We start from the raw sequence: 72,089 nt of genomic DNA, 5'->3' as shown, positions 1-72,089 counted from the left end.
TAATTTGAATTCTAGTATGCGGGGTGTAACACATAGTAACATCATTAAATTTTACAGGATTTCGAGATTTCAGATGATCATAAGATATGAAATGCGACAGTTCAAAAATGATTTTGGTTCAATTAATTGAAAGTGATATTTGTAACTTAAAGTACAAATATCGCTTTATAATTATTGAATTGTTTAATGAAATTTGACATAATGAGAGGTAGACCACAATTATGATTTTGAAATGCCCATTTTATCAGTTTTAGACATTACAAAGTAATGATTTCATAGAGGGATGGTGGACATGGTATGTCATGGAAATATAATGATGAAAAAGATAGTGTAGGAGTTTGTAAGATAAAATCAATTATTTCTAAAATCTCTTCAATTTAATAAGTAAATATAAATAAATCATTTTTCTTCATACCTTTTCTAAAGAGTATTGGACGTGACCTTGTTTGGTACCTCCACTCTTGTTGCAATGATGGAGTAAAAGACTTCTTGATGAAGCCGTCTCTTTAGTTGAAATTAGCATTACAGGGAATTACTTCTCAATTTGCAGGAATCTGAAACTTCTTTTACATGAATTATTCTTCAATTGCAAAAATTTAGAAAAGTGTTTACTTTGCTGGCACTGATTTTAATTTCTGTAGTTGATGCTGATGCCAACTTTTCTTTGATTCAATTACTTGTTAGGAATGATTAAAAATAACTCTGCTTGGACTAGTAACTGAAGATATTTAAGTTCAGAAATTCCTGTAATTGAAGGAATCTTCAGGAATCTATGTTTTAAGTTCTGAATTTACAAGAATTGAAAATATACATGTCCATAAATTCAGTAAATACAGGATTTTACAGTGAACTCTTTTAAATTCTAAAATTATAGGAAACAATTCACATACTTGATTTCTGAAGAAAGAGAACTCTATTGAACAAGATCACTTTCTAGTTGTTGATTATTATCAATGTCATATTATTTACACCTTTATGCCACTATCATGTGGATTTTTATTGAGCCCAACACAATTAATGCTCACCGATATTTTCAATTTTAATGAGTCTGAAAAACTTAAAGAAAACTCTACTATTATCTATGGATTTTTCTCAAGCTCATGATGGTTGATGCTTGCCAATATTTTCAATTTTAGAGAGTACTGAAAAATTAAAGAAAACTCTAAGGGGGTTCCATTCCATTATTAATCTATCAAGACCGAATAAAGGGATAAACATATAATTGATATATGTCCTCATAGTTTAATGAGCACAAGAAGGAACAAATTTGGCTCATTATTTTTCAAAACGTAAATTCTAGATGAAAGTGGATGAGGGGCATTATCCCTTTTATCCACAATGTGCATCTCAGTTTGTAGAAAATTTGAAATAAAATCATGATTAGAAACTGGTTGATGATGCAACATTAGCTTATGACCATTGACAATAAATGAGATGTTTGATCTGTCAATTGTTTTCAATTCTACAACACCATTATCAAACATAGTTTGAACTTCATAGGGACCCAATTAGTAATAAACTTACTCTTGAAGTTTTTAATCTTGAGTTAAACAATAGGGCCCAATCTTCAACTTTGAAATATTTATTCTTTATAAAGCTATCATTCCATTTAGCTCTTTGCTGCTGTATAAGAGTGGTTTTATGTAGAGCATCTAATCACATCTCATCTAATTCATTTAATTTTAAGACTCTTTGTTGTTGAACTTATGACATGTTTAATCCAAATTCTGTTGCAATTTTGAAAGTTTTGATTTGAAATTCAATGGGAAAAAGTACCTTTTTTCCATACACCAGTTCATATGGGGTATGCTCGGTTGTATTCTTCCATTTTTTCTATATGCTCATAAAGCCTTAGGAATCCTTTCTTCCCAATCTGTTTGGTAAAGTCAAATAGTCTTTTTCAAGATGCCTTCCAAAACCTTATTTGGAGATTCCACTTGGCCATTGGCCCGTGGATGATAAGGAGTTGAATTTTGATGTTTGATTTTATATTCCTTCATAATTGACTCAACTAAATTTGATGTAAATTGATCCCCCTAATCAATAACTATCTCTCTAGGTACCCCAAAACGAACAAAAATGTCTTCAAAAAGAAAATCCACTATTGATTGCTCATTAGCTCTTACCAAAGCTTTTGCCTCTACCCACTTTTTCACATATTCTGTGCAAACCAATATGTACCTCTTCTTTCTTGATGTCGGATTAATGGGTCCCACAAAATCTAAGGCCCATTTCTCGAAATGTTCTATAAGGACTTGTAGATGAAGAGGAATTTCATCAGCTACAACTGGACAACCCATTCTTTGACAACTATCACAACTTCTCACATACTTCTTGGCATCTTTAAAAATGCTTGGCCAATAATATCCTAGCTGGAGAATTTTATAGGTTGTCCTCTTATCTAAAAAATGTCCACCACATGGCTCATCATGACATGCTTTTAGGATATCTAGCATCTCATCTTCTCTAACACATTTGCGGATGACCATGTATACTCTAGTATAGAAAAGATCTCCTTGAATCTAGGAGTATCTATCACTTTGTCTAATCACTTTTATGCTTCTCTTTTGATGAAAATTTGGGGAAACTTTCTTGTAGACAAATAGTTGGCAATGTCGGAAAACCAAGGTATTATTATAGATATTGCAAATAAATTTTCATCAGGAAAACTATATATTATAGGAATGATCTCACTTGGATTGTTGATTCATGAAAGGAAATCCGCTAACTAATTTTCTCTTCCCGACTTGTCTAAGTCCGTAGTGTTAAATTCATGCAATACTAGAAACCATCTTGTAATTCTGCCATTTGTTATTGGTTTGTTCATTAGGTATCGAATGGTAGAATGGTCAATATGCACAAAGACTTCATATCCCGTAAAGTAATGACGAAATTTATTAACTGCATAAACAACTACCAAAAATTCCTTTTCCGTAACAGTGTAATTAATTTTAGCCAGAGTCAAGTTTTTACTAATATAGTAAATAACATATGTTCTTTGTTGTTCTCTTTGCCCTAAAATTGCTCCTATGGATGAATCAAAAGCATCTATAGATATATGAAAAGGTAATGTCCAATCAGGTCCTCTTAACACAGGGGTTGTAGAAATTTTTTCTTTAAGTACATCAAAAGAAATTTGGCAATTATTATCCCAATAGAACTCAATATCCTTTGCAAGAAGTTTAAACAATGGTGCAACAATTTTTGAAAAATTCTTAATGAAACACCTATAATACCTTGCATGTCCTAAAAATATTCTTACATCCCTTTGAGAGGATGGAGTTGGAAAGTTAACAATCACTTCAACCTTATGTGGATCCACCTTGATACCCAAGAAAGATACATGATGTCCAAGGAAAATTCCTTGATTAAACATTAAAAAACATTTTTCATTGCTTAAAGAAATATTTGACTCTTGACATCTTTTTAAGACTTTTTCTAGGTTATCAATGGCTTCCTCAAAGGTGTTTCTGTAAATAGTGAAATCATCCATGTATACTTCTACAATAGCATGAATCAAATCAACAAAAATAGCTAAGAATTCCCTTTGAAATGTGGTAGGTGCATTAAAAAGTCCAAAAGGTAATACTTTATAATCATAGGTTCCCCATGGAAAGTAAAGGTCATTTTGTCACGGTCTTTAGAAGTTATTCTTATCTGATTATAGCCATTGATACCATCAAAGAAAGGAAAATATTTCTTCCTAGCCAATATATCTTGTTGAGAAATGACAATAAGAAATTCCAATTTAATTCGTCCTTGAATTAAATTCAAATTCTATTCTCATAACAACTTGTAGATAGTTAATTAAGTTAAATTGACGTAATTAACTTAGGAATTTTGAATTGGAAGTCTAATTTCGAGTTACAAGTCTTTCTATAGCCATGTATGTGTGATCCCTAAATTTTAGGGGTCCAGGATGAGTTTATTTGAGTTGTAATTAGATAACTTAGTTTGACTGAGTTATGGTCTAGTAGTGAGTTGGTGCACTGGTGCATCCTCAGTGCTACTCCAGCTAACTGGAGATTCACTCAAGAGAAACTCATGCATGTTAGTTTAGAGAAAGACCCAGTTGAGTCTAGAGTGCAGGGACAGTGTAATATCAGTTGTATAATTTTCCGAGTTGTACAAATCATGCATGCGTTATGGACCTAAGTTTGGATTGCATAGTTTTGGAAGAAGTATTTTCCCAATTAAATATGGGTTGATCCTCTTAGAAATTGTGCAAGGAAATAGGGGCTTGGCAGACAAAAAAATTGAATAAGTTTTGGCTAGAGCGGGCTTGTGAGGCAGAGAGTTGATTATATTAGTGCAGGGATTGTTCTAGTGAGAACAAGAATATTATTTTCATCTTGGACATCTGATTAATGCAATATAGACAGTAAGGTTTTTGAGTAGTTTCTTTCCCCAGAGAAATATTGCTTTATGTGTCATTGATTATCTTCCTCTTGCTGGTTATTGTTTTCATCGATCTATTGGTTTCCACTGTTGAAAGTAGAGTAGATTCTTGTCTTGTTTTTTAGAAAATTACATGAGTTGTTGAATCTACAGGAAAATATACATGGTATCAGAGCTGAAGACAGTATACTAGAGGAGATTTCGAGTTTGGGGTTACAGGTGAAATTCGAATTTGCAATTCATACTTTAGGATTGGAAAATGGCTTTCTATGGTTTGAGACTCGAGTATGCCTTGGAAGGAAGCTTGAATTACATAGTCTGGAAGGATAAGATGGAAGAAGTACTAGAGGAAAATGGCCTCAAAGAATTCATTGATCAAGACATTCGTAAGCCACCAATGTCGGATGCTAATGATCCGGTCAAATGGAAGAAGTGTGTGGCAAAGGCGAGGTAACTTATTCTTGAAGGAGTTCGAGACCACATTGTCTCGAGTCTCCATGGCAAGGAAACTCCATACTCTATGTGGAAGACATTGACGAACCTGTTTTAGAATAGCAGTGACCATAGGAAGTTGGCACTAAAGGACAAACTTAGAAAGATTAAGATGGAGAAGGGCGACTCAATTCAGAAATACTTGACCAAGTTCACTCATTGTTGAGATGAGATTGGAAGTGTTGGGATTACCATTTCCGAGGATGATATGGTGAGCCTAGATCTTCTAGGACTCCCCAAGAGTTGGCATAGTTATTAGGATTCTATCAATGGGAGGGAGAAGCTGCCAGATTGGGAACGACTATGGTTGGATTTGATGGAGGAAGAGATCAGAAGGAACACCAGAGATGGTTCCTCATCAAAGGTTGATGATGAGGAAAATTGTGCCTTAATGGGTAAGGAAAAGAAATGGAAGGGGAAGGTGTCTCATTCCAAATCAGATTCTTATCATGGAGGCAAGAAGAAGGGCATGTCGAAAGTCAAGTGCTTCTTTGTCACGATCTAGGACATTTTGCTACAAATTGTTTGCTCAAGAAGTCCTCAGGAGGAGCAACATGTGAGGCTCTTGCCTCTCAATTCGAATTGGACTTTACCCTCATTTGATGCATGGTGTAAAACCCCCACTATCTGTATTGAATATATCATAAATATGAGTGAAGATACAAAGCTTGTTCTCACTAGAACAATTTCGTATAAGCATGCTCAACTCTCTCAGCTCACAAGCTAGCTTAAGTAAAATCCTTAGCCTATTCAGCAACTCTCCAAGCCCCTAGTCTCTTGCGTAATTCCTAGGGTGTGTTGGGAACGGGTTCCCCAAGGAGTCAGTTTTGGGGTTAAAAGCCCATGTTTTGGGGCAGAAAGCCCAAATTTTGTAATAAATATGTAAAGTCTCTACATTTTGTGGTCGTGGAGCACGAAGATGTCAAGAGTCGTAAAGGGTTTTCCGCCCTTTTTTTGTAAAGTCTCACGTCGGCGTAAAGATCTACCCATGGTCCATGGACCATGGGATTGTATAAAAAGGGAGTCTTAGAAGAGTCTAAGTAAGGGGGAGAAAGGGGAAGTAAGAAGGGAGAGTTTGTGGGTAAGTAGTTCTAAGTGTTCTCGGGTCTTAGCGTAGGTAGAGGCTCTGAAGTTGAGTGCGCAGAGGCCTAGGGTGGAAGTCCGTAGCTGAGTGCGTGGACCCTTGCAGCTGTGTGTGCAGGGTGGATAGAGTTTGTACTAAACTTGAGATATCAATAAAGCGAAGTATTCTACAATCACTGCGTATTTTGTCTCTATTTAATGCATCTGATTATATTATGTTACGATTTGGGTTTACATTATAATGCTTATTTGATGCATGAATGTATTTGATTATATCTGTTAATTGAATGCAAGCAAGAATATAGGTTTACGTGAAGATAACTGTAAATGCATGGTAGAGTAGGTAACACTTAAGATAACTTGGGAACTTATACAGTAATGTAGCCACAGAGGCACGTAAGTGCTTGGACCTCTGGTTAGGGCTACGCGAAGATCAGTCGGGTACCTTCGCAGAGGTACTGAAGGATGGAAGAGAAGGAACATCGATAAGCACTAAAGACTTATCGATCTGCACGAAGGCAAGATCAAGAAGTGTAGATCGACATCACGACCATCTCAGGGTGTGGAAACTTGGTTCCTGCATCCCCCCATACTGCTTCGGGTGAGACTTCTGTTCGCGCTCTGTAGGCTAATGCCAAAAGGGCTAGTAATATAGGGATTTTCTTGGCTAACTAATGCTGAACCTCGGTCAGGGCCCATCTGTCTAACAAATGGTTTCATTGCCGGGACTAGGATCTGCATAACAAGATGTGTGGTGTTGTATCATTGAATCCAACTAAGAAAGAAATCAAAACCTGGTTGGATAGAAAGATCCACGAATTCGCGGCGCTAGAAAACAAGAATCCACGATTGACGAAAAAACAGTGGTTGGACAGATACCTATACACAGAAATACACGAAATCTTCTTTTTTTCCTTCCCGGTTGATTTATATGAGTGGATCGCAAAGTTGGTAGTCGACCAAGGAAGGTAGAGGCTTGACAGTTCGATTGTTTGGACACTGGAGCTAGTAAGGAGGTAAGAATCTTCTGAAGATAAGATTGCGTGCGCTGTCGACCATTGGCTCGACCGCATCATAGGAGGATTTGTGACAGAGTTTGTGGTCGATACCTCTGTCAGTTACAACGAAGAAGAGCACTTCTTCTTTAAAGGATCACGAGGTAAGTATTTAAAATCGCTGAATACTTGGATTAAGATGCTCTTGTGTGAACAACGGGTTATGTAGTTACCTTGATGTTTGGAGCTACGCAAATAAGAAAGCCTTTCAGGGATGGAGGAAGAAAGGGCCCTGAATATAGCCCACTTATTGCATCTCCATTGAGTGATGACGAGGGAGTAGCGCAGGCTTCTCCACGAAGTGCAATTCAGTTGATAAAACAGGGGTTCCCACGAATACCACATCCACCCACACCACCTCCATCTTCACCACCGTCACCTGTGACCTCGCCCACACCACCATCGCCTCCACCGCAGTTCAGTATGGCGAATTCGGTAAAACTGCCATTGTTTAAAGGCTTGGGAAATGAGGACCCGGACCAATTTTGGTTCGTCATAAAGGCTATATGGGAAGCTCACGACGTCATAGGTGATCACATGAAGAAGGCGACGTTGGTTAGTGCTTTGCAGGATCGTGCACTAACCTGCTACATCAAGTACTCTAATGATAACAAGGCAGCTACACTGGGAGAGATCCAGACCGCGCTGAATAAAGAATTCAGTAGGCCTAAGTCTAAAGCACAGATGATTGTGGGATTCAAGGAAATCGTGATGAAACCAGGTGAGACCCCTTGGGAGTTGGATTAGAGATTGAAGTGTAAAATCCATGAAGCTAATATGAATTTAATGGATGGGAAACACCGTGAATGGTTCGTGGCTTCGCTCCTGCCTCACCTAAGGGTTGTGCTGTCACAACAGAAGATTACGACTCAGGTAGAAGCCTTAGAGATTGCAATGAGACTACATGAAACACCAATGCAAGATTCGAATCTGGGGATTCAACAAATTCATGCGCAGTTGCAAAACCTTTGTCTTGAAATGCAAAGTCTGAAGCAGGACAAAACAACTCGGTCAAAGGCGCATGAAGAAGTTTGGTGTATAAAATGCAAGGGTCAGGGGCATGACAAGGATCACTGCCCAGTATTCACGAACTATGTTGCAACAGGAGGACCAATGCCTCTATGACCGGAGGCCGTGGCAGGGCCAAGTGCAGGGCCTGTGCTATGGTGTGCTATATGTTAGGTAGCAGGGAAACATATAACTGATAATTGCCATTTGTTGCAGAAATTCGTGTAGACACCGCAACAACTCTTTTGCAATTTCTGTCAATTAGTAGGCCATGACGAGCACAATTTTCGAAGTTACGAATTGATGATGGACAAGACACTTGCATACAGGGTGCAAGAAGAAAAGCGGCCTCCAGACCAAGGTGTTGGGGGAACGTGAGGTGAGTATCAGGGGCGCGGATGAGGATGAGGTGGAGGAGGGCCTGGGAGAGGCCGAGGGCAACTAATTTGTTACAATTGCAGAGGCCCAGGACACTACGCTAGGGACTGTCTGAATCCAATGTGATTGTCATGTCGCTACTGTACTTAGTTTGACCATGCGACTGAGGATTTCCTAATATTATGCGGTAAGATTCACGAAAAGGGGGCGTAACCTACGCAAACAACGCAGAACCTATAGATGATACGGGCTGAGCCCCACGAGGAAGACCCTAAGGTAAAAATTATGCTGCGAAGCGGAACTACAATGGGGGAGGATAAAGGAAAGCAGCTTGCAGAAGGTGAATGGGTCTGCAAAGCACCAAAAAAGGAGATTGGGTTTGATCTGGAGTGCGCAAAAGAAACATTTATGGAAGCAAAGAAAAGCTTCGCTGAGGCCTCTACCTCAGGAAGTAAGGAGAAACCAGCTGAAGAAATGGACCCATCCATGATTACCACATTCTTGGAGACCTACATGAAGCTGCTCTGTGACAGTAAGGCTATGAAGGGCCTGCAGGAATTGATCAATTGGTGCACTGGTAAGGATGGCACTACTGGTGAACCATATGTGGTCAGGAAGCTTGGAAAGCACAAGGCAAGGACTAGGCATGAAATGAGACTCACCACACAGATAGGGGAATATGAGATGGACCAAGTTATCCTGGATCTGGGGTCCGATGTGAATGTTTTTCCAAAACAAACTTGGGAAAGAATGGGGAGACCTGTGCTCTAGTGGTCTCCGATATAGTTAAGAATGGTGAATCAACATAAAATTATCCCAATGGGGAGGCTGCAAGGGGTCATAGTTGACATCGAGGGCACAAGCGCACTGGTGGATTTTGAGGTAATAGAGATTGTGGATGATAGCAATCCCTACCCTGCACTCCTTGGAATCGATTGGGCCACTGACATGAATGGGGTAATCAACCTGAAGAAGCGGAAGATGATATTTGAAAAGAAGTCGCTTTGCATAGTGGTGCTGCTAGATCCCGTGGAGGGACCACGCTATACAAAACCAATCCGAGATTATGAAAGCGATGATGATCTGGACCAGATTTACAAGATAACGACATGAGACCAGGATTGGGTGAATCCGACAACAGACGGACGTATTGCATGGGACCATGAAAGCTCCTGCATGTCAGATTCGGATGAAGAATTAGAGCACTGGCAGAATCGGCTACATGAAGTATCTATGTTGCGTTGTAATATGATGACCAAGTCATTACACTGTGTGTCATCCGAAGTCATGGATCTCCCTCATTATGATGGGCTAACTGATGTTGATTTCTTTTTGGATGCATTTGAAAGAGAAGTGCTAGAGAAACATCACTTCCAGGCCTTGGACTAGGTACTGCATGCTATGCCCGCAAGACGGTGGGGTACGCACAAGGATAGTTTCGGTGATTGGCATGACTATAGGAGGATGGTGCGAATACATTTTAGGCAGCCAAAAGTGCGGATGACAGATAAGTATGATGGAAGGGATGACCCGCATGATCACCTGGCTAAATGGAATAAGGCTTATGGTGTGGAGCCCTAGCCTAAATGGGTGCATATGTTTTGTCATGTCTTGGGCGTCATACCAATGAATTGGTACTTAAAAACTGAGCTCCGCCATGGTACTGAAAAGTGGGACATCTTGCGCCAGGGATTTTTAATGACGTTCAACTTTGAAGATGAGTTTGACTATATTGACACGATGCTACAGGAGGTTAAATCAGCGATCTTTAGGATACTGCAAGATCCTTTGGACCTGATCCAACTTGATTAGACTACCCAGCTGAACCATACACTGGTGATCTAGCTAGGTGACTATATGAAGGTAGCATAATCTTAACGCTCCAGGAAGCTGAAAGGAGGCACGAGACTATAAAATACACTCCTGGGTTGGGGAACTGCGCGGTGAGGAAACTGCGTGGAATGAGGAGATGTCACAGAGACCACAAAAGCACACAGATGGCTGCACTACCTAGGAAAAAACCGCATAGGACAGCCGAAAAGTGATCGTTAAATTCACTGTTCATGATCTGACGACGAACAAATGGCCAAACCGAGTGGGGAGGGGGCGACATTCAAGAGAAAATTTATGGGTGAGATCCTTAAAAATCTGCCACCAATATAACATTAATGAACTGATTTTGGGGGGAACAGTACAATTTGAATTCAAAATGGCCTATAAATTACATGTGGCTGCCCAAAAAAGATCACTTAGCATTTTGAGCATTGATTTGTTGAGCTCTCAGGTGCATATGAACCGTGAATTCTTTGAAGCTCTGATAGGAAGTTCAGCATTTGAGCGATTGCCAATGGAGACACAAGAATTTTGAATAGCGTCATGTCGACACTGGCAAAAATAATAGATACTGGGGAAGTAGTGACAGCTGAAGGGGCTATGCCAGAGGTTGCTATGGAAGCAGAGGGAGCTGCTCCGAAGGTTGCAGAGGTACCAGCTAAAGTCCCCAAGTTGCCATGGTTGCCTAGACCAAGGCCTACTATGACCTAAGAGAGTGCAAAAAAAAGAAAGAAAGACAAGCAGGCCGGGACACTGTAGATAGTGCGTGCGACACCTAGGAGAAACTCGCTGAAGGACAAGCCCATCGCACAAGAAAAGGGCAAAACAATTAACCTAGAACCGGAGGAGGAAGAAATTGAGGATATCCCAATGGACGATGAGGATCTTGGGGTGGAAATGGAGGACATTGAAGTTGAGAGTTCTGAGCCCATTACTAAATTTCCTGAGTACATCCCTCCATGTAGGGGCAAGGCCAAGGTTCCTAAGGGAATTAACGAGAGCAAGGTCACCTTGTACACACCTCTGCTGTCGGACCAGATTGTTTTTGAAGAACTGCACTTGGGGCAGATTCCACTATTGAAATTGGAGGACTGGGACTTAGCTGACAGCAAGCGATTCGCTCACTTGGTGACAGACTAGCTAATGCACCGCATTTTCCATAAGACCACCGGGATGATTGCGTTGGAACCGCTGAAGTGGCTCAAAGGTGTGGATAAGGCAGGCCTGCTTAACCTGCTATGGGTGCCGCATTACAATCGCACACCCATTACCTTGTTGGTAATTAAGAAATTATTGTGCTTGGTACATGATGGGTGTTTGTGGCTGGAGGAGCCAATACCCATCACTAATAGATTGATCCATAGGATCACGAGGCTGCCATACTCAGGGGAGAATCTGACCATGATGTTTGGTGGAAAGGCGGGCGAGCAGACCCTCGCGGAGGCCATGAAGAAGAAGTTCGGATTAGTAAAGAAGCCACACGGATATGCTATTACAAGTATTTCTGACCATGTGGTCAAAGTGGACACACAGATTTTGGTAGGGAAGGTCATGCGGAAGTGTCGCTATGATGAAGTACCAATGCCCGTCGTGCCTCTAGCGGCCCAATGCACAGAGAGGGTTCAGTTTAATTGGGCGCGCTACCTCTGTGGTGAGTTCCTCGCAAACTGCCACGAGGTGCAGGATCTCAGCAAGACCTTCCACTATGCGTGGATCTTGCTGTCCATTGTGCTGGTAGCTTGGGAGCTACCCAAAGATAGTCAATTTCCCTCGGTCGCGCTGGACTTGCCTGAGGCCACGAAGTACGCTTTGCTGTGGGTGACTAAGGATCCTTAGCGGATCAAGGACAACAAGATATTTTGTATCTTGATGGAGATGAACGTGCACATGGCCATCAACCCAAGCTGTGGTTGTCGCCTACTGTCTTTGATAAATTGCAGGCGTACGCGGAATTCAAGGCTAATTTCCACCATGTATCAATAAGGGTGCAAAAGGACCCCGAGCAAAAGTGGCACGACTTGCCCTACTTGGTGATGGATGATGCAATTCAAGCAGTCATTGACAGCTGGCCGACAGAATGGCACACTGCCTTGGACTTGACTGCGGGATCTAGCAAGGTAGCTGCGCAGTGGAAGAAGGAAGAAGCCAAGCTCAATATGGAGCAGCTGGTTGAGAAAAGGAGAAAGGAGGCTGAGGATAAGGCTAATGTAGACTGTGCTGCCACGCAGGAGATGGACAAATAGACAGGAGGAGAGGAGCACTGCTCTGACAAAGAGAAGTTGCCCTCCATAGAGCTAAAGGAAGAAGAGGACGATCAGACAGAGCAAGGAGGAGTAGACCTGTAGATGCCTTCATTCCGTATCAAGTGTCCAAGGGGAAAAGTAAAAGTAGGGTCGCGGAAGAATTCCAAGGCCAACAAGAAATCCATGGATTTGATCACCCTAACATAGGGGGATTTGAATGACATTGGAGATACAATGTGGGATGCCACCACGGAACTGCTGCAGAAGTTTGAGCAGCAACAACAACAGGCGATGGGGGCCATTTAGGAAAATCTGCGAGAGTTGTAGATTCGGGGATCACAGACTGGCGTGACATCCACCAGTTTTTCCATTGGTACTTCAGAAGCCACCGTGATGCTACGTGCGAGGGACTCCCAAGCCATAGTGCTGCCAGATGGAGCACTGACAACAGAGACCGAAGCTGGCATGTCCACTGTCAACGCCCTTAAGGGAGTAGAGCTGAACTTGGTAGCACTTCCTAGCGAGGCGCTCCACCTACTGCAGGATGGGGTGATCACGAAATTGAGGGCCCACGAACAACGTGCTTTGTAGGTGATCAATGAATAGAAGGTTAACAATGCTCATATGGCCGTACAACGAGATTCTGCCATCGCCATTGCAAATGATGTGACCGAAAATAACAAGTGCATCGTCCAAGTCATGGAGGAAGCATGCTGAATGGTCCAAGAGTTTTCCATTCCTGAGGATAAGCCGGTAGATGTGCACATTTGAAAACTTGCTACGAGGGTGCGCGATGCCCGCACATAGTTGGCAAAGGTTCATCTGGAGCTGAACCTCCAAATTGCAGAGTTGTAGTTGAAGGCCCAACCTTTAAGTTCACCGGAAGTCAAGGAGCAGCACGCGACTGCTGTAACAGAGGCAATAGTGGCAGTAGAAAGTGCAGAGGCAGACTACACAACGCTTTTCAAATAGTCGTTCGAAGTACTAACCAGCCTACAAGAAGACCCTACAGTGCAGAGGCTAGAAATATAGGTGCGAGAGCTGCAACAGTGCTACGATGAGGTAAAAGGGACAGTGTGTACTGTCGCCATCACATAGAGACTCGCGAAGCTATAGGAGGCCAAGGAATTGAAGGAACATGTAGATGCAGCTCAACACAAAGAGGTAGTGCTGAAGGCGCGCTTGAAGCTTTGGTTGGATGAGGCCTACTTGATCATGACCTCCATTGAAGGCAAGCTCGCTAGTCTGCAGGAGACTCAGCAGAAGCTTCAGGTTGATAGTGCAGGGCCAATGACAGAGCATTTGGTTGAGGAGATAAAGCAGGCAACCGCGTAGTGCACCGCCGAGGTAGCAGTTGTACAGGTCAAACTGGGGGGTCTTCGCTCCAAGATATCTGCGCCCGCAGAGTGACTCGAGGGAAAGTCACCATGTTTGTGTTGGGGGCATGTTGGGAATAGGTTCCCCCAGGAGTCAGTTTTGGGGCTAAAAGCCCATGTTTTGAGGCAGAAAGCAAAAATATTGTAATAAAGATGTAAAATCTCCACATTTTGTGGTTGCGGAGCGTGAAGATGTCAAGAGTCGTAAAGGGTTTTCTGCCCTTGTTTTGTAAAGTCTCACATCGGTTGTAAAGATCTACCCATGGTCCGCGGACCATGGGATTGTATAAAAAGGGAGTCTTATAAGAGTCTAGGTAAGGGAGAGAAAGGGGAAGTAAGAAGGCAGAGTTTGTGGGTAAGAAGTTCTAAGTGTTCTCGGGTCTTAGCATAGGTAGAGGCTCTGCAGCTGAGTGCGCAGAGGCTTAGGGTGGAAGTCTGCAACTGAGTGCGTGGACCTCTACAGCTGTGTGCATATGGTGGATAGAGTCTGTATTGAGCTTGAGATATCAATAAAGAGAAGTATTCTGCAATCACTATGTATTTTGTCTCTGTTTAATGCATCTGATTATATTATGTTACGATCTGGGTTTACATTATAATTCTTATTTGATGCGTGAATGTATTTGATCATATTTGTTAAATGAATGCAAGCAAGAATATAGGTTTACGCGAAGATATCTGTAAATGCATGGTAGAGTAGGTAACACTTAAGATAACTTGGGAACTTATATAGTAACATAGTCACAAAGGCGTGTAAGTTCCTGGACCTCTGGTTAGGGGTGTGCGAAGATCAGTTAGGTACCTTCGTGGAGGTATTGAAGGACGGAAGAGAATGAACATCGATAAGCCCTAAAGGCTTATCGATTTGCACGAAGGTAGGATCAAGAAGTGTAGATCGACATCACGACCATCTCAGGGTGCAGAAACTTGGTTCTGCATCCCCCCATGCTACTTCGGGTGAGACATCGGTCTGTGCTCTGCAGGTTGATGTTGAAAGGGCCAATAGTGTAGGGATTTTCTTGGCTGACTAACGCTGAACTTGGGTCAGGGCCCATTAAGCCAACATGATGAATAACCTGTATTTAAAGGGAATTCATGCTTCCAAAAATTCAAAATCCAAATATAGGTCCTTCTCTGATTGCAAACATGATCTATATAACTCAGTAAATCATACAACTGATAGTACATTGTCCCTGCACTCTAGTCTCAACTGGGTCTTTCTTAGAATCGACGTGCATGAGTTTCTGAGGAGGGAATCTTAAGTTAACTAGAGTGACACTTGTGGATGTACTAGTGCCCCAATTGACTGTTAAGTCTCTATTAGTTCCCCAAACAATTTGGAACTAATTTAACAGAAGATAACTTAGTAAACTGAGTTATCTAATTTACAACTCAATTTAAACCCATCTTGGACCGCTAAAACTTAGGGAGAACATATACATCTCTTTAGAAAGACTTCCAACTCAAAATTCCTAAGCTAATTCAATTAATTAAACTTAATTATCTATTTACAAGTTGCTATGAAAATAGAATTCAATTTTAATTCTCAGTTTAATTCAAGGACAAATTAAACTGGAATTTATTGTTGCCATTTCTCAACAAATCCTGCCGTGTCCCTTTGTAAAACATGTGGAATTTGATGGAGGGGACTGCAAAATCTGCTTCCGCTTGGACCCAGAGGGGACTCCTTAATTTATTCTCTTCAATGAAACTATGGTTTCCATTGAAGCTACACCATTTTTTTTAATATGGAGTAACCTAGGGTTTGAATAAAAGAAACTTATCGATGAGATAACTTGAAGAATAGACACAAACTATTGGAAAGATAAAGTTTGGACCCAATCCTTCCAATGGATCCACTAGATATTTCACGAGATTTTTTCCTTCACTTCTCTACAACCCTACCTTTTTAGCCTCTTCACAACACCCATCCTCCTCTCATGAAGAAGTGATTTCCAATCTAGAAAATTACTTTCCTTATTTTAGTCTTCTCAGATTTAGGAAAAGGGCCAACCTTAGGGAGTTTTGCACATTTAACTGAAGTGTATGGGTTGGAGGGCTTTTTAGAATTAGAGAAGGGAACTCAATTCTAAGAAATTTTCACATACAGGGAGGATATGCTTCCCTATGCTAGATTTAGGGTTTAGGGTTTTGATTCTAAAGTTTAAACTTAAGATCTCTACTTTGTAATGACCTCGCCTTCTACATAAATGAAAGAAGCTACAGTGGGTGACTACTATTCATTTAGTCTTGTATTGAACTAGTGATGAATGAGTGGTGTACATTGAATAAGTAAAGAGTGATGTAATTTGTTACTTCATTTTGTAGATTGTTGTTCATATATTCAAAGTTGTGTGTTTTAACTTTTAGTGTTGCTTTACCCATGGATTTGATAGGTTAAACAATTTGCCACCTAAGGTTTGATCAGGAGTGCAGGTTTGTTTAGCATGATCTAAAAATTTAATAGTACATATGCTTCGTCATATTCCTACTCTTGATTAGAATATCGACAAAAAAAAACAAATTTAGATTTCCTTGTTGTGGCTTGTAAATTTCAGTTACTTCGGTCAAGGGTCTTATTCCTTAAACAAATAATTTTTTGCTTAATTTATTTCCATGTGGAAAATCTTATTTGTCCAATTCATTGCTTCATTTATTTCCATGTGGAAAATATGTTGGAAAATAAATATATCAAGTTTTGTTCTTTCGGAATATGTGCAAACAAATTTCATCACTCACACTAGAGCTAAATCTAGATGGAAAGTTGTCTTATAAAAGTTATAATTGTTGAAATTTTTGTGGATTTTTGGCTTCATACTAATCAAGAAAGTTTTTTTTTTTTTTTTTTTTGCAAAAGGTGGTGGGCCAATTGGTGTTGGAAAAAACTCACATCTAAGAAGAGAAATCATCGACAGGAATTCTTGTATTGGAGATAATTTCAAGGTAATGATTAATCCCTTATCACTACAAGGATTGGTTGTTGCTTTCATGAATTTTAGTTATAATTTTCTCAAATGACATATTGGAATGGACATTTTGAATCAGCTTATACGTGTGAACAATGTACAAGAAACAACAAGAGTGGAAGGTGGATACTTCATAATGGCTAGTATTGTCGTCATAATCAAGGGTGCTATAATCCCTAGTGGAACCGTTGTCTAAAAGTTTTAGATCCATTTCCAAAATTTATTAGAAAATTAAAATTGTATTTTCTTTTATCTTCTAATTGGATGACTTACTGTTTCTAAATGGTTATGTACTTCAAGGGAGATTAAATAATAGGGAAACTTTCCAATTTCAGAATAAATATTGAAGATTTTTATTATTTGTTAACATATTCCAATAAGGCTCTTTCTTCATGTAATTCAAGAGGCATATATGAGTTCTCATACCAATTAGTTTTGTATAGATTCAAGTCATGCTGAATTGGATAATCATTTCCAAAGTGCTTAGTGTTATCATTCTTTCTTATAAAAAAAAGCATCCAACCCTAACTCACTATCTCCCACATACTTTAAGGCATACTTAACTACGCCTTTCAAGTATCCAGATGCTTAGCAAGTTTATAATTAGTATGCTTGAGTCCAACCATGAATAGTGTCGAAATATTCATTGCAAAACATATGTTAGGTCTGGTATTCACGAGATACATCAGGAAACCAATCAACTACATATAAAAAAAGAATCTATTAAAAGTGAAGCTAAATTAACATAGAACTCCAGATTTGGAACCACACCAGTAGTGAAGGGTTTGCAATCCAACATTTGAAATCTCTTCAAAATATATATATATATATATATATATTTTTATGTATTTTCCATGTCCAAGGAAGACCTCACTTATACCCTGATAAACCTCTAGACCTATAAATTAATGCATAAGGACTATATTCTTCATATCAAATTCACTAGCTAGGTTGTTCTTTCATGATGCTTGATCTTCTAAAAATTTCTTGTAAGGATCATATCATCTACATACATGACCAAGTCAAGAAAAATAGATTCATCATATAAATCATAAAGGCTATGATCTAAGCAGTATTGGTGAAATCCAAAATCAGTAAGTAATTATAAACCAATGATTTACATGCACGTGTTGCTTGATTCAACCCATAAAGGACCTTTTCAACCTCTCAATTTATTAAGGTAAACTTCATCTTCAATCAGGTCATTTAGAAAAGGAGTCTTTATAAGACACTTGTCCTATCAAAAAGTGCCGATGATATATGATATCTAAGAGTAGAGATAGCCTGCAACAAATATTGTTATGATGATGGTATGATGTTGTTACAAAGGGTGTTGTTCCTCCAAATCAAAGTGTTGTTTTTTATTATTTTTGTGCATGCTATAGGATGAAAATATCACACTCTACTTTGATATAGAACCTGCAACAAGGGCAATATTACACCTATTCACATTGGTTTATTTTTGGGCTGAGTTTCATCAAAACTTGTTGGAAATGAGAATTGGACACTTTTGGGTCTTTTTTCCTAGTATGAATTTTTGTTGACTAATTATTAAGCTTTCCTTTCTTTCAACTAATCGTTTTTCATTAACAAGTCTGAAACTAACTTTGCTTTTTTCAAAATTTGCATCTATCCTTCTTCAAAGCCGAGTCATCAGTGTGTGTCATGATCATGCATGAGAGGCTTATGAGCAGAAATATCATCAACAATGAGCATAAATGGGCTTAGTTATAGAAGGTGGTAGTTATCACTTCCCATCATGGTAACTTTGCATCGTCTCACAACACAACTACTTTTTGACTTAAGTGATAAAAAATATTTCTATCTCTTTGATATGGAGTAATTTTACACAACAAAAGAATTGAACATGTGCATACACGTATTATGAAGTCTATGTCCAGAAAACTGTTGTTTCAATCTTTGGTCATATATTTTATTTTCTCTTGTAATAACTATTATTTTTCAATAAAGTTCATACTTTTACTGACACGTATATTTTAACAACAGGAGGATCAAAGTTTGAGTCTTTGTACCGAGATATGGAGAAGAGTGATGAATACTGGAATGAATTCGATCATATTAATAAGCTTATTATCTGTACTCCACTTTAGAGAGCGTATAGAATTGAATTTCCTTATCTCTACAACAATAAGCCTAGGAAAGTTAAGCTTTGTGTATCACAATCCTATGGTGATGTACATAAAGATGTACATAAAAATTGAAGATCTAGATTTACCAAAAATTTATTTTAATCCTTTGACTCATCTAATTTCTTTTCATAAGACTACTCACCATGAGAAGAAAACTTACGAGGAGGAGGATTATGATGATTTTTTTTTGTTCTAGAAGGTGTGGAACCTTTGTTGCATGATACACCACTTTACACAGGTACAACAATTGCTGGTATTCCATTATTGTTTACTCCATGCCCATTCAATATGCGATTAGGTCGTATGCGATGAGTGGAAGATATTCCTCTTGTTTCTGATTGGTATAAGGAACACTGGTATCCATTTTTCTAATGTGTGACACATATGCATGTTCTTTATTTGTGTTTTTCATCTGCCATGGATTTGATTCCTTAAATGTTTCATGTCATGCAATCCTCCCACATATCCAATGAAGGTTTGTGTTATCTATATGAAGCTCCTAAAATGTTATCTATTGAATGGAATTCATCACAAGCCTCCAAAGGATCCAAAGAATAAATGCTTGTTTCATTCCTTAAAACATACCAAATTTTCTAGACAATAGAGCTAAAGTGGGAAGAGGTCGGGCTTCAAGTTTGCAGACAAGGTTGCTATATGTTGAATCTTCCTGTTCACTGAAAGAACTTGAATTATTTTCATGTTGATTACAATTTAAATATGAAGCCTTTGAAGACACTGACAATGAAGGAGTGTAAGAAGTCATGTTTTGGAAATTATTTCCATTTATGTCATGAAATTTTGTGACTAAAAAAACTACTTGTCGATGCAAATATCTAATTACGACTAGGAAATATAGATGCTTTCCAGTTGGCAAACAGGTTACAATATACATTTTCGCATGTAGGGAAATTGACTGGTATGTATCATTACAAGTATCAGCTTATGCAACAAATAAAAATGTGTAAATATTTAAAGCATTTGATTTTTTATCGCTTTAACACTAGGCCTGTTGGGAAAGGAATTGAATGTAGATTTTGGGCTCCAGTGTGGAGAGTATGGTTGTTTTTCCTATGTTGTATAGTACCACTGCTAGAAAGGTGGCTTGGAAACTTGAATGCACTACAGTTTGACGGTCATCATTCAAAGCAAGTGGAAAGCACTGTGACGAAACAAAGGGTTGAAAGTCATTTTGATTTGAGCTTAGAGAAACTATCATGCATGATGTTCTTGATGCAATGCCATGTGATTTTAATTTTTGCCTTCTTTGATAACTAGCAGGAAAGGGATGTTTATGTTGTTTGGAATGTATCAATTAGATTGAAATAACTTCGACGTTGATATTAAATAGGATTGAGTTAATCTATTCTTATATGTTCAACCTTTGATGGGATGCTATTTCTCCTCTTCCTAGCTCATTTTGTAATGATTAATTTGGTTGTTTTCTTTGAAGTTTCTACATCCATGTTTCTCCCTCTATTTTGTTTTAGTGTTATGTTGTTTATGAGTGTCTTAGTGATTATCTTATCTAATTGCTGACATACTCGGTCATATTGTGATAGAGGGCATCAAGAAGAAGAAATCTCACACCATTTTGTAGCATTTGAGTGAATCTTGGTGTTGTTGGAAGGAAAACATCCCATGAAATGTACATGTTGTAATAGAACTTTCAATTAAGAATGAAAAATTTGACTATTTTATTTATTTATGTTCTCTGTTATATCTCAAATTTATAAATAAGATCACTGCTTTGGTACTCCAAGTTCTCGGCCTACCATTTCCAATTGTGAATATGATTCTTCGTTATGTAAAATTAAAAGCAGACTGGTGGACTAATGTTGCTCATTATAATCATGAACGTATAAGGTGTGGTGAAACTGTGGACAAGATAGTCTGTCGTAAAAATCTAGGAAGGTTCACATGTCTTTGGATGAAAGTAGAGAAGGCATGCTTTTATTTCCCTTACACTCTATTGAATGGACAATTTGTAATTTTCAATATCAAAGAGGTTTATAAATTACTAATAAATTATGCTGATTTCTCAACAGGGATGGAAACATAATTACATAAAATATGGACCCTATGTAACACTTGAAGAATTTGTGGCCATCTATATCACTATAGTGCATTGGCTGGAACCGAGAAATTTTTCTCCCATTCCTTTTCCACAATTTTCATATAAACATGATACCGAACACCGAATACTAACACTTGAATGATTGAAAGAATCTTATAGTGCTGTTGTCTCATTAAATCAACAAAAGAGGGAATAGTTGGGTCTTATCGAGAAGGCATATGATAATCCACATGAGGCATTATCATGTATCAAAAATCATATTCTTACACAACATTCCTTCAAATAAGTAAGTTGTATAATTAATCACTTCCAGATGCTAAATCAATGGCATTGAGATGTTGTTTGCCTAGGTTTCTAATAATGGGATGTGTTTCACATTGCAGGTCGGAATTGAGTTTACAAACTTGCGTAGCTATCTGATCCTTGTGTATGAAATTGAACCTCTTGAGAAAATTACATATGCATATCTTTGTCAATATATTTGGTAATAAGGTGACGAATGCCACCTCTTTCCAAACTGGATCAAACCTGCAAATTTAGAGCCACCTCCACTTTTGGTGTATAAGTGGTGTCAAAGTGTCAGGCCAGGGGGTAAGTCAAATGAATTGTGTTTCTTCATTAAGATTACTCATGGATATATACAATGAGGGAGAGACTCTTGGGCTTCACCTCCCACTGTCTCTTCATTTTTCTATTCTCCATTATTTACTATTTACATTATTTACAAATATTCACCCAATCCCAATGATTAGGTGTCAACATTCCCCCCCCTTAATCTAAAGGGATGTTGGTGAGTCCAAGCATCGTTCTAAATCTTTTGAACTTTTCTCTTCCAAGCGCTTTGGTGAAGATGTTTGAAATCTACTCATTAGTGGAACAACGTCATAGATGGATTGTCTTGGCCTCAACATGATGTCGAATCATATGGTATTTTGTATTGATAAGCTTCATTAAATCATGGAGCTTTGGGTTCTTGGCCAACTTTATTGTAGAAGTGTTGTCAATCATGAGTGGAGTTGAATGCACTTGTTTCACCTGCAAATCTTCCAGAATTTTCCCAAGCCACACAATTTGTTTTGTTGCCTTAGCTACTGCCACATATTTTTCCTCTATTGTGGAAATATGATGGAACTGATTGTTTGTGTGATCTCCAGGGGATAGCTCTTGATCCAAGACTCATAGCATAACCTCAAGTAGATACCCTAGTTTCTTTGTCTCCATCAAAGTCTGAATCAGAGTATCCAATCAAGCTGAAGCCACCCACCTATGTATACTTGAGTCCAAAGTCTTGGGTTTCCTTCAAGTACTTTAGAATTATTTTTGTAGTAGACCAATGTCCCTCACAAGGCTTTTGTATAAACATGGAGAGGATTCCAAAAACAAATTAAATGTCTGATATAGTAGTATTCATGTAGTTGAGACTTCCTATAAGTTGTCTATACTTTGTTTCATCCTCAAATTATTTTCATTCAATGGATGTCAACTTGAAGTTATGTTCTATTGGAGCAGTCAAAGGTTTTCACTCAGCCATGTGAAACCTATTCAACATATCTCCAATGTACTTCTTTTGAGAGAGGAATATAGAATTCAGATTTTGAGTTACTTCAATACCAAGATAGTAGTGAACATAGCCCAAGTTAGTCATTTCAAAACCTTTCCTCAATTCCTTCTTTATGGATGCAACGTAGCTGTTATTGTTCCCTCTCATCAAAAGATCATATACATATACCACAAGATATACAGATATTTTTCCAACTATCTTGACAAATGGTGAGCACCGGTATTGTAGCAATAATGTTGCAACTCCTGTGCTACCTACTTTACTCTTATCAACTCGGTAGTTCGTAACAAACTTGGAAGCGACAGTGCTGTATGCACAAGTACTAGTTCTTATTGCAGGTTGTCACTTGGTCAGCCGACGCAAGATCACTAGGAGCTCAAGCCAACTTCTATGGATTCCAGAAGAAGCTCTATATGTGATGAAAGGAGAGAAAGTCTATTCTACAAATACTACTCTAACTGTAGAAAGCAGAAAGACTAAAATGTAAAGCAAACCAAGTAAATCCTAATTAACCAACTAATCCTACTTTTGTAGAAAGCACTATGAAAATCATGAAAATAATGCCATTACCTACTCAAGGAAGTAAACAACATCTAACTAAGCTATTTTTGGAAGTAAATGAGCAAAAAAAACATCTTTTTAGATTTTTATGTGAATTTGACATGCATGTGATTTATTGTTTGTGAATGTGGCAGCGAATAGGTGGTGTTGAAGGGCGGTTTTGGGACTTGTGAAGATGTAGGATGGTGTGGTTGGGTCCTAGGAGGTTTGAGGTGGCCTTCTGGAGGTTTTTCCCACACTCAGCCTTCAAAAGAAAGCCTACAGGAAAATCTACAGGAGGACACAGGAAATGTACAGGAGGAAAAACAGTGTTCTACAGGAGGCCTACAGGAGGAGGCCGAGAGCAGTTTTGGCTGCTTTGAGGGTATGAGAGTGGGTGGAAAAGGTGGATGAAGGTTTGAATGAAGTTTTAGGGCACCTAAGGTCTACCAAGAATCATTAGGAGAGAGAAAGCTGATTGGATTTTCTCAAGGACAATGGAAGAAATTCTATGGAAAATGCAGGAAACTAAGGCAGAATTGAGGGGAGACTTGGGCGACCGGTAGGGAATGGATCAGATGGAGGATGGGATGGATTATAGGTTGGCCTACTGCTAGAATATATCTACTACATAACCAACTGATAGTAAACCAATGAGATTTAAGCAAGCAATGAAATAAGTGCATCTAGAAAAATAGAGTTTTGCATCAAACTAATCTAAACTGTGATCTATGAAAGGAAATGCTGATAACTGCTGCAAGAAAGGAAAGCATGGAAGAAGACTATGGTAAATAAATAAGTGAGCATGATGAAGAAGTTCTGAAGCAAAGAAAACTAGACTATTAACCAACTAAAAAGCTGTAAACACTAGAAGTCCTATGAATGAGGAAAATGTGTGTTTTTGGGGCAGCAAGAGGGTCTTTGCCTCAAATCATGGTCCCAGAGGGAGGAAGCGAGGCCAAGGCACTGTTGCTAGCCTTTTAAATCTTTTCTTTATCAATGCTTAACCTACTATAGAAAGCACAAATGGAAACAAACTATTGAATCATCGAAAGCAACCTATTCTTGACCATAAAAGAAATGCATCTAACAACAACCTAATCTACAAACTAAAATAAAAAATACAAATACAAGTAAAGAGGAGCTTGGCTGCTTGGATTGGGCCTTAAACCAAGAGCTTCAACCCTCTGAGGTAACTCAGTGCTAACTCAAAAAGGATTCCATCTTTATTTCAAAACAATAACAAGATTACATGAAACTGTCACAAAAATAATAAGCTCGAAGTTGAGCAGAGTTTACATAAGAAAAAGTACAACAAAAATCCAACAAAAATCCAACCCTAGTGAGGCCCTAGGCCTTTCTACTTATACAAATGAAGCTACCAACAACTTCCTTAAAATCAGGGAGGCTTGGCTCCCAAAACTCGAGATAATCATCAGTCATCCTCCACTTGCTCGGCTGCCTTCTAGTGCATGACTTGGCTGCTTGTACTCCAAGCTCAATGAAGGGGAATTCGAAGTGAGGAGTAATAAATGAGGGGGATTCCCTCCTATAAGTCCTCTCCTTTGTCCGCTTCGATTTATTTCTGCCAGTTGTCCATTGGATCCTTGACTTTGACCTAAAAAATCATCAATAATCTGCATTAAACACATTTTAGACCACATGGCATCATAACCAACTCAACTCACTCTATAAGCATAAATATAATCAGAAAATCATACAATAAGCTAAGAGAATGGTTGATTTGACTAGGTTAGGAGGTAAAATGAGCCCATATAATTACCCATTTATGAGGCTCATCATCATCCCCCTACTAAAAGTGTTGCTCATCCTCTGAGCAACTTAGTCCATATCCTCATCTTTTATGGCCCTGGTGGCCTCCCTAGCATCCCATGCTTCTGATGTTGTCTCCTCTTCTTTGTCATAGAATCCTGCCTTCCTGTCTATCTCTTCCCATTGCTCCTGCTCTTCTTCTTCTCTTCTGCCTTCCAACATGCCTAGAAGCAGTGGGGGACTCATTTTGAGGCCAATCCAATTGACCTTCAGCCTCTGCATGGAGCACTTATACATTGGCACTCTCCTTAATGCCTCCTTCATCCTCATTGGGGAATGATATTCCCTGATCTGCAGACTGTGTGGTAAGGTGTTCCATCTCCTCGTACATGCATGCACACAGTCATCCCCAAGTAGCCTTTCCATATCCTCAAAGTGTGCAATGGTTTGTGCCTGATCACTTATATATCTAGGGGAAATCTGAGGATTATTTGCAAGCAGGTTATGTGTGATGATAAGTGCCATGTGGTATGATGGCTCAACTCTAATCATTAATGGTTCATTATGCTCCTTTACCATCAACCTTCTTATTTCTGTTGCCCTTAACTCTTCATGGTTCATCCATGAGGCTATGGCCATTAGTTGCAGGTCCCCTAGCCTGGCATTGGGGTCCCACACATTCATGTCTGTGAGGGCCATGTTATGTAAGTAGAATTCTGGCATCTTTGCCTTATCCTCTGATGTGCTTTGGTCACACAAGTCCATAAACTGCCTGTAATCTTGGAAAGACATTGTGCCTCTTTGTGCCAAAGTCTTTATCTGAAATTGCAACCATTGGTCCTTGAGATACAGGCCATAGGATTTTGTTGGTGTTCTACATTGCAATGCTTCCATGGACCAGCTATCCATGCATGCCAGTTGGGTCTCTTTCTCTTGTAGCTACCTCCTTAGCAATTCATTTTATGTTTCAAGTTGGCTTCTTGTAATTGCTTCCCTATGTCTGATAACACTCAACTCTCTGCCCATTTCTCTGAGTTTGTTCTCCATATGGCCAATATCCTCAACTCCTTTGGATTTGGCTATTTGCATCCACCTATGTGTTCTTATCCTCTCTTTCTCTAATTCAAAGAATAATGGAATTGCAAATTTTTGTGGAATTATTCTTCCCCCCTCAAGAAGACTGTAGTAGGAGCCAAGACTGGGCTGGGGATCAGGTTCTTGTAGCTCTGTTTCTTCCTCCTTTCCCTTTGGCTGTCCTTCTATCCTTTTCTCAAGCTTTTGGGTCTCCTGTAGTTTTGACAGTGTCTCCTGTAGAACTGTCTGTGCCTCCTATAGGACTGTTTTTGGGTCCTGTAGTTCTACCTTTTCTTTCCATGTGGGAGATCTAGGAGTCCCCCTTTCATATGTGATAGGTGCCTTAGGAGGGGATTCTTTTCCTTGGGCAGAGGGTGAATCTTCAATTATAATTGGCACTTTTGAAGAAGGTTGGGGTTTCCCTGTTTTGATTCTTGTGCTCTTCCTAGCCCTGAAATACATGGAGGCCTGCCTTTTCCTCTTCTGTTTTGGCTTGATGGGTGTATTGAGGGCAGTGAGAGTAGCTGCTGCCTCTCTTTCCAGAGTCTTAGGGGATATTTCTCCTTGTTCTATCTTTTTTTCCCCTTTTTCTCCTCCTTCTGTTTCTCTTTCTGTCTATATTTGCTCTGTTTCTTCCTGCTCTGTTTCTTCAACTTTCTCCTCCTCTATCTTAGTTTCTTCCTCCTTCCCTTCTTGTTCTACTAAGTCACCAGTTGCTTCACCTTCTCCCCATTTCTTATCTTCCTCCTCACAGCTAGTAGGACTGATATCATAGGTTAGGGATTTTATGTCATCCTCTGGTGTCATGTTTCGGAAGATTTCCCATGCTATAGGGAGTGTAAATGTATGGAGGGCTTCTTCCACTAAAAATTTGATTAACCCATGGTGAGCGGGCTGCTTTGAATTCTCTACTTGAACTCTAGTGCTGGATTCAATGAGAGACTATAGGAGGAAGTAGGGGATGATGAGCTTCTGAGGGGCTGGAGTGTCCATGCCATACCTTAATTCATGAAGGATTCTAAAGTGGTAACCATAGACAATGCTGTACCTCCCCTCATAGGAAATATATTTGATTATTTGGTAGCTAACCTCATCCCAAGGATATGGTATGCTAGCCCTTCTAATGCAATTTTTATCCTCTACAGGGGTTTCATTGTTTTGGAAGAAGCTTTTCTTAGTGGCCTGGCCAATTGGTTTCTCATCCTTACTCCAAGGAAATCCAAGAGGAAGGGTGGTGACCCTACTGATAAATTCAGGGGTTATCTACATGGAAAGACCTCTAAAGGTGACAATGGCATGTGCTCTGGTGTGAGGGACCAAAGAGTGGGAAAATTCTTGAGCAATTTCCTCATCAAACCCTCAGAATTTCTCAAAAAGGTTCATCCAATTTGCTCTTGTGAATATGTCCACTACTTGGGGATGTGCATGGAGCCTGGAGGAGTTGGTGGGCTCCTTTCTCATAAAACTCCTATCATTTTGTTTATGCTTCTTTGGGAAACCAAATGTGGAGAAGGAGACAACACTTTTTGAAGAAAAACAGAGAAACAAAGAGACTGTGTTTTTTTAGAAATAAGCAGATTTTTTTTTTAATATATTTCCTCCACCTAAAGGCTTGATTTCACCCTCGAATTTAAACCACTGGTTGCATATTTTGATATTCAATGGGGGTATGCATGGAACCTACCTCCTTAGCTCGAGAATCATGCTAAAACCCGTGTTTTATCCCTTCAAAAAAACTCACTGGCCCTCCTATAGAAGACTGCTGTCCCTCCTGTAAAATCCCTATAGGTGCTCCTGTAGAACCTGTAAGTGCTCCTCTAGAAAACACCGAGAGTAGGAATATGGGAGAGATTAATTGAGAATGATGGTTACGAGCCTGTGGGGGCACAAGGAGATTGCAAGAGTGGAGTTTCAAGGAGAGAATGAAGGAAAAGGTGGTGAGAGTGCTCGAGGAGGAGTGCTTATTACTTTTTATGGATATTTCCGGTGATGGATGATGAGCTGGCAAAGTGTACGCTGGCCATATTCGGACCATTGGTCCCCACCTGCTTGTCATCATGGCCCTTTACTCGTAATCATCCCTCATGATTACATCAGAATTCACACTTCCTCCACTACTTGTCCTTGACATCTTTCTTGAATTGACTGTGCGCACATGTGGGTGACATCTTCCGATGAGTGGAGTCAACTAGATGAAGGTGGCCAAGTTAACTGGCCACCTTTCCCTTGTTCAACCTCAACCATCTCATTAATTTTGCATGCCTTCTAATTACACAAATGCCAACAGAGGAGCGGGTTAGTTACTTACCTGAGATCCAAATGTATTTGCTTGTGAGGTGTTGTGGTTCTTTCTCTCTGCTGCATGCCCTTGTTTCTTTTGATGCATGTTGTCTACTTGCTGATGTGTGGCTGTGCCTTGTGTAGGTTCTTATCTAGCTGGATCTGAGCTTCAAATGTCTTCTTCAACCTTCATATTTTCACCCTCTTACTGTTGATGCTGGATTTTAATGGGATCAGCTGCTGCAGTAATTCCTACAGGAGCTCCTGTAGCTGCTTCTCCACTTGAAACTTCAGCTTCTTTCTGTGCTTGGAGTTGTGAGGATGATTCCAGAGGTGTAGATAGAGATGGAGAGGTAATAGGTAGGCTTCAGGTGAGGTTGATGGCACTGTTCCCTTTCTTATTTTTTCTTTTCCTGAAGAACTGTTTTTCTGTGTTTTTCTTGGACAGGAAGAAGAATGATGCTTGGGATGTGATGCAGGCTTGGACATGATGGCAAGGAGGTTTGAAGACTGTAGGAGGATTTATAGATTTTTTATGAAGCTTCCCTGTCCCTCAAACTGCCTTTTATATCCATTTCTGGCTCTCTGTAATTCCTACAGGAGCCTCCTGTAGAAAACACAGAGCCTCCTATAGAAAACACAGAGCCTCCTGTAGAAAACATAGTTTTTGAAAAATAAACACAGTGAGGTGAAAAAAATGCCAAGAATGATGGAGAAAAGTGTGGGAAGGTAGGATAGGTGTTGGTGTTGGTTTCAGGGCTCCCTTGGCACCTTCTGCTGCTTCCTGTAGTCCTCCTGCAAACCTGCAATGCAACTAGAAATTCATTTTTCTTTTTCTCTCTCTCTTTTTTTTTTTTTGAAAACAACTAGGGCGCCTCAGGGAGGTTTTCACCCAGGGATATTATTTTTCTCTCTTTTTTTTTTTTGACATCACTGGGTTGCCTCAGAAGAGGTTTTCAACCCAATGATGGGACTCAAGCACCTCATGGAGGTTTTCACTTGAGTCCTTATTTTTTTTTTCTTTTTCTTTTTCTTCAGTGAGTGGGTGAAGTGGATGCTAAGAAATGCTCCACTACCATCACTGTCTTATTCAAATCTTCAATGAACTCTCACTTGGAGAGGGGTTTCTTGTAGACTTTCAATTAATGTCCATTGACAAGCATGGGGATGGCTTCATCATCAATGGTTTTGATCAACACTGAAACATTGTCATTGCATTTCTCCACAGTGTAGGGCTCCAGCCATATTGTCCTTAGCTTGCCCTTGAAATCTTTATATCTTGAATCATAGAGTAGTGCCCAATCTCCCTCTTGGAATTGCTTCTCCTTGATATTTTTGTCATGCCATATCTTTCTCTGAAGCTGAACTACCTCTGTATGGAGAAGGGCCTGCATTCTGTGTTCATCCAAACCATTGAGCTAAAGTAATATTTCTTTCTATGCATGGCTGAGGTCTAGGTCCAGCTGAGCTACTATCCTCGGGTATTGAATTCAAATTCTATTGAAAACAAAGCCTTCTTCCCATAGACCAACTCATAGGGTGTGAACCATGTCGTGGTCTTCCAAGTTGTGTTGTAGGCCCAAGTGGCCTCAACTAATCTGTCAGCCCATTCTTTTCTAATGCTACTCACTACCTTTGTTAGGATCCCTTCCAATGCTCTGTTAGTGACCTCCACCTTCCCATTGGCTTGTGGATGGTAAGGGGTCAAAGTCCTGTGCTTGATTCTATGATGTGTGAGCAGGTCTTCAATCAAATTGGAAGTAAACTGACTACCTTGATCCGTGACCAATTCTCTTGGATACCCGAACTTGTAGAATATGTTCTCTCTAAAAAATTCAGCTACTTTTTCCTCTGTCACTGCTTTGATTTCTTTTGTCTCTGCCACTTTGTCAGGTAATCGGTGCACACAATGATGTATTGCTTCTGCTTTGAAGGAGGGATGATAGGTACCACAAAATCCATGCCCCATTTCTCAAATGGCTCAAAGGTCACTTGAGGTTGCATGGGCATTCCATCCTTTGGAGTATGTTTCCCCATCCTCTGACACCGATCACACTGGCTGGTATATCTCCTCACATCCTTATGAAGAGTGGGCCAGTAGTAGCCTGCTTGCAGTATCTTAAAGGCAGTTCTTTTTGCTGCAAAATGACCTCCACAAGGCCCATCATGATAGGTCAGGAGGATGTCAAAGACTTCCTCCTCCCTGACGCATCTTCTCAAGATTTGATCTGGGCCAAGTTTGAAGAGATTGCCCCCAATCCAGGTGAAAGGGGCGCTTTTCCTTACTATCTTGCTCTTCTCTTTTGAGGACAGGTGTGGTGGAAACTGTGCTGAAACTAAGTAGTTTGCTATATCAACAAACCATGGAGAGAGTACTGAGATAGCAAATAGATATTCATCTGGCATTTGGTCATCCACCATTCCTTCTTCACCTGCAGGTAAATTTACTCCAGACAAAAAGTCAGCAACAACATTTTCTTTACCATGCTTATCAATAATGGTCAAATCAAACTGCTGTAGTAAAAGCAACCATCTAATAATGTGAGCATTCGCATCTAGTTTTTTCATTAAATATCTAATTGCAGCATGATCAGTGTGCACAAAGGTTTGATAGCCAGTGATATAATGTCTGAATTTGTTTAAGGAACGCATGACAACTAGGAGTTCCTTCTCGGTCATTGTATAGTTTAACTTGGCCTTTGACAAGTTTTTTCTTATAAAGTATATGGCATAAGGCAATTTTTCATCAATTTGTCCCAAGGCTGCTCCTATTACTTTGTTTGAGGCATCTGTGTGAATGTGGAAAGGTAGGGCCCAGTTTGGGCCTCTCAGAATTGGGGCAGTCACGAGCTTGCTCTTCAAGGTATCTAGGGCCTCTTGACAGTTTTTCGACCATATGAACTCGACATATTTACCTAAGAGGCCAAACAAAGGAGAGGTTAGCTTGCTAAAATCTTTAATGAATCTCCGGTAATACCCAGCTAAACCTAGGAAACTTCTGACATCTCTCACTTTTTGAGGAGGTGGGACCCTTTGGATGATGGCAATTTTGTTGGGGTCCACCTGCAATCCCTGTTGAGATATTGCATGACCTAGCACGGTCCATTCAGTCATAAAAAAATCACATTTTTCCAGACTGAGGGGCAGGTTCATCTCAATACACTTGTCTAGAACTTTTCCTAGGTTAGATAAAGCTTCCTGAAAGTTAGAGCCATAAGGAGTAAAGTCATCCATGTATATCTCTAATGCATCATGAACTAATTCAGAGAATATACTCAATACTGCTCATTGGAAAGTGGCGGGAGCGTTACACAAACCAAAAGGAAGGACCTAGTATGCAAAGTTACTCCAAGGACAAGTGAAAGTGGTCTTATCTTGGTCTTCCAGGCTGATTTGAATCTGATTGTACCTGCTAAACCCATCTAGGAAAGAGAAAAACTTTTTCCTTGCTAGACCGTCTAACACTTGATCTATAAAAGGTAAAGGGAAATGTTCCTTTTTAGTGGCTTTGTTCAATTCTCGATAGTCGACACAGATTCTCCAATTACCATTTTTCTTTGGTACTAGCACCAAAGGAGAGACCCATTCACTGTTAGAGATGGGATAGATGAATCCTGCATCAAGCAATTTCTGCAATTCTTCCTTAATAATATCTTTAAGTGTTGGATTCATCCTCCTTTGAGGCTGCTTGACTGGCTTGCAATCCTCCTTGATGTATATATGATGCGTACATACTGAAGGGTGCACTCCCTTCAGTGTTTTCTCAGCAAGCTACATAGTTCCTTCTCCTGGGAAGTGGATAGGGATGGATTGATTTTCAAGGTTCTTTTTGGGCCGAACTCTATATTCTTAACACGGAGAGGAGTGGAGTCAGCTGCACAGAGATCAGTTGAGGGGTTGTTTTAGGTTTCTCTTACTATGTCCTCTAATGGTGATACACCGGGAGGTGGATTTTGAATCATATTTTCAATCATATCATCCTCATCTTGCGGTTCCCCCCCATGGCAATTTCTAATGCACAAAGTGGTGCAAAATAAACTTCATCCTCATCTTCCTCCTCCAACCAGAGAGGTAGATCATGTTCTAGCAAGGGTTGGGCAGGAGGATATAGGATTAACTACTTGAACATATGCCCATTCTTTATAGTCATGTTCCCAGCTTGACAACTGATGTAGGCATCGACGGTAGCCAACCAGGGTCTTCCCAGAATGAGAGGATACCCAGTGGGTTTTGCCTTTGGTTGGAGAACTAAGAAATCAGCAGGGTACTCCTAAGAATCAATGGAGACCATCACATCTTCCAAAATCCTCTCAGGGGTCACGGTGGAGTGGTCTGCAAGTTGTAGCACGGTCATGGTCTTCCTCAAGGATCCCTGGAGTTTGAGTTTGAGCATTGTGTCCTTTGTCATCACATTAATGGCAGCTCCTAGATTAATCAAGGTGTGTGGGATCATGGTGCAATTGATGTGGACATCGACTACTGGGTTTCCAGGGTCCAGATATTTTGGACAGATTACCTACCCCAAGATTAGGTCAGATAGTTGCCCTCTGACATTGATGGTTGGGGCATCCCTCTTGCGCCTTCCTGGATGCCTAAATCACTTCTCTTTGATCAACCTATTGTAGATAGGCACATCTTTTATGGCTTGGAGAAGTGGTATCTTCACACATAAATGTTTCAATTCTCCCAGGAGTTCAGTTTCTTCTAGAGTAGGCTGGACTGTTGCAGATAGTGACTCGGGAAAGGGTGGATTTGCTTTAGGTTTCTTTCCTCTTTATCTTCCTCATCCTCTGTTATGAAACCAGCTCAAGAAAAGATAGAAAAGATAGATCAACGCCTTAGAATTCAGCCTCTTCGAGGGGGCAACCTCCTTTACATTACATAAATGAACAATTCTTGGATGATACAAATGACAAAACCTCCTTTCTATATATAGGAGTCTAAAGAGTCACAATATAATCCAGCCGACCTAACAATAATAATATAAAGCCACAAAAATAACAATAGAGGGATTCTATGGGGCACAGAAATAACAACATGGGGGTAATAGGGGCACAACAATATAAATAAGGGGTATAACTACAATAGTAATGGGGTAATCACTAGTATTATAGGGACCCAACATGCCCCTCTCCTTCAAAAAAGTGTTGTCCTCAACGCTTGAGTAGTTCTGGATACTTCTGCATAAAATTCTCATCCTCCCATGTGGAATCTTCAGTGGATAAGTTCTTCCACTTGATAAGATACTCTGAAATTGATCGATTTCGTAGCTGTCGAGTTCTTGTTTCTGTGACTGCTTCCGGTTCCAATATAATTTTTCCTTCCTCATCAAGTTCTGGCAATATTGTTTGAACTGGGAGCTTGTCGCCTATAACCTTCTTTAAACATGAAACATGGAAAACTGGGTGCAATCGAGAAGCTGCAGGAAGCTCCAATTTGTATGCCATAGTACCAATCTTTTGCAACACCTTGTACGGACCATAATACTTTGGTGATAATTTATTATCCTTCTTAGCTTGCTTTAGGGACATTTGCTTATATGGTTGTAGCCGTAGGAATACCCAATCACCTACATCAAAACTTCTTTCACTGCGATGTTGATCTGCCTGTTGTTTCATTCTATTTTGTGCCAACACGAGGTTATCCTTTAAGAGTTGGAGGACTTGTTGTTGATGTTCGATGTGATGTTCCACTGCCTGAACCTTAGAATTTTCTCTTAAATATGATGTGATGGATGGTGGTTGATACCCATAAAGTGCCATAAATGGGGTCATTTTTGTTGCTGTATGGAAGGAAGTGTTATACCACCATTCAACCAGAGGCAACCATTTGACCCATTGTGTCTGTTTATCAGAAACAAAGCAACGAAGATATCCTTCCAAACATTTGTTTACTATCTCAGTTTGCCCATCAGACTGAGGATGATAAGATGAGCTATGAGCTAACTGAGTACCAAGACAAGAAAATAATTCTGTCCAAAAATTTCCAGTGAAAATGGGATCTCTGTCACTTACAATAATCTTTGGGTTTCCATGTAGCTTTTGAATTGTTTCCATAAATGCAGTAGAAACTATACTGGATTTAAATGGATGTGATAATGCACAAAAGTGTGCATACTTGGTAAGTCTGTCAACTACCACCATGATTACACTCTTTCCCTCAGACTTGGGTAAACCTGTGATAAAATCCATTGAAACCTCCTCCCAACGTTGGCTTGGAATGGATAAAGGTTGTAATAGACCCGGTGTCTTAATTGTTTCAACTTTATTTTGTTGGCAAACCAAACATTCCGCCACAAACTTTTGAATATTTGATTTAAGGCCATCCCAAAAAAATTCCTTCTTAACCCTATGGTAAGTTTTTAAAAATCCTGAGTGCCCTCCTAAGGGAGAAGTGTGCAATTCCATAAGAATCTTTTGTTTTAGCTGGGAATTCTTACAGAGGTATAAGCGATCTTTGTACCATAACGAATCATTTTGCCAGCTAAATGTATCAGACGTACTGGAATCTTGTTGTAGCTTTCGAATAAGTGCCCACACTTCTTCATCATTCTTCCATTCCTCCCTTGCTTCGTTTATCCAATCTGGTTGGATAATAGAAATGGCGCACAACAATGCTTCCACATCCTCATCCTTTCTTGAGAGTGCATCTGCCACCACATTTTGCTTCCCTTTTTTGTAGATGATTTCAAAGTCATAACCCAACATCTTTGTGACCCACTTTTGTTGCTCTTCAGAGGATAATCTTTGTTCTAAAAAGTATTTAAGGCTATCATGATCCGTTTTTACCTTGAAGTGTCTTCCCATTAGGTAGGGTCGCCATTTCTTAAGTGCATGGAGTATTGCCAACATTTCCTTCTCATAAATAGCTTTGCTTAAAAACTTTCCCTTGATTGGACGACTTTCAAAAGCAATGGGTCTTTCATCTTGCATTAGAACAACACCAATTCCATTTCCTGAAGCATCACATTCCACAATAAAGGTTTTTGTGATGTCCGGTGTAGCTAAGACCGGTGCTTGGCACATTGCCTCTTTAAGATGTTCAAAGGCCTTTGTTGCTTCCGGAGTCCATGAAAATGCATCTTTCTTCAATAATGTTGTTAGAGGTGCTGCTATTCTCCCATAATTCTTAACAAATTTTCGATAATACCCTGTCAACCCAAGAAATCCTCGCAGATGCTTTATGGATGTGGGGATTTTCCATTCCTTAATGGCTTTAATTTTTCTAGGGTCTACCTTAACTCCTTCATGAGATACAATATGACCCAAATATTCCACCTCCTGGACTCCAAAGAAACATTTGGATCTTTTTGCATATAATTGTTTCTCCTCCAATAGTTGTAGCACCTTGTCAACATGTTCAACATGATCCTTCCAAGACTTGCTGTAGATTAGTATATCATCAAAAAATACTAACACAAATTTTCTAAGGAATGGTTTGAAAATTGAATTCATCAAACCTTGAAATGTTGAAGGTGCATTGGTAAGGCCAAAAGGCATGACCAAAAATTCATAATGACCCTCATGAGTTCTAAATGCCGTTTTCGGAATGTCTTCAATCTTCATTCTGATTTGATGATATCCTGAACGAAGATCCAACTTGGTGAAGTAAATTGATCCATGCAATTCATCCAGTAATTCATCAATGACAGGAATGGGGAACTTATCTTTAATAGTGAGCTTGTTGAGCTCCCTATAATCCGGACACATGCGCCATGATCCATCCTTCTTGTGCACCAATACTACTGGAGCAGAGAAAGAACTTTGACTTGGTTGAATTATACCAGCCTCTAACATTTATGCAACCATATGTTCAATTTCACTTTTTTGGACATAGGGATATCTATACGGCCTGATGTTTGGAGGAACACTTCCTGGAATCATATGAATAGCATGATCATGATCACGCATAGGTGGGAGACCCTTGGGAGTCTCAAATACCTTGGAATGATTGTCCAGGACTTTTTGGAGATCTGGAGAAATAGATGATTCCAATGTGGAAACATCTAGCGAGCATAATTGTGCAATTACACATCTTTGCTCCTTTTTCAGAAGCTTTGTCATACCATGAGAGCTAATTATCTTTCCTGGTTTCCTTGCAATACCCCTTAATTCAACTTCCTTTCCTTCCGTAGAAAATTTGATGAAAAGTTCTTGAAAATTAAAAGCTATTGTACCCAAGGATTGTAGCCATTGGACTCCTAGTACAACATCAGCACCTCCCATTGGAATGGAAAGCATTGGGCTAGTCAATACATATTCTCCCATGGATAGCTTGATATTATGGCACCTTCCAGAGCAATTTATTGTTCCTCCATTTGCAATCATCACTTGACACTCTGGTGCGGGATATAGGAAGCAATTCAATTCTTTTGCTACCCTACAATGAATAAAATTGTGGGTGCTTCCTGAATCAATCAACACTATTACCTTTTTCTTCTTGATTTGTCCTTCTATCTTGATGGTTTGAGGAGTGGTAATTCCCGCCAATGCATTACAAGATATGGTCGGATTTATTTGTTCTTCATCTAGGCTTTGTTCCTGGAGTATATCTTCTTCTTTTGACCTTTCTTGCTCCTTTTCTTCTTCCTCTTCATAATCTATGTAGAATAATTTCTTCTCGGCACACTTATGACCTTTAGTGTATTTGCTATCACAACTGTAACAAAGCCCTTTTGCTCTTTTTTCTTCCAATTGTTGTGGTGTCAACCTTATATGTTGTGGAAGACTAGGGGAAACAACACTTCCGTCTTTATAGTTGTGAGTGGTATGCTTCCTGGTTGCCATAATTTTGCTTTCCATTTTTCTTGCTAACCTGAATGCCTTCTCTAATGAATCAGGTTCCCAAAGGCGAACATCATGTTGGATATTATCCTTTAAAGACCCTATGAACACATCAATCCTATGCTCCTCTGGAATATCTTTTACCCTTATGTTCAATTTTTGGAACTCCTCAATGTGCTCCATTACTGAACCCTTTTGTTTGAGACTTATCAATTGGCTAAAAAAAGTGTTGCTTTTTGTATCTTCATAATGTGCTATCAATTCTTCCGTAAAAATTGCCCAAGTGATAAAATTTTTACGAGAGCAAAGCCATTGATACCATACAAACTGATTTGGTTCCAAATATACAATTGCCATACGTACCTTTTGTGTGTTTTGCACATTATTGAGATCGAAGAACTGCTCCATCTGTAATATCCATGTGGCGGGATCCTTGCCATCAAACTTCCTCATATCGATTTTTGGAATATGGTGGGTCTTCGATCCAACATTAGAGTCTATGGAATCATGATTAACATTACTTTTGTTCACATCATGAGTTTCCTTTACAACCTTTTCACCATTAGTAAGTATTTCTTGTAGAAAATTTGTCAAATCTGTCTTCAAATCTGCCATGTCTGTCTTCAAATCTGCCATGTCTCTCTTCAAATCTGTCTTCGAATCATCCATCTTAGCTTCCATGCCCTTTATCTTAGATTCCACACCATTTATCTTAGATTCCATGCCATTTATCTTAGATTCCATGCCATTTATCTTAGCTTCTGTTAGCTTTTGTGAGCGTGACATTTGTTGCACTTGTTCTTGTAATTTTGATATATCATGTAGCATTTCTTCCTCTTCTTCATGAGTCATGCTAGAGCTTTCAGGTTCCTTACTAGGTGTTTGCATTTTCTTTCCTCGGGGCATCAGTTACCGATAATAATTCTTTACTATGCCCTTTGAATTCCTTCAAACCCAGCTTACACAAAAATTAAAAAACTACACACCTTTTTTCACTTTGTAGAAGCCTGATATTGAATCTGATGTATCTCTGTAATTCCAGATCCTCCAATTCTGAAATTGTGACCTGTAGTAGCCTTCTGTGTCCTCTTTCCAATGCCACAAGTCTGACCCAATTTGGATTCTCCGAGGAAGAGTTATGCGAAATGTCCCACAGTGACTTGATTATAGACTAGTTCAGTAGAGCGAACTTGTACAACGTGCCACGAGTCACTGTTTCGACCTATGGATCTAAACAATGCATACAAGAAACTACAGTCCGTCCTCTTTCTGTACCTTCTGACAAAATTTCAATCCGATCCCCAGAGAGAAAGTTATGACGATTTCCCCAGGTCACCTGTTTTGAATGTAATTCAGGAGTCTGCAAAAAGACCAACTTCCTCAGATCATATCTCCGCAAATATCGCGCGAAAAGCTCTGAAATTCGGACCCAAGGTTTAGCGCGATTTCTTATCAAATGGGTTTTTTTTGCGACTTCTGAAACGTCACAGAAAAAAAGTTATAGCGAAAATGCCACGATGACCTGTTTGGAGCAGCGAAACCCTAGAATCCAAAGCTCCGATACCAAATGTTATGAAACCAGCTCAAGAAAAGATAGAAAAGATAGATCAACGCCTTATAATTCAGCCTCTTCGAGGGGGCAACCTCCTTTACATTACATAAATGAACAATTCTTGGATGATACAAATGACAAAACCTCCTTTCTATATATAGGAGTCTAAAGAGTCACAATATAATCCAGCCGACCTAACAATAATAATATAAAGCCACAAAAATAACAATAGAGGGATTCTATGGGGCACAGAAATAACAACATGGGGGTAATAGGGGCACAAAAATATAAATAAGGGGTATAACTACAATAATAATGAGGTAATCACTAGTATTATAGGGACCCAACATCCTCCCTGGGTGGAGGCTGGCTATCTGGGAGAACTTTCCCAGATCGCAAGTTAATTTCCTGAATCTCCACAACATAAGTCGGGCATGATGGTTCCCCACTATACACTTGCTGAGCCTGTCTGTTGTTCGAGTTTGGATTTGGCTGGGTAGGCATTTGGGGTTGCTTTGGTGGAGTAGGAGGTAACAGTTGTGGTTGGGCAGGTGGTGGAGGCAAAAGAGTAGGAGGAGAGTTGTATTGGGGCCTCCACCCCTGATGAGATGCATTCCACTGAGGCTGCAGCTGAGCATAGGATTGAAATGAATGGGTGGCTGGTTGGGCATGATATGGAGATGTGAAGGACCAAGGAGGAGGTGTGGACTAGGAAGGATGAGCAGGGGGGCCCCAAGAAGGTATGGAAGTGACTTGGTTGGGGTTGTAGTATGCCTGAGATGTCCCTTGCATCCCCTGCTGATATGGTCTAGGCCCATGCGGCCTCCTTTGTTTTATGTAATAGAGTTGTTCAGTGACTCCCTCAACCCCTTGATATACAACTTTAAGTCCGAGTAAGGAAGGGCACTTGTTTGTAGAATGATTTTCTTCACAGATTGAACAAACCTCTATAGAGTTCAATGGGCATTCATTCCTAGGATGCCTCCTGATGCATCTAGGGCAAAAAATGGCCAAAGCCCTCTCTGCTTCCTCTTGTTTCCTTTTGATATGCAAGGTATCCATTTGCATGGCAAGAGTTGTTAGGTAAACTTGACTCAGGATAGAGTCAAAGTTGACCAGGTTAAATAGTGATGGTTTTGGGGCACATGGTATTGTGCACCCATGGTATTTTTCCCATGGTATTATATGTAATGGAGCTTATAAAAGGCTGGAAGGACTTCATTGTAATGCAAGACTTGGAGGTGAGCGACGAAGGCTCACTTGGTCAGATTGGCCAGGGTTTTGGCCAATTCTAATGAGATCTTATTAGGTTGGGCTTTTCCCCGGATTTGGGGTTTTCTCGGATAAACATTTGTGTTTATGTGTTTATGGTTGTTGCTGGTTATTTTTATAGTTGTTTCTCTCAGTAATTCTTCGTAATTAATTTGTGTTCTCGGGTAAATTTCTTAACCACTGGTATCAGAGCCAGATATTGGTTTCAAAGGGACTCTTTGATGTCAGGGGTTTATAGTGCCTGATGAGATCAATGTAGCCTTTTTTACAGATCTGGGTCTGGAAAATAATGGTGGAAAAATCGTACGCGGAAGAACCTCGAGGAGAATGTGTGGAAGATAGTGCCGTAACTGCTAGGAATCGCAGTGCATTTGCAATATTTATCGGTTTGGAACATGCTGACGAATTGTTTGGGATTCATGCGGCTATTTAAAGAAGGTCAGCAGAAGAAAATTGTTCATGCGGCTTCAAAAATTGTTCACTTTCTGCTACGTGAGGCCACTAGTGCTGGAATCTACGAGGTTCTCATCGGGCTCACAGTTGGAGCAGTTTGATAGAAGTTTTTGAGCAAATCAAATTGAGAGAGGATGGATCAAAATCGCATCAACAATAAAAAAATAAAAAATTAATGAAGTCAAAATTATTGCATGTAAATGGGCATACTACTGTAAGACCTGGTAAGGCATGTGTACCCCTCAGTGAACACCGGTAAAGTCTGGGTTAGACCTAGGTGATAGGGGGGATGTCGGGTTAACAATACCCCGGGTAAAAAGTCTGAGGGGAGTAAGAGCTAAAGTGAGCGGGATTGTCTCACTTAGCAGGTTTCGCTAGAGTTAGTCAAAGAACCCCAAGTCAAGTTTAAGGGGGAATATTGTTAGGTAAACTTGACTCAGGATAGAGTCAAAGTTGACCAGGTTAAACAGTGATGGTTTTGGGGCACATGGTATTGTGCACCCATGGTATTTTTCCCATGGTATTATATGTAATGGAGCTTATAAAAGGCTGGATGTAATGCAAGACTTGGAGGTGAGCGGTGAAGGTTCACTTGGTCGGATTGGCCAGGGTTTTGGCCAATGCTAATGAGATCTTATTAGGTTGGGTTTTTCCCCAGATTTGGGGTTTTCCCGGATAAACATTTGTGTTTATGTGTTTATGGTTGTTGCTGGTTATTTTTATATTTGTTTCTCTCAATAATTCTCCGTAATTAATTTGTGTTCTCGGGTAAATTTCTTAACAAGAGTCTGCAGCATCTCACTCTTGAATTCTTCCAACATGTTTCCCATTTCTCCTTTAATGGATGAGTTAGAGGAAGAGGTATTGGCTATGGGTTGACTCCCCCTACCTTTCTTTCTGGCTGCTCTAGAATGGTTCCTGAAAATAGTCTTTATGTCCTCATAGGACAGTTGGTAGATGTCTCCCCCAACCAGTAGATGGAGGGTGTTTAAAAGATCTTCCCGAACTCTCCTGAGCAGGACCAGCTTCAGAGATTCAGGGTCAAGTGTACACCCAACCCTTTTGTAACTGAGCTGGAACTTCTCCTCATAGTCTTCCATGGACTCATCACTTCCTATAGTCATTCAGAAAATTTCTTCTTTAGTATCTTTTGACCTACAATAGTCTCGATACTTATTGTGAAAGGTTTGCTGCATCTGAGCCCAAGTTGTGATGCTATTTCCAGGTAATCCCATGAACCAACACAATGCTGCATCCTTGAGAGTAGAAGGGAACAATTTCAACTTTTTCTCATCTTCTGCATAGTCATAGGTTCGACAGGTACCAACAAACTCAAACAAAAAGGTGTCAGGATCTTCTGTCGTCAGACCGTGGCAATGAGGTAGGGCGGAAGGGCTTATATTCTTCATTTGGGTGTCCCCATTGGTCTCCCGAATAGGAAAGGTACGCTCTATTCTATCTCCATTCCCCCTAGCATTTATGTGTTCAGCCATTGGCTCCAAAGGAATGTTTTCTTCTTCTTCTTCCCCTATAGGTTCTTCAAATATGTCTGGCTATTCACCTAAGGGTTCTTCTTGATCGCAACCACCGAAGAAGAGAGAATGTTGGCTGTGTGAAGCAGTGGGGGTGTTGGGCAAAAATTTTCCTGAGTTATCTCTATTCCTATGAGGCATGAAAGGAAATATTTTTGGTTGGCTTTTGTTTCTTTTTCCCCACGTTGATAGTACCTACAAAACTGAAATTGATTGAACAAAACAAATTGCAACTAGTTGAAATAACCCTGCTGAATGGAAATTTGCAGAATTGAAGAGGAAAGAAAGGAAATGCAGAACTTGAAAGAAAAGAATGACTAGTCTACTCTTGCTGAAATGAAATTTGCAGAATTGAAAAGGAAAGCAAAGAAATGCAGAACTTGAAGGAAAAGAAAGGACTAGTCTACTTTCGCTGAAATAAACTATTAGCAGAACGTTGCAATAGAAAATAGAAGAAAGCAGTAATCATAGTATACTCTGATGCTTCCTCGACAACGGTGCCAAAAAGTATGGTGAGCGCCAGTATTGCATCAATAATGCTGCAACTCCTGGGCTACCTACTTTACTCTTATCAACTCGATAGTTCGTAACAAACTTGGAAGCGACGATGCTGTATGCACAAGTACTAGTTCTTACTACAGGTTGTCACTTGGTTAGCCAACGCAAGATCACTAGGAGCTTAAGCCAACTTCTATGGATTCCATAAGAAGCTCTATATGTGATGAAAGGAGAGAAAGACTATTCTACAAATAATACTCTAATTGTAGAAAGGAGAAAGACTGAAATGTAAAGAAAACCAAGTAAATCCTAATTAACCAACTAATCCTACTTTTGCAGAAAGCACTATGAAAACCATGAAAAGAATGCCATTACCTACTCAAGGAAGTAAACAACATCTAACTAAGCTATTTCTAGAAGTAAATGAGCAAAAAAAACATTTTTTTGGATTTTTATGTATTTTTATGTGAATTTGACATGCATGTGATTTATTATTTATGAATGTGGCAACGAATAGGTGGTGTTGAAGGGAGGTTTTGGGACTTGTGAGGATGTAGGATGGTGTGGTTGGGTCCTAGGAGGTCTGAGGTGGCCTTCTGGAGGTTTTTCCCACACTCGGCCTTCAAAAGAAAGCCTACAGGAAAATCTACAGGAGGACACAGGAAATCTACAGGAGGAAAAACAACATTCTACAGGAGGCCTACAGGAGGAGGCCGAGAGAAGTTTTGGCTATTTTGAGGGTGTGAGAGTGGGTGGAAAATGTGGATGAAGGTTGGAATGAAGTGTTAGGGCACCTAGGGTCTACCAAGAATCATTAGGAGAGAGAAAGATGATTGGATTTGCTCAAGGACAGAGGAAGAAATTCTATGGAAAATGCAGGAAACTAAGGCAGAATTGAGGGGAGACTTGGGAGACCTGTAGCGCATGGATCAGATGGAGGATGGGATGGATGATAGGCTAGCCTACTGCTAGAAGATATCTGTTGCATAACCAACTGACAGTCAACCAATTAGATTTAAGCAAGCAATGAAATAAGTGCATCTAGAAAAACAGAGTTTTGCATCAAACTAATCTAAACTGTGATCTATGAAAAGAAATGCTGATAAATTCTGCAAGAAAGGAAAGCATGGAAGAATACTATGGTAAATAAAGAAGTGAGCATGATGAAGAAGTTTTGAAGTACAACAAACTAGACTATTAACCAACTAAAAAACTGTAAACACTAGAAGTCCTATGAATGAGGAAAATGTGTGTTTTTGGGGCAGCAAGAGGGTCCTTGCCTCAAATCATGGTCCCAGAGGGAGGAAAAGAGGCCAAGGAACTGTTGCTAGCCTTTCTTATATTTTCTTTATCACTGCTTAACCTGCTATAGAAAGCACAAATGGAAGCAAACTATTGAATCATCGAAAGCAACCTATTCTTGACCATAAAAGAAATGCATCTAACAGCAACCTAATCTACAAACTGAAATAAAACATACTAATACAAGTAAAGAGGAGCTTGGCTGCTTGGATTGAGCCCTAACCCAAGAGCTTCAGCCCTCTGAGGTAGCTCATTGCTAACTCAAAAAGGATTCCATCTTTATTTCAAAACAATAACAAGATTACATGAAACTATTACAAAAATAATAAGCTTGAAATTGAGCAGAGTTTACATAAGAAAAAGTACAATGAAAATCCAACATAAGTCCAACCATAGTGAGGCCCTAGGCCTCTCTACTTATACAAATGAAGATACCAACAACTTCCTTAAAATCAGGGAGGCTTGGCTCCCAAAACTCGAGATAATCATCAGTCATCCTCCACTTGCTCGGCTGCCTTCTAGTGCATGACTTGGCTGCATGTACTCCGAGATCAATGAAGGGGAATTCGAAGTGAGGAGTAATAAATGAGGTGGATTCCCTCCTATAGTCCTCTCCTTTGTCCACTTCGCGTTATTGCTGCCATTTGTCCACTGGATCCTTGACTTTGACCTCAAAAATCATCAATAATCTGCATTAAACACATGTTAGACCACATGGCATCATAACCAACTCAACTCACTCTATAAGCATAAATATAATCAGAAAATCATAGAATAAGCTAAGAGAATGGTTGGTTTGACTAGGTTAGGAGGTAAAATGAGCCCATATAATTACCCATTTATGAGGCTCATCAACAAACAAAGTTGCATCATAATGATCATAATGTTTGAAGTTGAGTTTCAAAAGATGCTCAGTTAACTTTTCATACTAGGATCACGGTGCTTTCTTGGGGCCATACAAGGATTTCAAAAGCTTGTATACCTTGCATTCTTGGCCCTTCACAACAAATCCTTCTGGCTGAGACATAAAAATATTCTCTTTCAGATCTCCATTCAAGAAAGTAGTTTTTACATCCATTTGCTGAACTTTCCAATCGTTCTGAGCTGCCAAGGAAAAGAGTGTTCGGATGGTAGCCCATTTTTCCATGGGGGAAAGGTATCCTCATAATCGACCCCTTCCTTCCGTGCAAAATCTTTTTCCACAAGCCTATGTTTGTGCTTGTGAAGTGAGCCATCAGCTTTATACTTGTTGCCGTAGACCCACTTGCAACCAATTGGTTTGGTTCCGAATGGAAGATCAACCAACTTCCAAGTACAATTCTTTATCAAGGAATCATATTCCTTCTGCATCACTTCTTTCCATTAATCATGAGAAGCAACTTCTTTGAAGGAAGTTGGTTCAAAATATGTAGACAAATTCAATTCACAATAACAAGAAACATCCATATCAATAGGTGAATCAGAATTGTCTACATCAGCTCCATTTTACCTGGTTGAATTTATTGTTCCTATATTTCCAACCTCATCAAGATGAACACTTTCAAGTGTCTTTGTCATCCATTTTGGAGGACCTTTCTGAGATGGTCCAGGTTGCTGAGTTTGCTGAGTTGGGTTTGAATCAAGATTGAGTCTCCCAATTCTGTCAATCACATCACTCAAAGTATCATCAGTGGATATAGCTTCATGTGGGGGAAAGAGTGCTTTAGAAGATGATTCCACAGATTAATTCAGTATAGGAATCCCCCTTCAATATGTGGAAACTTATTATCAAATTCTTGAAATGATTTTTCATGTCCGAATCTATCCAAGCGATCAGGATGCCACTCAACAACATTGTTATCTTTGGAAGGTTCAAGAAAGATTACACCTCCAGCTACAACAAAATTCTTATTAACTTCATCATAGATATGGTATGATTTGGAGGTATTTGAATACCCCAAGAATATACACTTACAACTCCTTGCACCAACTTTGTTTCTTTGTTCTTTTCGTATCAAGGCATAATAGGTGGAACCAAAGAGCTTGAGATGCTTTACCGAAGGAGTGTGGCCATACCACATTTCATAAGGAATCTTGTTTCTAATAGCATTAGATGGACATATATTCTTTACATACACAACACATAGAACTGCATTAGCCCGAAACATCAATTTGAGATTCTTGAAAAACATCATGGAACGTACCATATTTAAGATTGTTTTGTTCATTCTTTCAGCTACTCTATTCTGTTGGGGGTTATAAGGCACATTTCTTTGATGTTTGATCCCATGTTGGCAAAGATAGTTTTCAAGTTACTTTGAAGTGTATTCTTTTCCATTATCAGTGCGAATAGAGCCAATATGAGATTGTGAATCATTTTCAATCTAGGTATGAAAGTTCTTGAATGTTTGAAAAGCATTAGATTTGTTCTTCAATAAATAAACCCAACACATTTTGGTGTAGTCATCAATAAATTTCATCATATATTTATTTCCATTTACAGAAGGAACAAGCATTAGACCACATAAATCTAAATGAATGAGTTCAAGTTTTCTATGTGCCTTCAAATGTGAATCATGAAAAGACCATTTTCTATGCTTTCCTACAATACAAGCATCACATTGCTTAAGTTTCCTAGGAATTGTAGGCAAACCAGTAACACCATTTTTCTTCAACAAACGAAGGATGTCATAGTTCATGTGTCCAAATCTAGAATGCCATAAAAGACTTGATGGAAATGTACCTTCATCATAATGAGAACTGTATGAGAAATTTTGTGCATGAGCAGGGGTACCTTGCAACTTCAGAATTTTTTCTTCTTCTATCCCCATCACGACAAGTGAGTGATCTAATGTTTTTATGACCTCAATCTTGCCATCAAACATATGAATGGAGTGTCCTTGCCGGGGGATGTGGACCAAGGACAACAAGTTTCTCCTTAGCTATGGGAGATATAAAACATCATGCAATAGAAAGTTTGGAAGACCAAGCAATTTGAGCCTGATTGTGCCAAGCCCTAATTGCTTGAGTTTTGATTTGTCTTCAAAATAGACTTCTCCATCAACATTTTCAGTAAATTCTTCAAAAAAATCTCTTCTAAAAGTCATGTGGCAAGTTTCTCGTGAATCAAGCAACCAATCCTTTTTCCGAGAAGCAAGTGAAGCATTAAAAAAGTCTTCAGTTACTCCAATATTACAATGTGCCACAACATAGTGAGCGGATTTAGGTGCTTTACCTTTCTCTTTGTCAATGGTTATACATTTGGCTTGATTTATTTCCTGCGCAATTATGTCCCAAGGAAACTTACATGTAGATGCATCATGTCCATCTCTATTGCAACATATGCAATGAAGATTAGAATTTTCTCCTTGAGAGTATCTGCCCCCCTGCCTCTAAAATTTATTCTTCCGCTTCCTCTTCGACCACCTCTTCCTTTAGAAGAATCTTGAGAATTATTCATCTCTCCATGTGCAAGACACACAAAGTCTTGAGAAGACTGAGAAGCTGTCTTCTTCCCAAAATTTTTCTCTCTCTCAACAAATTTCTTCACAAGGGAGTCAAATGTAATCTCTTTGAGGTTTTTATTTGCTTGCAATGACTCAAGATAATTTGAATAAGCGGGATCAAGTGCCTTGAAAAATCTATAATAGGAATGTCTAGTTGAACATCAGTGGATTTGATATCATACATACTAGATCATACTTATGATGCTAAAGCAAGATGATCATCATTTTTCAATTCAAGGCTAAACAATTTAATCATCAATTGGACAACTTCAAGTTCATAGTGTGAGTCATAGAGTTCCTTCAACTTCTGTAAGGCTTCAAAAGCATTTGAAAATGGTGAAATATGGCTACTCACCTCTAATTTAAAAATGCTACAATCAATGCATAGGCCTTAATGTTCTTGTTTTCCAAAATGGAAAAATCCTTATCTGAGGTGGGCTTTGCAGGTTCATTATCTCCTTCTCCTACACAAATCCTTTCCATAGATCATTGAAAATGAGAGTGTGTTTTATCTTCTACGACCATTATGGATAGTTCTCTTTACCAGAGAGAACTAATCCAACTATAGAGATCAATTAATGCATTTAAAAATGTATATTTTGTAAAAATGTACTTTGCTGCAATATATAAGAAAAATTCACTCGTAGTGGTAAAAAAACACAATTTTGGTGTAAAATTGTAAAAAAAATTCACTCTAATATGTAGGATAGAGGTAATACTTTGGAAAATTATTACTTGGGGAAAGTGGTATGTGGGGGTGGGAAAATATGGGGGAGGAAAACTGTGAGTTATGGTGTGTGGGCTTAACAAACACATGAAATAATGTATGAATCAAGCACAAAGTACATCACCAAAGTTTAAACTATAAACCATCAACCATACTTTCCCATGTTCCTCCATACACAACACCTCCTAGTGAAACCATATCAAAGCAGCATATGGATCTTATGATGTAGATCAAAGTAGCGTGGATATAACCAGTGGGTATAACTAGGGGGTATAACCAGTGTATGTGTGGGTATTAATGCATATGGACGGTGGGTATTAATGCTCGAGGGAGAGGGTCTAATGCATATGGTGTAGTGTTCTGGGTTAAATGCGCAGTGGCGAGACAAACCTTTGCAGGTGAGAAGCAGGCTAGGATAATTCAGAGCGGAGTGATTTTAAGGGGATCGAGTATGGGATAGAGAAGTCGAGAGGGCCGAGAGGCTGATGGCTATCGAGAGAGGGCCGAGAGATTGAGGCTTATGGGAGGCGTGAGCATAGCCACTGTGGTAATAACGTAGTGGAGGAAACATTCAACTGATGTAGGATGTAGTAGTGTTAATATACAGTTGAATATGTAAGCATGTATGGAGGAAACCGCTACAAAGGAGGCCATGGAAGATGTGAGTAGTCCTTATGTCATGAAAAGTAAAAGAAAATGAGTGTGAGGTTTATACCACCACAATAAAAACACGAGTTATGGGAGTGTTGTTATATGATATTGCAACAACTCACTGTGGTATCAAATTATGCATTGAACGTAGTGGAGAAGTGGAAATAGAGTGGAATAATACTAACACATGATAGAGAATATGACAGACTGCAGAAATGGGAAAGAGCATAGAAATGGAAAAAGGGAGTTACAAAGAGAATGAAGGCTAAAAATGGAGTTGGCTCTGAAACAAAGCCACGCTAGGAGGTAACTCCTCAAATGCATTACATTTCTTCCTTAAGATTTCTCAAGGATATATACAATGAGGGAGAGATTCTTCGGCTTCACCTCCCACTGTATCTTCATTTTCCTATTCTCCATTATTTACTATTTCCATTATTTACAAATATTCACCGAATCCCAATGATTATGTGTCAACACAAAGAATCAATAATTTACAGGATATATGGAATACCAGTGAAGGTCAATGTCGTGTGATGCTTTAAAAAGAAATTGAAAAGTTCTTTGAAAAAATAGATTTGAAAACATTAAAAGGTATTTTTTTTGTATGTTGTTAGCTTGTGAGAACTAAAAATCTTTATTTTGAATCAGTTATTTTTCTATAATCTGAATTAATAATTATTGGAGGCTTCTGTGTTTGGTCCTCGACCACAACATTGTTGATTATGTTACTACAAAAAACAACAATTTTCTATCATACAAATATATGATCCATATCAATTCCTATGGGATGATTCAAGGTCTTCATTTTACCTCCTTTGTTGTGCAATATTATGGTATGGTCTTGGATCTCTTGGTCCTTGGTTTGACTCTGGAAAGTGAAATAGTTGGTCCTCTATAGATGCCAAATGGTTACTACTTATTGGGATATAACAATGGAGACAAGGCATCCTATAATATTGTATTCTTGTTATATTGACAAGGTGCACATTCTTTTTAGATTCACTCATGAAGAGGGAAGGGATCTTATCCAACGCTACCTTACAAAAATCTAGATCTGAACAATGAAAACATGGATAGCTACAACAATAGAAAGTGTTGTACTAGATATTCTCGTATGAAGCTAATGAAACATGACATTAAAGTGGTTTTTTTCCTTTGGTTTTTTGTTTTTATTTCTTTTAGTAAAATCTCAAGGCACCTAAGATTTATCAAATATAAAATCAATTGTATCTGGTCCCTTGAATATTTTGTAGTTAATCTTGGGAGGAGTATTTTATGGGATATAAAGAATAGATTCCCCCGTAGTGTCACAAAATTAAAATGGAAGAACAATTTTGTCTCTGTTTATAGCATAGACAACCCAAATTTTCTTTTCAACATGTAATTCCTCCTTGCCCAACTAGCTTATTTGTTTCCATGTATTGATAAGTTATATTGTTTATGAAAAAGGATAAAATTAATTAATTAATTAATATATATATATATATATATATATAATTTATTTATTTATTTATTATTTTATTTTATTTTATTTATTATTTATTTTATTTTTTTTCTGTGGATTTTTTATGTGTAGGTGTGGATTTGAGGTTTGAGTATTACCAAAGATAAGAATGTCTCAACAAGAATTTAGCAATACGAAGGATGGAGTCTAGAATTTTCAAAATGAGTAGACTAAAGAGCGCAATATTGTTTATTTATTGCGAGTTGATGTTGAACACATGAAGGTATTTGAGAATTGTGTTAAGCAGTTCCTCATATCATTAGGGTCAACAACCTTTATCAAAATTGTAAACAAATGGAATACTTTACTATTAGGTAAGTGATTCTAGTTATTACATACTGAATTGTACTAGTTTTTCATGCCTTTTCTTGCATGATGCTGTAAGCTATTTTAGATTGTCAATTTGAATAAATTTTCTTATTTTAGACGCTTATTATGTACCAGTTTGTCTTCTTTTATTGGTGCAGGGATCATAACCTATTTCCATGAAGCAACGATGCATACATAGGAGCTTCTTGATCTCCTTATCAAATGTGAAAATAAAATTCAAACACGTATAAGGATTGGTTTGAACTCCAAGATGCCAAGTAGGTATCTTGTGTATTTTCATAGGAAAAGGACAAAAATGTGCATAAAGGAAACACTCAGTAAGTTGAAATTTCTTGGTTAGATTTGAATATTATTATGAAAATTTATGTTTTGTAAATTAGGTTTCCTCCTGTTATATTCTATACACCCAAGGCAATTAGAGGGATTGTAATGCTATATATGGGCCATATTTCAATCCCACAAAGTCACCTACATTATAGTCTACAAATAGTTATTGGTGTTACACACTTCCATAGTGGCATGAGCCATGAGGAAGATCAACCTATTCCAAATTTGTATCAATACATACAAGTAATTGTAAGCATTTTTTCTCTTGTTGAATCTGTTTAAAAGTGCAAGTTCAAAGTTGTGGGCTAAGATAGCAATATGGTATATGGTGGCCCTAGGAGAGTGAATCCATAAAATCTCAATGTGTTTGGGATGAATATTCTTTAAAGAGGCAGGAAGCACTGACTCATAATAAACAACAAATTCTAGAGGATATTGAGGTATTCTTTCTACTAGATTCTCTTTATAATTATTGAACCTACTATGTTTACAATAATTACTTATTTTGCTTGGATATTACAACATTCATGGGAAAAAGGTATTCCTCGCATTAATACTCTCTTTAAAAAATATAGATGCACATTGGCTTATGATAAAGGTTGGAGGGTACGAAAAGACTTCAAACAATATCAGGTGTTCAAACTAAATCCATTTTGGTGGACTCATCAATGACATGATGGGAAGCTGTGGAATATGAATAATTATTGAACATATGTTATTCAGGCTCTTGGTGGAGTGGAAGGCATTTTGGAGCCAATAGAGAACCATACTAGTGATACTCTTAAAGCTACTACCCTACATAACACACACACATATATATTGATGGTCAAGTCTGTAGAGTTGGTGAATTCACCTGTAGTGCCTTGGCAACACAACGATAACGTTTTGAAGTGATGGAACAATATTTCATGTGTAAATTGTAGTCTAACCAATATTAAGTTGGCATATCATATTGTAATATTTGACATTTCATAATTTGTGGCCGAAATTATTTATTTGATATTTTTTAGTATTGTATGTAACTTTGCGTTTTCATATTAGATGAACATGAATATTGCATGCCATTTTTTTTTCCTTTCTTTAATTTAGTCGCAAAAACATACTAATTAATTTATGTTCATTAATAATAAACACATAAAATTAATCTAAAAGTACTAAATTAGTAGTTTATATCGATTAATGATTAATACAAATAAAATGAATATATGATGAATAAATTAGTCATTTATAATGATTATTAATGAAAGAAAATGAAATCAATATAAACTACTAAATGAGTCATTTATACAAAGAATATGAAACTACAAAAAAAAATGACTATTGTAAATGATAAATTTGTGATTACAAATGATGACTAAATTTTTCATATATACGACTAGTAGTAGCTAATTTACAGTATCTTATAACACGACCAAAATTTAGTCATATTTCTTTGCTCATTAATTTGTTTCAAATAATGACTAAAATTCGCATATATATGAGTATTAGTAGCTAATTTATAGTATCTTATAATGTGACCAACATTTTGGTCATATCTCTGTGGTCATTATTCGGTTTTCTCAGGTGATCATATAGTAGTATATTTTGTTGTGTATTTTGTCATTAATTGTGGCAATAAATGACTAAATAAATGACAAAATTTATGACTAAATATACTACTAGACAATAAATTTGAGACAACCAATTAATGAATAAGCTAAAAAAGACTAAAAGTTGGCCGCGTTATAAGATATTGTAAATTAGCCACTATTAGTCATCGACTGAAAAATAGTCGTTTATATGCAAATTTTAGTCATTTTTTTAGTAACTAATTAGCCATTTTGTACTAGTGTATAGAATAATATTATTGTCATTTAGGGCCAAAGTAAGTTTCTTTTGTGATGTTTTCTAGTGTTAGATAATCTTGGATTATTTTTTGAGATGCTGGTATTCATCAAAATTTTGGAGGTCAGGGCCTCTAGAACCCCAAGTTGGAGTCAAAGCATTACGAGGACCAAATAACCTCTCAGATGCATTACAAGGAAATATGATATGGTGCTAAGGATTATAAGCACCAAGTTTTGAAAAATTGGGATTAGAGGAAGTGACCAACTATCTAAAGTATTATGAATGTGTTACGTTAGATTTCCACTATTTTAGTAATCACAAAATATACTTCTTTAGTGTAATTTAAAAGAAAATTAATTGAAGGAACTGTTTGGTCCAAATAACATAGTGAGGAGTTACTATGTAGAGTCAAATATCATATCATAATTCAGAGAAGTAGATTCCACATTTGTAGAACATGTTATACATCATATTATAGAGGGGATAGATGTCTCTAGTAGGTTGGTGCCTACAAACACTTTTAGTAGAGGGGATTTCTTTCTTTAGTAAGTTGGTGTCTAAAAATCCTTGAAGATGAGGGGGTTGGTGTCTCTAGTAGGTTGGGGCCTACAAATTTTTGAAGTTGAGAGGATTGGTGTCTCTGGCAGTTTATTACCTATAAATTATTTTAACATTCGGTTGAAACCTAAAAATAAAAACTATATAAGAATTTTTTGTGGTCTTCTCTTGAAAGGGTTTCCACTTATATATTGTGATTCATTTTCTGCTTATGATATTTATTTCTTGTGGTTCTTTAATGTCTAAATAAGTAAAAAATTTCTTATACTCAATGACCTCCCCCACACCCCTTTTAAGATAAGTTTGAATTAAATAAACATCATTTTGTGAAAAAAATGGATTGAAAATTCTAGCAATCAATTCTAATCACTCATACAAAAAAAAGAAAGAAAAAACAATTGATAATAGGTTCAAACAACCCCCTTAATCTACAATTTTAGTTACCCAACCAACCATACATTATATTTCAAAGATAAAATTGAAAAATATCTTGAAATGGGTGCACCATAATGTTTTGAAATAAATTCATGATAAAATATGGGTCCCCAAACTTTTGGTTTTGGGGATTATTGAATTTTTAACAATAATAGAGACACTAGCTAAACATAAGAACTTTCTCTCAAATTATAGCCAACAATACAATTACAAGTAATTTTTCATTGGTGACAACTCAAACTATAGGTTTTAGGTCATGGAAATGCCATCATTGATAAAAACATGTTTAGATATGTTCTTCATGTTCTAGTTTTTGGACCAAATCTTCTTTCTATTTACCACATTATAAACACCAACAAAAGAGTGGAATTTGTTCTTGATCAATAAGATGTAAAGTACACGAGTGACGTCTTCAAGGTGATTACATCATGAAATTGTGATAAATTTGATCATTTATACAAAATGGTAAGACTCTATATTCCTCAAAGAATAAATTATTTGTTTCTATGGTAGTCAATGCTAATTACATCCAACATACTATGGTATCAATGTCTTGGTCATTCCAATTGTGGGCCCTTGGTATGTATGAGTTGACTACCTGTGGTTGATGACCTTCCATGGACTGAACCATTCGATGATGCCTATGATGAGTGTGTAATGGAAAGAGTCCTTTACTAAGAAAAAAGTGAGGAGAGATTTCTATTTTCATGCATTGGTTCATAGTGATAGACATAACTGGTGGATACATCTTCTATTGGGACCTTAAGTACTTCTTTACCTTTAGCGATTTGTGGGTATATATCACTAAAAGTAAGGATTAAAGGTTTAGAATTTTTTAGGAATTCAAATATCTAGTGGAAAAAAATAAATAAGAACATAAATCATCTTGTGATTGATGGTGGAAGTAAATATATTAAAAAATATTTCTAGTCATTTTACTATATAATACAATCTCTTGGACAAAAACCATTCCGTACATTCCACAATAGAAGGGAATATGAAAATGGAATAATATTCTATCATGTATGTGTTTTTTTGTATGCTTTTCTATAAGAAAATGAATATTACATTATGGGGTGAGGTAGTTCTTTGTGCAACCAATATCATCATTAAAACAATCACTCATGATGTCATGGGTATGACTTCTTATTAAAACTAGTATGACATACGAACTTCCATTTTACTTTTTATAAATTTTAGATCTAGTGCATGAGCCAATGCTCCTAATGGAAGATCAAACATATTTATATCTATATATTTTTGATATTCTATGGTTGTATACAATGAAAATTTTAAGGGATACTACCTTTATGGCCACACCACTCGTAAGTATGGTTGAATATAGGGAGAATATTCTTGAATATGTTCCTACTAATGATTCATCAAGGTCACTGCCATTACTTCTTTTATAGTATTATACTTGGCATGATTCCATGGATAAAGTTGTTTCTCTTCACCATATATGTCATATTCTATATTATATCCACCACTTTATAATGGACACTTCTCCTTCCTAATATGATGTTGGTCCTCTTATAAATTTACAAGTTCCCTCTCAAGTAAACCTACAATAATTTGGTAGCTACATACGGCTAATGAAAACCTTATTGACAAGCCATCTAGTGTTTAATTTGCGTACGTGTCTTTATTTTTCAAGGAAAATATTATTGGTGGCTTATCTAGTGATAATGTTTCAGATGAATATGTGTGAGTGGCTTATGAAGTCCTCATGCAGTTGATGCTCCAAATAATTTATCTCCATTACTCAATGATGAGAGTGATGCATTCCATAATTTTCTCGTAGTTGTTACTCTTCCTACATATATGCTAATTATTATAGCTACATGGGCCATATCAACTCTCATTGATGAAATAGAGTATCTTGTTGGTCCATCCACACATTGTTAATATGAATCTCCTCTGTCTTGGGACATTATTTCTTATATTTCTAATTGTTTTTTATAACAAATGTAATACAATTGACTTTCTTATTAAACTATATGATCAATATCAAGATGATTTTTTATACATAATTAGTTGTTACTTAGAATTCTAATGTTTATCATGAATTACAACATCTCCCTCCTAAATCATCCTAGAGATGAATGCCAACAATTGATGACATTAATAGTTTTATGAAGGATTTATTTCGAGTGGTGTGATGTAGCCCTCTACTAAACGATGTGGGGCATAGTAAATTTTCAATAATGTACTATAATATATTCTCTCCATATCCCCTTATTTAGCTCAAGTGTGTTTATTTCAATCAATGGTGTAATCTATGCATTTTTCCATGACCCATTCACATATATCATTACACACTTGTAATTTTTTCAAAGTCTAGATAATTTATTCTATAATTGCTACAACTTGTTAGGTATTGTTATGAATGTTTTTTTTTTTGTAGCCCAGAGGACCTAGCAACCCGCTTGACACGTAACTACTAAATAAACCTCTAGGGCGCCTACGATCTGTGCAGCTCCCCATAGGCACCAGGCTTTCTCTTGGGGGATTGCATAGGATATGAACCCAAGACTTCTAGTTCGGTGAGACTTCATTTTTCGGCCATTTCCAATTGCACTACTCCCAGTGGATGGTTAAGGATGATCTTTTTAAATATCATATGTAGGCTCAATAAATCTCTTAGGAAGTGTACACTTCTTTTGTGGGCCCATAATGATATCTTTAGGGGATGCCCATATTTATTGAGGGACACATCACCTTATTTGTGTATACACACATAAATCAAAGTCTCATTCATATTATCTCAACATAGTTACTGATCAAATGAGAATTATTATGTCAATACGGGTACTCTAGCCCAAAAATCCCAAAAAAACATGAAAAAAACCAAAAATGAAAATTGTGTATGCTAGAATGATGTTTTTTTTAGGGTAAATTTTCAACATTTTTTTAAATGGAAGTAAAAACCAATTTATTTTTTCAAAATGGATGAAAAAATACCAAAAAAAATTAAAATAAGTGTTGATGCTGGAACAAAAGAAAAAAAATCGGGTTACAATTTTGACACTTTTTAGCAATGGAATTAAAGATAAAATATGAGGACTCTGAAAAACTATAAAATTCCAACAATTCATGGACATGATGTTAAAGATAAAATATCATGTCTCAAATCTTAACAATTGCAACAATTTCCATCCATGTTGTTAAAGATAAAATATCTTGACTCTAGATTTTTAAAAATAAACAAGTAAATGAAAGATTCATTATTCCAAGAGTAATTTTTATTTTAAAGGCTAAAACTACACCTCTTTTAAAATTTAAGTGTAAAACACCTTATCCTATTGCAACAAAAACCTAAAAATCAATCATCTGAACAAAGTGTCCCTTTTAATGAGGCAATAAAATTTCAACATTTTTAAAACTATCGTATACCAAATGATAACAATAAATAATATCATGGCAATATCATTGTATACTTTAAAAAATCAACATTAATTTCTAATATTTCTTTACTTTTAATCAAAATATCAACTTTGTTAGATTGGATATCACATACATTTTATTTTTGTAATTCATTATTGCATTCACTGGGGATTCACATAGTGAACCTCTGACATATCATGTGCATTTGTGGCATATTAAACAATACCCTTAATTTGACTATATATTGGAAAATTCCTTTAAAAATCACATTATTTAGCTCCTTACCAATATGAACTCAATACAACTTCCCAATTTAAAAAACCCCTACTTTCACTAGATATTGTAGGATCTATTTTTTCTTTAACATTTTTTATACCCCTTTATATTTTCTCATTAACTTTAAGATCCATTTTTTTATATTTGTGAGTATGAAAACCATTTACCCCCTGTATATCCCCAAATATATTATGTCATTTTTTCTTCTATATATATCCCCAAATATGAACTCACGTGGTATGATATTGCTCCCCCAGTGAAGCCCCCCTGATCGCATTGTGGATATTCTAAAGAGATGGATTCTTCATAATTAAAACATATAATCCATCTAACATAGAAATGACCAATAACTTCATGTAAGATCATATGGAATTCAAAATATTTATTTCAAGTTACCATGCAAACATCTCAAAAGATATGAATTCCTTTTAATTAAAAAATATAATCCAACAAGCATAGAAATGGCTCATAACTTAATGTAAGATTATATGGAAGTCAAAATATTTATTTCAAGTTACCATACAAACATCTCCAAAGATATGAATTCTTCATAATTAAAACATATAATCCAACAAACATAGAAATGACTCATAACTTCATGTAAGATCATATGGAAGTCAAAATATTTATTTCAAGTTACCATGCAAACATCTCTAAAGAGATGGATTATTCATAATTAAAAATATAATCCAACAAACATATAAATGACTCATAACTTCATGTAAGATCATATGGAAGTCAAAATATTTATTTCAAGTTACCATGAAAGCATCATTTACATAAAATGTCTTAGACGTTTATTCAAAATCATCCATAGGTTCTAGAACACCATCATAATCTACATCTTTAGATGAATGATTGGATGTAGATTAAGATGACCCATATTCTTCTCTTTCATCAACTAGAGCCCCATTTGAGTCAACATGCATGCCAACTATATCAGGTTGCAAAAGTATTCTACATCTACGGCGAGGTTCAACAAACTCCCATCTCAACATTGTTTCTTCTGGTAGCAACTTCTTCAAAATATCTATGGTCTTGAAGCAAAGAGTTCCTATATTTGTTAAATTGAAGTCATAGACAAGTATGTCAACATCCTCCAATTTTGAGAGGTTTGTGCGACGATAATTTATATTTGTACCCTTTATTTTTCTCTTTCTGCCAATTTGTTTATCAACTACCATCTCTGGCTTATACACACCATTGAATGGGTGGGTATTTGTGGCATACCAATGTACTTCAAAAGCTGTAATATATTAATTTTATTGAATGAATTTTATAACCTTGGAAACCCAGAATGGTTATCCATGTGGATCTCCATCTGCTAATACTGCTATCATGCAACCCTCCTTAACATCCCGCGCAGAACCCCTGTAAAGGTTTTCCATGGCTTTACATTGTGCACGTGATCTTATACAACCAATATAAATTTCTGTTTCCTCTACCTATTGAGAATTAATAATGCCTTGAGATTGTTGCTATTCAACAATGCATCTTTCCTTGTGTTCATTTGGCATATTTTGTGGCCAAATAATTGTAGTGTTTAAATGTGTATCTTCATTTCTGGATCGTGAAATGATATCACTTTGATTATTGAAAAAAGACACCCACCAATCATAATCAAAAACATCATAGTACTCATATGTATCTCTAATACATATTTTTATTTCTTCCAAGCGTTCAGAATAATTTATCTCTCTCTTATGCCTTCATGCATTATGGAGTTCAACAATTGACTATAATAATATTATCTTTGATGCAAATATTGGATGATATGTAATGAAATTCAAAAATGCTAAACCTGATGATAACCACCATTCTACAACAGTTGCATACTTATTGCCCCATCTAAGTGTTTTTCCATCAATTGTTTTGATAGAAAATTGACACTAGAATCTAATGTCATTAAGTTGTTCAATGCATTTATCCCCAACATGCGATCCCATAATAAACCTTCACATGTCAATAGTTTCCTCCAACACATGAAAAACATGCTTTGGAATGGATTATTTCTTAATACATTCAATTAATGATGGCATGCTCCCAAGATCCTTCCTCTTCAATGTTACTGAAAAGCGACTAAAAATCTTATCAATATGGTTATGAGTGTGCCCAACAAGAATGAAACCGGCCTTACCTTTTTAAAAATTCCCAGTTCAACAAGCATGTTTAGATATCCAAAAAGAACTTGATTTTTGTTTCCACGGCTTGTGTTGTCTAATTACATATACAAAAATTTAGGAAGAATACTAGACCAATGATAAATCACATCATGGATTATACTTATGGTAAGATTTGCATCATCATGAATAATTGGAGCTATGATGTAAACCCTTGCAACATATTTCCATTAAAGACCATGCAACCAACCAAGTACACTCAAATAAAATTTTCTTCATGTAAATTTTCTGGTGTGTGGACAAAATTTGGCGGAAGTGTTTTCTTTTGGTCCATACCATTAATTATCAAACCCAAATATTTATTTGGATTATCATAACACTTCTTTTGATGCTTATGCAATTTTTGTCTTTCACTTATTTACTAATTGCGATGCTCTTGAAGTGCTTTGACAATGGAATATGCATATAAAATAAAACAAATCTATTAATAAATATATTTTCATAGTTTATAACTATTCAATTTTTAAAAATAATTTTATGAATGCATACCTCTTTCTGCCCCTTGAAATTTATCCCTTATTGATTTAAGATAAGCACATGTATTGCAAACCCCCATCCTTGTCTTCTTAGGAATACTAACATTGTTGAATTAGTTCTTCCATATCCTTGTAAAATATGAATACATAATAAAATTACCATTTCCTTCAGAACCTTCTGCATATTCTCTATATACGTTGTAGATTTCTCATCTTAAGAAATTATCTAGAATATGTATTATGTATTTATTTGGCTTACACTCTCCATGATTTGAAAATAAGTCTTTAATCCATTACATTGCAGTAATTGCTGATGGTCCAACCTCTCTTTTATAACGTAATTCTAAATAATATGTAGGATATTTTTCCAGTCTTTCTTGGATTCTTGACAAATGAAAATTACCAATTGAATGCAACATTTTGAAAGCCTTTCTAGAGATCAATACATTCCCAATATGATAATCATAACCTGCTAGTGTAGATTACATGCAACTCACTAAAAATGAATATTGCATGCTTTTATTCATTGACAAATATCTTTTCATTTTCCCCAAAGAAAACTTGAAATCCATATGTTTCAAGCAATCCTTTCAACAACATTCACTTGAAATCAGATCACCGATAGAAATTCTACTTATGAGATATTCTTTTCTTAACCTTGTATAACTGGAATATTTTGGATTGATATGAAAATGTCTACTCCTACTCCTAGGTACAATATTTTCTTGCAACATCTCCATCATTTCATTATTTTATGTAGAAGAATTTTCATCATCATTAGGAGGAATATTATACTTACTATGATCATTCTAAACATAGTTGGAAAATTCATCACCATCATTGCTTGGAAAATATTCATTATCATCCTCACTTTAAGGAAATTCTTCACTACCAACATCTGTGATTTTGAAATCCTGACTTAACGAAATTCTTCACCATCTTCGTCCTTGCTTTTGAAATCATCCCTTGAAGGATTCAATTTGTCATCACCATGATTTCCTTTGAAACACTCACTTAGAGAAACTGCATTATTCACATATGTGCCTCTAAAATGATCATTTGCAATAAAATTTTCATCCTTCCCTTCATAAATAGTGCTCGCATAATCCTTAGGATTATGACTAAGTGGAAAATATGACTCTCTATTCATAGTCAAATTATCATTTGCAGGAAATTATTCATCCTCCCCTTCATCAGTGGTGGTCTCATAATCCTTGGGATTAAGACTAAGTTGAAACTTTGAATTTCTATTTTATGGAAATTATTCATCCTCCCCTTCTTCAGCGGTGATATCATAATCCTTAGGATTAGGACTAAGTGGAAACTTTGAATCTCTATTTACTGGAAATTTTTCATCCTTTCCCTCCCCTTCCTCAGTGGTTCCCTCATAATCCTTAGGATTAGTACTATGTGGAAAATTTAACTCTGGAAATTCTTCACCCCCCCTTCATCAATGATGCTGTCATAATCCTTAGGATTAGGACTATGTGGAAAATTTGACTCTGAAAATGCTTAATCTCCCCCCCCCCCCCTTCATTAGGGTTCTCTCGTAATCCTTAGGATTAGGGATAAGTGGAAAATTTGACAAACTATTTACTGGAAATTCTTCATCCTACCCTTCATTTGTGGTGCTCTCATAATCCTTAGGATTAGTATTAAGTGGAAAAATTGACTCTCTATTTAGAGGAAATTATTTTTGCTGCCCTTCATCAATGATTGCCTCATCATCCTTAGGATTAAGATGAAGTGGAAAATTTCTCTCTTTATTCCTAGTGAAAGAATCCCTGTTACATTCATCAAAATGAATAGAGTTGTTGCATGATGAAGATTTCGATGCTAAAGAAAGAAAAAATTCACTATCAGAAGAATCCATGATCTTCAAACATAAGATGTCGAATGATACAAATGCACTCTCTCCCAATGCCAATTTATAGCTTAGAATTTGAAAATTTCCCTCTAAAACTTCCCCCCCAAATCTTTTCGTCGAAAATTTTCCCTCTGAAGTTTCTCCCCAAAACTTTCGCTGAAAATTTTCGAGCCAAAATTTTTGTTTTAAAATATTTCCCTCCAAAATCTTCGTGTAAAACTTACTTGAAAACATATTACTAAACTTTTGGTCTTGAAAAATTTCACCCTAGTTTCTATTCAAAATATCCACATAAATTCCCGTTTAATGCATTTATTCGAAATTAAAATAATTTTTCTATTTAAATGATTTAACATTGACTATGTAACTAAATTATTTTTTATAATTAATATTCTATTTCTTATCCCACAATGAATGAAAAGTAACCTAAACATATATATATATAGATATATATATATATATATTTTAAGTTTAATCCCACATTCGAGAAACGCTAAAGAAATCCCACAATTATCACTATGAAATAACATTCATTGTTTCTATTAATCACACCACATCAAGTCTTCTCGGTCTTGTTAAAAAGTTTAGAGCAATTTTGCGGAGGAGTTGCATTGTCATCGATAGCACATTCTACGAGAGTTTTTCGCATTGCACAAAGAATTCTATTTTTTTATATTTTTATAGCAAAGAAGATGAAAAAAAACTCAAATTTGTAGGATTTTTAGTAGAAAAATTATGATTTTATTTTTATTTTTAGGCCATTGAAATGAAAAAATGTGTGTTATTGTTTTTTCTCTCTTTTTTTTTTTTGGGGAGCATTTCAATTCTCGCATGTAAAAAAATGTTCAATTAGGAAAAAAAATCCATTTATTGTTTTTGTTTCTTTCCAAACATGCAAAAAAAAAGAATTATTTTTTTTAAACCATTTATATTGGTTTTTTTTTTAAGTTTTTTTTTTTTTTTTATTTTAGTACACTATATTAATATAGCTTTAATATATATATATATATATATGAAATTTTATTTTATCTTAAATTAAAATATAGTTTTTAAAAACTATAATAATATATATATATATACATATATATTTTTACTTTAAATTAAAAAAAAATTATAGTTTTTTTTAATTGTTTTTTATATTTTATATTAGTTTATTGTCATATTCCCAGATTCGGTCTGCGGCCCTTTGGCCACTCGCCGGGGGCCTGGGCAGGTGGGGAGGTGTTGCGTGCAACCCCCCCGCCTGCCGAGGGCCTTGATCAGCGGGAATTAGCTGCAGGCTGATTCCCGGATTTGGCATGTGGCCTATTGGCCACTGGGCCAGGGGTGAATTTTGTTTTTATTAAACTAAACTAAAAAAGAAAAGAAAACATATATATATATATATATATATATATATATATATATATTTTAAAAAATATAAAAAATATATTATATAATATATATATATATATATATATATATATATATATATATATATATATATATATATATATATATATATTTAAAATTTTAAAATTTTATAGATAGCAACAATTTAAAAAAGTGAGGAAAAAGATGATTTAAAAAAAAATAAAAATAAAATTTAATAACATTTTTTTTAATAATTTTAATATTATATATATATATAATTTTTTTATATATATAAAAATTTTAATGATTTTTAAAATTTACATATAATTTTTTTAATTATTATTTAAATTTGTTTTAAATAACAATTATAGTATTAATTTTTTTAAGTTATATATGTGTTTTATCAAGGAAGGTCTCTATGAATATGACTGGAACAAGGACAACAATTCAATCATCTAAAGTTGCGGTTGGATGCTGTATGAATATTGTTGAACGTACCCAAACTGAGAAACATCATAAAAGTCAAGCAACTTGCACGTCAAGTACATTAAATATTATTTCTGAATGGAGAAATTCATGAGAAATAAATAAAACAAATTTTACATGGCATGTTAGAGATGTTGAATATGATGATAGTACACATATCTATCTATACTCTGGTATGATTAACTTTGGTGAACCATATGAGGTGATGGGTAGAGCACGCGATATATGTTTGGTGCCGAATGCAGACACTGTTTATGTTCTTGAAAAATTTCGCAAGTCACATGAAAAGGTTAGATATTGTCTCTTAAAGATTAAGTATGAAACATATGAAGAATCTACACCATTGTGTGAAGAAATCACATCCAACATTTCAAATAATATTGTAAGTATGCTTATTTATCTTTATGTGTTATGCATTATTGTAACGATCATTAAATTTTGTATAAATAATTGATCAATGACATATTGTATTTTCTTTGATAGGGTTTTGCTGAGAGTCTTTCAACGATGCTGGAGGGTATTTTTTATCTAGAGACAAATATTATGAATATGATCAACAATTTACATACAAAGACAGAAGAAGAAATGGGAAGGAAGCAAAGATTCTTGATCTGTGCATTGCAATAGTACACATAGGGGATCATCAAAGAATCCATAAGGTGGTTTAGTCTAGCAAATGTAAACGTATTTCTTTTGAAGATGTGGCAGTTGAAGCTGAACCTGAAGCTCAAAATATGTTACCATTAGTGAGGAGGAGGTTAGAACTGTTGTTGGAAAGGAGAAAAAAAATAAAACACCAAAAAGAAAACTGGTCATGGATGTCTCTCTTCCACTTGATGATGAGGAGATTGTTTATGTAGAATAAGATATGTTAACCAGTAAGAAGAAGAAATCAAAAGTTGGTCAATCTATTAAAATCATAGAAAACAATGAAGATCAAAGTGAAATTTCTAAAGGCGACGAAGAAATCATAACACCAAGTGCTGATTTAGAGGATGGAATTATTAAAAGAAAACAAAATTCCATTCACGATCACTTGAGGAAGACTAAATTAATTAATGGTGGAAAAAAAATTGAGCTTAATGTCATCTAATTTTATAGGTTAGATGAATGACAATCTCAATATCAAATTAGAAAGGCACATCACATACATGTCCATAATTTGGAAGAATTGTTCAAGTACAATCCCTATGCACATGTGGTGGATTATGTGGTTCTTGTTGATTCAAATCAAGTTCCCAACAAAGAGGCATTTGATAGGACACAATTTTTTGAATACAAATATTATGTAATTCGAGGGAACCATTCAGTAGAGGCCAAAAGAAAATTTATCGAGGAATATCCCAATAACACTCTTTTTAAAATAGTGAAATGCATCATATATGCTGGTTTAACAGAAACAAAGGAAACACTATTGGCATGGGATCATAATGCAGATAATGAGTATAGAATTTCTATGAATTTCACCCTAAGGGTCAGATTTATTCATAATGAATTTGTAGAAAAATGTGGTGGGGATAAGACAAAAGTCAGTTTAAGATTTCTGAATGAATGTTATATGGAAACATGTTATCAAATTGAGGATTAAATAAATTCAAAAGGTGACAAAGTAAATTCAGAATTATTCAAAGACATTGATAACATTTTCCAATTGGCATTTAGAACATGGGAGATATGGGAATTGATTGATGACATTTTCGACATGTGTGAGAATACCGTCATAAAAAGTCAGAAGGTTAAAAAGTATAAACCCATAATATGTACCAACAGTAAGATAGGTCCTGAAATGAAGCAACTTCAAGATGATACGACTATCACACCTTGGAGAACATTGAAAGGAGTGAAGGATGACAAACTAGTCAAATCGATATTATGTCGTGTGAAGTCAGGTGAATTGTCATTGGAAAAAATGTGCCAAGAATTTCAAAAGTAAGTTTGTTGAATTATTTTTACTTTTTCCTGGATTATAATTTTCTTTTAACTATATCATATTGTTGTTGGTAGTATTTTTTAGACATATCACTATACTAAATTTGTTTACTTTATTTATTTACTCATAAGATTTATATGAAAATATAATAACATATGATTAGGATGTTGAATGAATAGAGTTGGAATGATGTTGTATGCAACTACCTAGAATCAGGTTCTATAGAAACACTTAAATTTTTTTTATCTTTCATTCAAAAAGGTATGTTGATTTTTACATTCATATGTAATTTTATTTTATTTTATTACTTATATTTTTTTATTTCATTATATATATCAAATAAGGATGCGAGTGGAGTACCAAATACTTTCAAAAGCTTTATTGAAAAAAATTAAGTTGGAAAGGCTGAGAAAGCAGCGTCTTAGGAATGTTGAACTTGATCCTACTCTTACTCGTTTCATTTGGAATGGGATAGACACTATCCAATATCAAATAATACAAGGTGATTGTAAAAATATTGCAAAAATCATACCTAAAAGGGAATATACCCTAGTTATTGGAGACATTCCTCATTGTTTCAATCTCTGAGACAGTGGGTATGATAGTGGGCCTTACAGTTATAAAATTTTTCATAAAGTGGTTCTGGGCTTTCAAGAAGTCACAACATCACCATTTTGGAGATTTGTGACATTTCATTGAGACATACAATTTGCAATGTTATTAGCAAGCTTCAAGGGAAAAGAAAACTCAAGGATGCAACTTACATGGTTAAGACATTGAAATTGTATGTTTGATTAATGTTATTTTTTTTATGTACAAGTTAATTAAAATTTACTATGTCATGTTATAGGCAAAAGTCAAATCTGATTTCTTTCGAAGATCAGCCAATTATAAGTGATTGCGAGTTCATCCATGTTGAATTTTGGACAAAATATGATAGCTATAAGTCTATTCTTCTGAATCAAGTAAATGGAAAGAGTCATAGACAAGTACTGGTTCATGATGTTGTCATAATAAAGTTAACATATAAGGATAAAGATGAAAAATGAGAGATAGTTAACATTTATAAAAAATCACAAGCAATGATTAACTATCTTATATATTTATGTTCAAATGAAGGAGATTGGGTTGGGTTTTGGATTTATTTTCCGGTTTAGGTAAGTTTTCTTATATAAATTGAATTTTAATATATATATATATATATATATATATATATATATATATATATATATATATATATATATATTTTCTTTTTATTTTTATGTGTTTATACTAATTTACTTACTTATTTTTTTTGTGCTTGATAATTAGGTACAACATTAGCATGTTGCCTACAAAAAGGAAGAAATTCCATTGCCATTGAAAAATACCCACTACAATGCAATTTAATTCAACAAAGAATTAATTCTCTTCAATTTCTTCGAGATGCAATGCAAAAAGTTGGTTTGAAGAAAGGAGATTTTAATGAATCACGTGTGGAAAAAAGGCAAAGGAACCTCAACCACCATTATATGGAATGATTGGAAAAGGACACATTGGGAAATTTGCACACATGAAAGATTCATTAGAAGAGGAAAATGAGGAAACTCAAGGAGAAAATATTGTCGAAGAAGAAAATAATGAAGTTGTAGAAGATGATGAGCATGAATTATATGATATTGTTGATGACATTTAAGTTATGCTTGCAAATCAAACTCAATTTTGAGATATATTCATTAGTTTTACTTTTAATGTTTTGACTTTGAAATTTTATGAGAAGAATGGACATTTGATTATTTTTATTATATGTTAAATATTTGTATTATCTGATTTTCACTTTAATTTTTTATGTGAATCTTTTTTTTTTTGTAAAACATAAAATTCATAAAAAAATGCTAGTTTTTAAAGTTTTTTTCTTAGGATTTTCCCATATAAATCGTTTATTTGACATGTCATTTTTGACAAAAAGTTTCAAAATGTGTATTTTTTTCATTATATTTATATTGAAAATGTATATTTTTTTGTCAAATGTTTAATTTTTTTTTTTTTAGTGACAATTATTTTATGTGCATTGAAATATTAATTAACATTACCTAAACATATAGAAAATACTAACTTTAAAATATTGACCATTTTTTTTTAACTACACAAAAAAAATTAAGATTTCATTATAAAAAAGATAGATGAAAAATAAAAACACACAAATACATAAATACACTTAAAAAATAAATATCTCAGGGAAGAAGACATTAGAAAATTTAAAGTGTCAAAAATCAATTCTCTAAGAAAAGGGGTTGATGCTACATCAACACTTTTCAAAATCAACATGAAAATCACTACCATTAAAAAAAAATTCATACTTGATACATAAGAAAATTTAAAGTGCCAAAAATATGCTCCAAAAAAAGGAGTATTCTCAATCACCACTTTTCAAAATCGGGTGATTTTTTGCTACCTCAAAAAAATAGGTATTAGATAATTTTCTCGTTTGATCGGTAACTATGTTTTTCATCTTGTGATCACGTTAACATATCTTATAATTGAGTGTTTTAGGGCTATGGGAGTGTTGTGGGGGAAAGTATCCAACTCGGAATGACCCTAACCCACTCTAAGGGTGACAGTTCCTTAGCAACAGCTGAAAGCAAAGCTATCTAAAGTTTCTTCTTTATGACATGCAAGAGATAGAAGGAAGAGATCCACTTACCGATGTCTTGCGCAAATGGTCGATCCAATCTCCTTCGTTTGCCGCTTGCTCCCAGATCCAAGTCTTTTCACGGGCCCAGCTACACGAGATCCTGCAAATAAGACAAGAAAAGGAAACTACAAGAGGCATGCATTCATAATCGATTCAAGGATTAGCATAAATCAAAGACGCAAGTAAGACAATACACCATTGAAACACATGCGAATAGAAGAACCTCAAATGCTTTATTAATATATGGAAGTAAGGTTCAGGCGGTGATACAACCATGAGAGGTCCAATCCAGCATCACCTTCCCGACGGAGAGAAATCTCTTCTTCACCTCCCTCAAGCAATCACCCAATACTCACAACGGTAAACCAACAGCAATTCTTTGCACTAAATTCCGGCCTCCAGATCCCATGGGATGAGATCCTTATATAGAGTTTTGGAGTGAAGATAAGTCAGCTTGATGTGTGACTTGTTGTCCTCTTCAACTCCAGTTGTTCTTCAGTTCTTCACTCGGAGTTTCTGCCTTCCACTTGGAGTTTTAGAAGCTCTTAACTCATCATTAGGCGAATCTTATGATCAAGTGCCTTTTTGGAAGCTTCCTGGGCACTGGCACATTGGGAAAAAGATTCCTCCACATGTCAAAGTACGCCCAGCGCAGGTAGCCTTTGTTGTACCTACTATGCAGCGTAGGTAGCCTTTGTTGCACTTGCTATGCAACGCAGGTAGCCTTTGGAGCAGCTGCTTTGATCCAAAATTGACCTGTTTTTGAGTGTTTTTCAGTGGAGAACTGATTTGCAGTGCTGTGGTTTGCTGACCTTGTTCCTCTAAGGGTAAGAACAACTTGTTTAGGGACTTTGGATCCCTTAGATTATTGACATTTCATGCTCTATGCTGTAAGGCACAAAAATGTCTATAACAGTTGCCCCCTAAAGTATGAGGTCGTTTATCGGGTGAAATGCTTTATTAGGAGGATCCGAAGTTCATTCAATCGCCGGGAGGTGACCTGTAACAAAATACAATACAATACATTATCTTTTCATACTTTCTTTTCATGATCTAGCTGATGCGGGCATTTCGCATGCTCAGCTTTATAAATACATTTGCTGTACATAAACAGACGATCGTCTGATAATAGACTGATAATTCTCTGCTTTTTAATTATCATCTTTTTAGTAGGATGATCATCTGCTGCACATGTCTATGTTTTTATCTCCTGAATATATATCGCAGCCCGGATGGATGAAACTAGATCCGGGGTCTTCAAACTTGTCCGATCTTCACTTTAGTACAAGTCGATCCATGTGAGAATTTCCTGAAGTCGAACATGGAAAGACATCGCTTGATTACCAGTCAATAATGTAAACTGTTAACAAGCGCGAGAGGAATCACCGATAATGATGATGACCCTCAAGGTACTGCAGCACAATTCACGTGGTGTGAATATAGGATCTGACGTCGAACACCACGCAAAGTCTCTTGGTCGAAGGTCATTAATGTATACCTATCGCCGGGAGTGAGAAACTTGCCATTGAGGCATGCAAGCTTCAAAGTACTGAGGGGGTGTTCCTAGATCAACTTCTTGGATAATGAGCTGATGTCGACAAGAAGTGATCCGTCAAAGGAGGGCCTTAATGAATCCCACATCAGTGACACGGAACAGAGCTAGTGATGATGGTGAAAACGATCTGTGAAATATGATTCAGGGTGGCGGTCATGGAAGGATGAAAGATGATGTACGGTAGTGGATGGGACCCGGTTCACACTTTCTGAATGACATCTCTTGAACATATAACGACACTGATGTGATGGATTGGTAGCATTACCCCATGTATGGATGGTATGGCGAGACCATGGTGAAGGGACCGGTGAATGATAATAACCCAACCCGATATTTACGGAGGCAAAAGTATCATGTTCAAGAGCGACTTGCTACCATTAAGCTTTGAGGTTCTTCCCAATTTTTCCCCAGTCATTTCTGACCAGTACCTCTTTATTTTTGTCAAGCTTGAGGAGGATAACATATGCTTGTTCTATAACCTGCCCTTCGGGCAAGCCCATCGCTATGTTTTAACGAGCCTAGCGATAGGGAAACTCGTTCTCGTCTAAAGACAAGTTTGTCGCTATCTAATATTTTTAACGAGCCCAGCGACAACGACAACTCGGTCCTTTTCATTTTTAGAGAGTCTGAAAAGTGTACATAAAGTGGACTCCAGGGGTCCTTTTTCGTCATCTAATCCCTTAAGTCCGAAAAAGTATAAAACAATACAGAAGGGATGAATGTTCGATATCTTTATCGAGCCAAACTAGACAAGCGCTCGATCTTTTTGTGCAATAATCCCTCAGGTCCAAAAAGATTAAAATCTAGAGGAGGGATAGCTCTTCCGGTCCTTTTAACGAGCTGGAAGGCCAAAACTCGGCAAACTTTTCATTTTTTACGAGTCAGTGAAAAGAGCTCAAAGAAGACTCGTATTTTGAGGAACGAGTGATAAACAGGGATAGCAGCAGATTCCAGGTACAGGTTGGAATTTTCCAATCACGGCAGTATTACAAGGATGGCTAGGTGGAATCACTCTTCGCAGCTGTTCCTCAAAATAGGTAAACAATCAAGTGGATGTGAATGATCGGCCAAATGAAAAGTGGAGGTGACGGTGCACAAACACGACCAAGGCTCTTATGGCTGATGAATTTATGGTCTCAAATGGTTATTTACCGGTTCATTTTTCTGAATGAGCTTGAACTCTGGGGGAAAGCCTGCTCACAAGTGCATTTATTTTTTAACGAGCATGAACTCTTGCTAAAACTGCTCGGTTTTGCGTTTATTTTTTAACGAGCATGAACTTTGCCAAAACTGCTCGTTAAGTTTGCATGCCCCCAGCATCATAATAACGCATGTCAAAGGAGGGTGCCCCCCAAGCTTCATTGCATTCAACTTGGTGGTTGGAATGAAGGTTTACCTTTGAATTTTGAAAAGGGGATTTGTTTCATTTTTTAATGAGGTTGACATAGTAAAAGAACTATCCTCGTGACTCCTTGTTTCATTTTTTAACGAGGTTGACACGAGATAAGAACCATCCTCGGAGCCCACTGTTTTTACAGTATTTCCATTAGGGTGATGATCCATGCTGACAAAATGTTTAGGAATCTTCCGAATCCGTTAGATATAGAAGATTTCATATTGTAGGTTTCCCCTGTGGCTACTTCCGCCAGATTACTCGCCGGCGGTAGGGCAAAAGTACCCATTAAGGCAGGGTCTTTTAGGAGACCTACTCCGATATTTTGGAGTGATTGATTACTTTCATGGATCATTGTGCTGCTTCCCGTAACTTGAGAACTGTTGGGGAGAAATGTTTGTTGGTCGACGATTGTAATTTTTCCTTGAAAAGGAAATACAATCCTCCTGAAGTAGGTCGACACAACTGCAGCCATGGCATATATCCAAGGCCTTCCCAGTAGGATGTTGTAATCGAGGCTTCCGTCGATTACTTCAACATCAACTTCTACTGTTTTGCCCCCCAGTTCAACTTGCAAGTTATTTAAAATCCCGTATGGAGTGTATGATCGTCCATCAAATGCTTTTAACGTCGTTGACGATTTCGACAAGGGTGGTGAGCCTAAATTTCTCCAGCAACTAATCGACATAAGACATGTAGATGCCCCCTCATCAATAATTGTTCGATGAACAGTTTTGTTGAGGGCTTTCACTTGAATAAGGAAAGCTAGTTGAGCTGGTATCTGAGGGTCATATCCTTTATGATCAAAGGCCACAAGATTGGAATCCATTGGGCCAATCCCACCTATGGCTGATAATAAAGCTTTCTCTTGGGAGGTGCATTTTTGCGCTACCTCAAGTGTCGACATAGCGGACGACGATTGGGTCAGGTCCTCTATTATATTGTAATCCTGTGTTATTTTTTCACGAGGATTAAATGTCAATTTGTGT

The 72,089-nt window shown here is 37.0% G+C and overlaps 1 pseudogene; it reads left to right on the top strand.

Moving 5' to 3' along the window:
- The first annotated feature begins 18,540 nt into the window (after nt 1-18,540).
- Nucleotides 18,541-62,993, top strand: LOC149239997 (pre-mRNA-processing-splicing factor 8A-like; annotated as a pseudogene).
- Nucleotides 62,994-72,089: the final 9,096 nt, after the last annotated feature.

This window comes from Pinus tabuliformis, chromosome 8 (genome assembly GCF_031772625.1).
Source record: "Pinus tabuliformis cultivar Carrire ecotype Pingquan chromosome 8, CPIR1, whole genome shotgun sequence".
In the NCBI taxonomy this organism is placed as follows: domain Eukaryota; kingdom Viridiplantae; phylum Streptophyta; class Pinopsida; order Pinales; family Pinaceae; genus Pinus; species Pinus tabuliformis.
The sequence above is the reverse complement of the archived record's forward strand: the minus strand, read 5'-3'. Positions and strand labels throughout refer to the sequence as shown.